At 32.2% G+C, this 72,089-nt stretch overlaps 3 protein-coding genes across 3 annotated transcripts in view; 2 read left to right on the top strand and 1 right to left on the bottom strand.

The window, feature by feature from the left end:
• LOC143052502 (uncharacterized) overlaps positions 1-2,911 on the top strand; it is a 10,534-nt gene extending 7,623 nt beyond the window's left edge. The window contains exon 3 of the mRNA XM_076225549.1: positions 834-2,911. Within this exon, the coding sequence (XP_076081664.1) occupies positions 834-2,092 (1,259 nt within the window). The 3' untranslated portion in view covers positions 2,093-2,911. The remainder of the gene's footprint in view (positions 1-833) is intronic.
• Positions 2,912-24,548: 21,637 nt separating this feature from the next.
• Positions 24,549-30,311, top strand: LOC143052501 (uncharacterized). Its single transcript, XM_076225548.1, has 3 exons — positions 24,549-25,173; positions 26,610-26,765; positions 28,400-30,311. Exons 1-3 carry the CDS (start codon positions 24,975-24,977, stop codon positions 29,638-29,640), a joined length of 1,596 nt encoding a protein of 531 aa, XP_076081663.1. The 5' UTR covers positions 24,549-24,974; the 3' UTR covers positions 29,641-30,311.
• Positions 30,312-43,716: 13,405 nt separating this feature from the next.
• Positions 43,717-64,287, bottom strand: LOC143052499 (uncharacterized). Its single transcript, XM_076225547.1, has 8 exons — positions 64,014-64,287; positions 59,051-59,300; positions 57,783-57,883; positions 56,439-56,580; positions 52,575-52,793; positions 49,051-49,144; positions 45,081-45,147; positions 43,717-44,031 (listed from the first exon to the last, which is right to left on the bottom strand). Exons 1-8 carry the CDS (start codon positions 64,254-64,256, stop codon positions 43,939-43,941), a joined length of 1,209 nt encoding a protein of 402 aa, XP_076081662.1. The 5' UTR covers positions 64,257-64,287; the 3' UTR covers positions 43,717-43,938.
• Between the last annotated feature and the right edge of the window lie 7,802 nt (positions 64,288-72,089).

Below are 72,089 nucleotides of genomic sequence, written 5' to 3'. Positions count from 1 at the left end.
TCCGAACACGTTCCTAATATTCGCACAGAAGCACACGACTAATATATTCAAATATAAGGTTAGGATAACTATCTTTTCATTTCTCGTTTACAACGTATTTAATTTAGATCTTTGTGATAAAAATGTACAAGTATTCGTTTTAAACATCTATGTATATAGAAAACAATACAATCCGTAAGTCTATAGATAGTTTGGATTTAACATATTTCCTTGAATAGATTTTACGATAATTCATCGAACCATCTCGTGATACATGCGTCATTTGTATATTTATTTATATAATCAGCTTTAAGGAAGATAAAAGAACTGAAACCAAAGAGACTGGTATTTCCGTCCTTTGTTGTTATTGATATTTACTGTTGTGCAAGGGAATTAAGACACACGACACATATTTTTAAATAAGCGACTTATATCTAAGACAACTGTTGAGTTGAGAGCACAGTGACAATTGCTTAGGCTAATATGTCTGTTGCAGGTCTGTTTATCAGTTTTGTTATTTCATGTATTCGATCATTCGTTTTGTTATTTAATGAATTCACCCGTTTATTTATTTCATGCATTCATCCGTTCAATAAATTAATAGAAAAATAATACAACTGCTCCATAAAAATGAATACTAGTATATAGTATATTTAATGTGCAAGTAAAACTAGTATAAAAAGGTTAAAACTTGAAGCTACATTTTACTGTTATTATTGCCTCTTTTTTTTTAGAATATTAAGTGCCATTCACTATTCTGAAGAAGATGTAAGCATCATACCACATTAAATTGTTTTCCATTTTTAAATATTTTTGTCAGCGTATTAATTTTTACTTTAATTATTTCTTTTTAGCAAGTCGATCTGTGAGTCGAAATGACATAGAAACAGATTGTGCCGAAGATGGCGGAGAATTACGAATGGTGCTAGTAGGTCGAACCGGAAGCGGAAAAAGTGCCACTGGTAATACAATTCTAGGAGAAAGCAAGTTTGTAGCAATGGTCTCTGGATCATCTGTGACTGTCAATTGTAGCCGGGGAGAAACTTATCACGGAAATAGACTTCTTTTAGTCGCTGACACACCAGGGCTATTTGATACAAACCATTTAAATTTCGAAGTCACGCGCGAGATATCCAAATGTGTTGGTATGACGTCACCTGGGCCTCACGCTGTTCTTCTCGTCATCGCAATCGGACGATATACTAAAGAAGAACAGGATACAGTCCAACATTTTATACAGCATTTTGGGCATGACGTCATCAGATATATGATGATAGTCTTTACTCGTGAAGATAGTTTAAAACAAGAACAGAAGACCATTGAAGAATTTCTAGAAACTGCTCCATCTGAACTAAAAGAGATTGTACGCAAATGTGAGAATAGATATATTTGTGTTGACAACCTTGCTAATGAATCTGAAAAGAGGAGAAAAGTTAATGAACTTATAACAAAAATAGACGACATGGTGGAGAAAAATGGCGGAGTATGTTATACTAATGAGATGTATGCTGCTGCAGAAGATGTATTAGCGAGACGCATGGAACAAATTAGGGCAGAATTTGAACAAGACCAAAAACGAGAGAGACGTAAACTACATAACAATTTTGAGCAAGATATTCATGCTCTGACAAATGAAAGATCTAAACTAGAAGATAGAATGGCACGGATGCATTGGGAAAAAGATTACTCCGAGAAAGAAAAACAAACTTTACAGATGGAAATGGTACGAATTCAGCAACAAAAGGAGATCAGTCAAGGAGAGATGGAAGAGGGAGAGAACCGACAGTTATCCGAAAGAATTGCAGCACTGCGCAGGCGTGAAGTTCTCCTTAATCAGCAGCTACAACAAAAAGAACGTCAACGACTATTGATGCTTTCCGATTTAGAAAAAGCCAACCACGGAATCAAACAAAAACGAAAGGAAAGGGGGAGAGGATCATCCCTGGGTTCTTATCCAATAGGACATCTTGATGAAAAAACTGTAAGACAAAAGGCACGCGATGACGTCGAAAACAAATCCCCAAACATTTTTACAGAACTTTTGGAATCACTTAAAAACGTTGGAATAACATTTCTCAGTAAGGCTATTAAATTTTTTAGCAATTTGATTTGAAGTCGCATTTTCTATCAAGTGTTTGGAACTTTTGTCTTTGTACAATTTTATTTCTATCATGTACATGCTTAAAGTATACGCGTTTGTGTAAGAGAACAAAAGGTGTGTATATATATTTATGTGAGAGAGAAATAAGCATGTATCCTTTTGAACATTAGCAACTCTCATTGCCTTTATCCGATAACATCAAACCAATTGCACGGACGATTTACCCATACCAATGCATGTATTAATTAAAACTTATATATAAAAAAATCGATACAACCTAGCTTAGGTTTATATGTGTATATGAGAATATGTGCCAGTATGCTTTCCTTGTTGGAACATTAGTCCTGATATTTTCCGTTTTAATTTCATGTTCTATTAACTTTTTACACGCCTTGTTTGTCTGTTTGTATACCCGTACGTACATTGTAGAAGTTATGTTTTGACATTACGGTAATACTCCCCTCAAACTATTATTAATTTATGTTCAAATGTTTACTGGCATACTTGCATTTTTTGGAAAGTTAGAGACATGTTTCTGAAAATTAAAGGTCTGTTTTTTGTTTGAGAAGCTAGCAATGTCTTTTCCAAGTTTTTATTTCCATTTTGTTCACTGTCATTCATTTTGAGATTTCCACTTTCCATCAGTGTTTTCTTATTTTATTGAAATACTAACCGATATGTCAGCATATTAGCCTACTGGAATTATTCTATGTCAAATAAATCTTAGAGTTTAGAAAACTGATACCTATAAATATAGCTTAAATATTAAGATTGGAAACAGGGAAGCTTTCGATTTATATATAAATCCTCTCCCGAGAAGAAAATACATAACTATGAAGTATGTGATTCAAAAGTTGTCATATTGAAAATTAAACGATGTCAATGGCTCAAGTAGGTAATTGTTTATATAGAAAAAAACTATACTTTTTATACCAACGTCCAATCTTAATTTGAATTTAACGACGCCCCTTCCGTAGTATCACATTTAAGCGATACACTAGTTGAAAACTGGTTCAAAGTGGATTTTGTTTTGTTTTGACCATGGGCTGATAACAGATACCCGTAAATATAGCATAATATAAAAATTGGAAACAGGGTAGCTATTGCTTTTACAAATTCCTCCTCCGATAAGACTATACATAACTATGAAGTACATGTATGTGGGCACCAGAGGTTATTATATATAAAATTACACGTCATAAATACTTCAAGTAAATAATTGTTTCAATTTAAAAAGTCGACCTTTTAAACAAACATCTATTTTAACTATACCCCTTTTGTAGTATCAAATTTTTAAGCGATACATTAGTTGAAAACTGGTCCAAGGTGTTGTTTACGGTATACATTGAATGAATTATATAAAGAAGGAAGATTTCAATTGAAAGATTCAATTGTTATCTTTAAACTTTTGTATTAGTATTATTTAACTTGTACAGGTTGTAATATATTGCTGTAATAAACGCTAGGATGTATGAATTGTTTCATTTATTTAATCTGTAAAGCCTAGAACATTATCTGTTCCATTTAAATACACCCATGTGTCAAAACTTTAGAAGAATAATCTCATTTGTCCGCCCGTCCGTCCGTCTATTTGTCAATCAGTGTGTTTATGTAAAATTCAGTTATTGCCAATGAGACAACTATCCAACACTGGTTAAATTTCGTAGAATTAAGAAAATTTAGGCCACCCTACGACCTTTCAACTTAACAAACCCCATACTTACCGTATTGTTGGTTATAATAGGCCCTGACATGACAAAAAGTGAAACAAATAAATAGAAAAAAAGATGTCTGATTCAAGGCCAAAAAAAAAAAACCCCAACAAAAATAGACATAGTAGACAGCAAACAACTACAAACACTGACGTATAGGTTTGTTCTACTGAACAGGAGAAAAAAATATGCCTTAATAGCACCACTCCTTCTTACGGGATGAGATGCATGGAAATAAATGATACTTTTTGCACAGTTGTAGAATTCTTCCTTATAAAGTGTATAAATAAATAAAATATCTGTTCGTTCTTCGTGTTAAATTGGAGATATAAACTGCAAGCTAGGTAAATTTGATGATTTGATAAACTTTATAAACATCAATATGTTCGCTCTTCTTGTTTTATCCATAATGTGCCAATAATAGGTTTGCCCATTAAATATAGTTTGAAATGACATCTTTAAAAATATTAGAAATTTCTTGTAATTTCTTTGTCCTTTTTGAAAGATGTAAAGAAAATTATTTCCCGCAAAATTTTCAATGGCTAATATCTCGCAAACAAGCACACGGATTCGTATGCACCACTTGAGGCATTGTGCGGTTCGGTCTGTGCGTTGGAATACATTTCTTAGTTAAGCCATCGAATTTTTTAACAATTTGTTTCGAATCGTATGATTTGTTAAGTGTTTGGATGTTTTGTCTTTGTACATTTTTTTTTCTATCACATAAACGCTTAAAGTATATGTGTTTTTGTAAGTAAAGGTGTTAACTATGTATGTAAGAAAATGAAAGAAGCATGTATAGATTTTGGACATTAGCAACGCTTCTAACTGTGCATTGCCTTTATCCAACAACATCAAACCAATTGCACGATGATTTACGCATACCAAAAAGCAAAGCGGAAAGTTCCTAATCAAATGGCAAAATCGAATGATAAAACACATCAAACGAATGGACAATGCATGTATTTACCAAAATATGTATAAAAAAAACCTATACAACCTAGTTTAGGTATACATTTGTATATGGAAATATGTGCCAGTATGCTTTCCCTATTGACACGTCCTCTTTGTCTGTTTTTGTACAAGTACGTACATTTTAAAAGTAATGTTTTGATACTTCTCTCTTCAAATTTTTTTTTCATTAAAATATTTACTGGTATAGCCTCTTTTGAGAAAGTAACGTTAGAGATTTTTTTTTTTTATTTGAAGCTCCGTTTTTGTTTAGTAAACTATAATTTGTGTTTTCCACGTTTTTCCAATTTTGTTTGCTGTCCTTCATTTTTGGGAAATCAACAGCTCAAGTAGATAATTGTTTAAATAGAAAACATACTTTTTCAACCAACGTTCAATGATTATTCTATTTTAACTACACCCCTTCCGTAGTATCACATTTAAGCGATACATAAAGGCAACAGTAGTATACCGCTGTTCAAACTCATAAATCCATGGTCAAAAAAACAAAATCGGGGTAACAAACTAAAACTGAGGGAAACGCATAAATATAAGAGGAGAACAACGACACAACACTACAATGTAACTAACACACACAGAAACGGACCAAGCATCAGACAAAATCCCACGAGAATAACAAATATAACATCAAAACCAAATACATGAATTTGGGATAGACAAGTACCGGGACACGTCTTACCGCAATGTTAATTTACACTAGTTGAGAAAACTGGTTCAAGATGCATTTTTATGGGTATATATTGAATGAATTATACAAAGAAGTAAGCTTTTAATTGATAGATTCAATTGCTATATTTAAACTTTTGTATTAGTATTACTTAACTTGTATATGTTGTAATATATTGCTGTAATAAATGCTACGATGTGTGAAGTGTTTCATTTATTAAATCTGTTTTGTCCCCAAAATTATCTGTTTCATTTAAAAACAACCTAATGAAAATGTTTCTATGATTCATCCTATTAGTCTGTCTGTCTGTCTGTCTGTCTGTCTGTCTGTCTGTCTGACAATCGGTCTATTTATGTGAAATAACATGTTTACATGATTGCCGATTAGAGAACTATCCAATATAGAGACTAAATTATTTTAAAATGACGTACCAAAATACGACCTTTTAACCTAATAAGCCCCATATATACCGTATAGACAGTTACATGTATAACAGGCCCTGACATGACAAAATGTGAACAGAATAAACATTAAATAATTTGTCTGATTAAAGACAAAACAAACAAAAAAATAGATATCGCAGACAGTTACCAACGACAAACACTGAATTATAGGTTTATATCTTTGAACAGGGTAATATAGAATATGCCTTATATCACAACTCCTTTTGACGGGATGCATGGAAATAAATCATACTTTTAACACATTTGTAAAATTCAACCTTAGAAAGTCGATAAATGAAGAAGATTTATATCCTTCGTGTTAAAGTAGAGATACAAATTATGATTTTATAAATCTTATAAACATTAAAGATTGTCGCTCCTTTTCTTTTTGAATTTTTGCCAGATATTCGGAAGCCTCTGTTTTCATCCATACAGTGCAAATGAAATAGTTGCCTACTAAGTATAGTGTTAATTGTCATCTTTGAAAATCTTATCAAATCTTTGTTTTATTTCTTCATCGTTTTTGAAAGAAAAAAGTGCCAATGTCAATATAAATGCATACGAAATGGAAGCACACCACTAATTCATGGTCCCATTGATTTCTATGTTAAATTCCTCCATTTCAAGCAGGCACACCTCTTTTGTTTTAAGTTCAAATAAAGTGGCAATCATTGCATGTCAAAGCAACACTTTATGGTGTCTTGTACTGAAAAAATCATACTTTTAATGGCATATAAGACAGAACTGGTTCCCGGAAATTCGGATGTACCAAATAGGTACTTCAGATCTGACAAACAGACAAAATGTACCCTCTTTATAAATTTGGTGCAGTTTTTTAATATTCAAAATTATAAGTCCAAAAATGTTCTACAATGATCACCAGTCCTTCAGCTTTCATTTGATACCACAAATACCTAAATATTCTAGATATTTCTAAAGTTATACTCATGCGTAGGAACTATTTTGTGTAAAATATGTACTACTTTCTGCTATGTGCTTTCTGGCCGGGACCGAATTAGTGGTGTTACACCAAATCAATACAGAATTATTTCCCGCCCAATTTTCAAAGGCTGATATCTAGAAAACATACACGCGGAGCCTTGATTTTTCTGCTATTTTTGTTCCTTCATTCATATACTGTCAATGTATAACATTCTTTCAAAAATCTTGTTAATTTGTTAAGGTAGTGTGTGTTTCAATGTAAACTCTTAAAGGAGCACTAGCTACGACATATTTAAAAAAAATCTGAAGTATGATGTTTTTTTTTCTTGTTGAATCATTAATGAAAGTGTAAAAGTGAAATACTAATTTGCTTTTATCATCCAGTATGGTTAATTTTTTTCAAATTAAGCTAAGAAACATTGATGATGAATAATTCACTTGCAAGTGAATAACTCGACCTCATTGAATCCGTATGCATGTAAACTTCAATCTTATTCCTTAGCTAGAGGTGTATTACGCATAAATTGTGTGTGTTCGGTTATTTAAAAGACAATAATGTCTACATTGAAAGTGAAACAAAGGTAAATCATTTGATGGACTGATTCGATCCTCAAAAAGTTATTCTTATACAAGTAAAAACGATGATTAGCATATATTATAATCAATGCTATGAAATTAAACAGAACAAGAAAAACACTATTGTACGGGTTCGCTTTCTATTTATTTTAATATTATTATCGCTTATATGACCATCGGAGGTCTTCGGATGTCAACTCGATGGTTAATTAGATGGCATACATACACGCGAATATAAGCTACATATTATCGAGTGCATGCCCTGTATAAGGTCTGTTTTAGACGTTTTATAATTTGATAAATGTTGTACATGATTATAATTAAGATTTAAGAATTTGTGTCAAATCTGTGAACATGAATTTGAAAGTTGGTGTCTTTTCAAGGGAAAATAATCTGAAGCTAAAAGTTTACCTTCGTATTTAAGATTTATATGTGTTTTTTATAACATAATAGTTAGAGAAAAAGCTGTTTTTCGAACTTTTCTAAGTAAACTTGTGACCTTCTATTAACATAATCTTGAATATCATTTAAAATCGACGTTTGAAGCAGACAAATATTTTAATTATTCGTCTTTTTTTTACAACAGGAAGAAGGGATTAATCGTTTATAGAAATATGCTAAATAAGGATGAAGGTCAATAACTCGAACACACAACGTGAATAATAACAAATAGGAAGTTTTCTTTCTTTGTAAACTCTTCACACAATAGTAGGAAATGTAATATTTTCCTGTCCGTGTGTCTGTGTGTCCGTCCCGTATCCGGTTTATTTCTTTAAATATGTAAGCCTTTGTAGAAAAATGTGTAAAGTTATAGTATATGTTTATCACATTTGTTTAGACGTTGGGTGTTTTGGGGGAGGGGAGTGGGGTTAGAGTTATATTATGTGCGTCCTTGTATCTGTGCATCCGTTCTTTTGCGCTTTCGCATGAAGAATTGATATCAAAGATTCATATCAACATATAATTCAAAATATGTGCATTGAAAATATCTTTGGACAGTTGTTCTTTTATTATTAAGTGGTACAACTGCAAATATATATATATATATTGCTTTTTTAATTTAGTTTCATTAATCCTGTTTTATCGTATCTCTGTATGAAGGGTATTGTGTTCTAACAAACTCAGAACAACCCGCAATAATTTAATCCATTCAATCAGCATACTAGAGGCATGGGTGGGCTAATCTGCATTCCTTTGTGTTTTTTTTTTTAATTTTTAAAGCTGTATGTCTGTCTGTCTGTCTGTCTATTCTTTTAATTATTTGTAATATTCTGAATTCTTAATATATTTCGGCCTTTTCCCTGGACTAGTTTAATTTTGTCCATTCCTGACTATTTTATTAACCTCATCTACACCCTTAAACAATCTGCCGTTTTTTTGAGTTGATAATCTGTATAGATGCGAGAGACTGGATGGGATTTACAGTATAAATAATACAGAATACAGAGATGAAAGTCATCCCATTCAAATCCTAAAGTATATTCTTCTAGGTTGATTGAGAGCTTGAAATATTAGGTTAATTTTTATTAATTTTTGGACTGCTACCTCCTTGACGTATAGGTCACAACTTGGATTTTATTCTCATTCGTTCATACTATAAGTATATTTACATTGCGCTAAAACACATCCCAGACGAGAAAAGGTAGCAAGCTCGAAATAACGTGAAATATTGATCAATGGGCGTGTAAAAAGTTTATATAATACGGAAATAATTGATGGACTATTGACTGGGAGTTCAGTTAAACGGAAGTTTCTATCTTATTTTATTATTTTATTTTAATGGGTGCTAATCTTTTAACTGAATGAATTTAATCGATTAAATACATATCACATTTCATAAATATCAAATGTGAACATTTTAATTTTCCTGGTATTTTCAATTTGTTCAATATTTTATGAAGTATAAGGATTAAAACGATATTTATTTTTTTCATAACACTATTCAAGTACATAAAAAAATTCAAAAAATGTAAAGATTAATTTATTCTGGTTTGCATTACATGAACTGTCAAGTATTTTAGGCATATTTATCTAATTTCCTTTAGATCAAATGTTTTCGAATCGTCCTTTGTTTTATCTTTAGTGTGAAATACTATAAACTCAGAAATTACATGGGCGGATCCAGCCATTTTCAAAAAGGGGGGTCCCAACCAAGGAAAAAAAGGGGGGTCCAACTTAATGTCCCCATTCAAATGCATTAATCGTCCAACAAAAATGGGTTCCAACCCCCGGACCCCACTTGATCCGCCACTGACTTATTGCATGCATTTAAAATAACTGCGATCTTAGAAAAATGGAGAGAAGAAAAAAGCGAGATTTATTATTGCGATTTTTCATGAAAATCTCCATACGGATATAAGCATCAGATATTAGAATGAGAGTTCTTTTTATTGTGATTCTCGTCAAGTCGCATTATTCGAATAAATAAAAACCTTCCTATACTATCTGAATGGTAACCATCTGAATTTACAGAATATAAATGTATGTATTCGATTTATCTATTTCTGTAATTGATAAATGAGAGATCGTTTTAGGGACGATAAGGGACTTTCCGTTTTGAATTTTCATCGGAGTTCTCTATTTTTGTTATTTTCCTTTTTCATAACAAAGGTACTAAAAATAAAATAATTCATTTAGAAGCGTTCTTTATTAGCAATAAAATGTATTTACATGTATCATGTATATCACAGTTGATTATTCGCCTTTTAATTTTGATGATCTCTCCCTTATGAAAAAAAACCTGGAGACCTTAATTAGTATTTCAGCCTCTATTTTTTTATATTAAAAAAAATCTATTGAAATACGGACGGAAATCTCCAGACTTTTGAATAAACTCGAGATAGTATATGATTTTAATCATTACATGTACACTTTACTATATATCATATCATGGCGTTAATTCACCAAAAACATTATCTTAATTAAGTTAATACCTTCTCTTTTTTCTCTCGACAATATATATCAATATACGGAACTTTAAGTTTGAAACGGAAGTTTCCCAACTTCCGAATACACTCGTTGTAGTATATCATTTTAATCATTACATCATAACATATCGATTAAACTTACGGATGTTATAAGTATTATAGAAAGTCTTCTCTTGACTAAGTGACGTCAGCTACGAAGACATGAGATGATGTCATCTGATATACATTAGAAATTTGTTTTAATAACACAGGAATAGTGTCATTATCTTAAATTTCCCAAATGCCTTCATTAAAATTTTTTACAACCTCCACCTGCCCATTTCTCTGCATTAAATTGATACATTGTCACTGTTGTTGTATGACAAAACGAATTGCTGTACAACTATCTTGTCTTTATAGGATTTATAAGCCAAAACCTGAACTTTTTGTTGATAAATTATAATGCTTCTGTGTAAATTCAGAAATTATAACGAAGTTTTATCAATGAAAAAAATGTGTCAGGTTCGCAATAATAAATACGTGTATTCATAATTGATTACTAGTATCCTTCGTTCAACTATTCCAATCGCATTATTTGGATTTCGCATATTACACAGTTGTTAAGGATTCGCAATAAAAAATGCACTCATTAAGTTCTAAGTTAACAGTATCTGAAAAAGACGAGTAAATAAAATAACAATCTAAAATCGGCCTGAACATGCATGAAAACAGCAATTTCGCGTCATTCTGAAATTAAAATTCATTTCAAAACGAATTTCATGATGGCACGAGCCTTTACAATAAAGTGCACATGTAAATGAAACACTTGATTGTAATCGTGTTTTCATTATCATAGCGAGCAAATTTAATTATAAGTATTGAATGCTTCTTTTAGAAAATTCAACGGGTTGTAACATCTTTAACCGTTGGCACAATCGTAGAACGAAGCGCTTCCGCGGTTCATGCAAAATATACTTCGGTCAAAGCTTTGAAACTCCAATGAATTTATTAAAAGAAACATCAATTAAATAATGTTCAATACTGCTTGCTGATGTCTTGGCCTTATATTTTGTCATTATGTAGATGTCTTACGAAAGTAAACAACACATTTTCTTTTGTTCATACTCGCCTGTACCTTGGAATCAGTTCCCTAAAGCAGAAATTTCAATACTTGATAACATCATGGTCACAAAGACAATAATTATAGTAAGTTGCCAAAGAGGGTTATTTGATCCGACCACTTTCGCTCAGAAGAAAAAGGTAAATATATTTTAATATTAAGTTTACATAACTATCTTTTCATTTTTGTTTACAATGTATAAAACTTAGATCTTTATGAGAAGGTATACACGTATTCGCTTTACGCTGCTAATAAAAGTATTTTAAACCAAAAACAAATATAATCCGTATGTCTAATTTTCCTGGAAAAGATTTTAAGATAATTCATCGATGTATCCCGTGCTACATGCGTCATATGTATATCTATCTATATGATCAGCTTTAAGGAAGATAAAGAGACTGGTATTTTCGTCCATTTTTGTTATTGATATTTTACTGTTGTGCGAGGGAATTCAGATACGACACATATATTATTTAATAAACTACTGTTGCATTAAGCTAGAGCACATTGACAATAGTTTAGGCTAATATGTCTGTTGCTGGATCAGTTTTGCTATTTCAAATTTTCATTCGTTTTGTTATTTCATGTATTCACCCGTTTAGTTATTTCATGTTTTCATCCGTTTTGTTATTTCATGTACTCACCCGTTTAGTTATTTCATGTTTTCATTCGTTTTGTTATTTCATGTATTCATCGGTTCAATAAATCAATAGAAAAACATACAATTGCCCCATAAAAATGAACATATAGTATATTTGATGTGTAAGTAAAATCAGTCTAAAAAGGTAAAAACTTGAAGCTACATTTTACTGTTATTATTGCCTATTTGTTTTGTTTTTAGGAAATTAAATGCCATTAACTATTCTTAAGAAGATGTAAGCATCATACGACATCTAATCAATTTTATAATCAAATACTTTTCCCATTTTTAAATATTTTTGTCAACGTATTTATAATTAGGTCTTTCCACCTTTTTTGATTTTGTTATGTTATTTGGAGTATGATATCTTATAGTTTAAACGCTTTAAAAATTGACAACCGCATAACAAAATACTTTACGTTGTAAGAGTTATCTCCCCAAATACTGTTTTCTTGTGACCACTACTCCTTCGCAACCCTAAAAGATTACGACAAATTTATTTTACCAAATTGTTCTTTACATCTTCAGGATTAAGATATTTATTTGGACCGAAGCTATACCGAGACTCCATATGAGAGTTATTCTTCTTTTTTCATTTGATTCAAGTGATATGCATTTCTATCTGGTAAACCATAAGTGATAGAGACCTAGGGTCTTTTGATTTGAAGTACTTGGTCCAAAAAATGAAAGTTAGATCAAGGTCAAAGGTCAAGGTCATATTATGAATTTAGGTTTTGGCTTATTTTCACGTATTTTCAAAAATAGTAAGTGATAACGACAAATTGTTTTTACTAAATTGTTAGTTGCGAAATGTCGTAACACACACATTTTGATTGCGAGGGTACGTTAACCGTAAATGGGAGTTTTCTCCCCTTTTATATTTAGAATTATGCGTTAAGTGGTATAACTTATCAACCAAACATATAAAAGATATAGGGTGTTTTGATTTGAGGACCTTGGTCTGTGACCTTCAAATTGAAGTCAATGTCATAGGTAAATAGGACGTTCTAGATTTTGACCTTGGCTTTATATTCATATTTAGCAACTCTCATTGCCTTTATCCGATAACATCAAGCCAATTGCGCGGACGATTTACGCATACCAATACATGTATTGAACACAACTTGTATATCAAATTGATACAACCTAGTTTAGGTTTATATTTGTATGACTTGTGAAAATAATTGCCAGTATGCTTTCCTTGTTGACACACAAGTTCTGATATTTTTCGTTTTGATTTCATGTTCTATTAACTCTTTATACGTCTTGCTTGTCTGTTTGTATACATGTACGTACATTGTAGAAGTTATGTTTTGACATTAAGGTAATACTCCCTTCATAAGAATACACATAACTATGAAGTACGTGCTAGTATTAGTATTACTTAACTTGAACATGTTGTAATATATTGCTGTAATAAATGCTAGGATGTGTGAATTGTTTTATTTATTAAATCTGTTAAGCCTCCAATATTATCCGTTTCATTTAAAACACACAAGTGTAAAAAAAAATCGATGAATAATCCTATTCGTCCGTCCGTAGAATTAAGAAAATTTAGGCCACCCTTCGACCTTTCCACTTAACAAACCTCATACTTACCGTATTGTTAGTTATAATAGGGTCTGACATGACAAAAAGTGAAAGAAATAAAGAGAAAAAAATGTCTGATTGAAGACAAAACAAACCCAACGAAAATAGATAGAGCAGACAGCAACCTACGACAAACCCTTACGTAAAGGCTGACACCTTTGACCAGGAGAAAAAGAATATGCCTTATTAGCACAACACCTTCTTACGTGATGGGATGGGATGAGATGCATTGAAATAAATGATTTGCACAGTTGTAGAACTCTTCCTTAGAAAGTGTATAAATGAATGAAATATCTGTTCGTTCTTCGTGTTAAAGTCGAGATAGAAACTGCAAGCTAGGTATATTTGATGATTTCATAAATTAAGATGTTCGCTCCTCTTGTTTTTTTTTACTTTTGTTTGCCAGATATTCTGAAACCTCTTGTTTTATCCATAATGTGCCAATAATTGGTTTGCCCATTAAATATAGTTTGAAATATAGTTTGAAAGAAAAAAAGCGCCAGTGCGAAATGCATGAAAGATGTAAAGAAAATTATTTCCCGCAAAATTTTCAAATGATTATAACTCGCAAGTAAGCACAGGGAATTGTATGCACCACTTAGGGGCATTACGTGGTTCGGTCTGTGCGTTGGAAAACATTTCCCAGTCAAGCCATTTAATTTTTTAACAATTTGTTTCGAAGTCGTATGTTCTGTAAAGCGTTTAAATATTTTGTCTTTGTACAGTTTTTTTCTGTCTTAAAAACGCTTAAAGTGTATGTGATTTTGTAGGTAAAAAGTGTTAAGTATGTATATAAGAGAATGAAATAAGCATGATTGTATAGATTTGGGACATTTGCAACGCTTCTAACTGTACAATGCCTTTATCCAACAACATCAAACCAATTGCACGGAGGATTTACGCATATCAACAAGAGGCTCTCAAGAGCCTGAATCGCTCACCTGGTAAACAATGCCTTATTGAACATATTGAACCATGCCAGGCAAACATGTACAGCTAACAATTCTTCAATATTACAAATATATATGACTTACTGTTTATAAATAAAGAAAATGAGACCAAAACACACACACTTAAAACTTAGCAATGGACTGTGAAAATGAGGTCAAGTTCAAATAAAACCTGCGTAACCGACATATAGATCATAAAATATTTTCATACACCAAATATAGTTGACCTAATGCATAAAGTATTAAAAATTTCCAAACCGTAGTTTGGTGTCTATTTACATCTGTTTTTTTTCTTTTATATATATTTTTGTTTGTAAGTACATCTTGTGGCAGTTTGCTATGCATTCTAACCAAAATAAAATAGTAAAAATTTGCATTTGTTTTCTCCTCGTCAGAAAATGAAAATGAATGATTAAAATTATGACTAAACAAACAATAAAACTTGAAACATTTCTACATCTTTTGGTGTTTATTTTATAAAAATCGGTCTTGTAGTTACTTGGCAATATTTTTTTTAAAAACATCGATTTTGGTTGAAATGATAGGACATTTTTTGAGTGGGAACTCAATCTTGTCCAATTACTGTATAGTCTGAGCACTTGTTTCATGAGCTTGAGTACGCTTATTTTATCAAGAACAATTATTGTTCTTAATAAAATAATATTTGCGAACGTCTTGTTCAGGAAATGCAAACCAAATGACATCTGACAGAGATATACAAAAAATAACGTACACGCGTGCTTCCAATGTTTTAATTATTTTTCCTGAATATAAGAGAACTAGCGGTGAAAATCGAAACAAAAAGTCTTTATAGATCGATGGAGAAACAATACCAACAATGCTGGATGAACAACAACACTAAGATTTACTAATATTAAGGAAAATATTTTCAAAAGGCTGAATGCAGTAATATTTCTTACCATCAAGTTACGGAAAGACTGTTTCCGGTCGGTCACACTAAAAACAACCCGGACGCGTCCGAGAGCGCCGGAGAGAAATACAAGTTCTACCATGTATACACGTTTCCTTCTAATATAATATGCATACAAGAAGAGCGGCAGGACGTTATTTTTATTACATTATAGTTACAATAAAAGAATTTTAACAATAAAATTGTTATTGTTACATTATTAAATTGTTATTCTTTCGAATTTCTTCATTCATGATTTGGATTTATTCCACTGCTGAGAAGGGGCAAGGGGCTCCAATAACAGCAAAACAGTTAAATGATTTCATTAATAACAGTTAGGCATGGACCATTTAACTTGTAGGGGGACATGGTTTTTTTTCTGGTCAGAATATTTTCTATTTTTTGGAAGTAGCACAACAAATTATTTTTTTTGCAAATTGCAAATTGAAAATTTCAGGACAGGTAGACCTTGACCTAATAAATATTTTAACTTCTAGTCTTATTTGCTCTAAATGCTGGAGTTTTTTAGATATAAGCCAAAAACTGCATTTTACCCTGTGTTCTATTTTTAGCCATGACGGCCATGTTTTTAGACAAAATAGAAAATAAAACACAAACTTTATTTTATACACCCTACTGATCATTCAGTTGAAGTTTGGTTGAATTTGGTTGAGTAGTTTTAGAGGAGAAGATTTTTTAAAGTTAGCAAATATGATGAACAAATTGTGAAAAAAAATGTCATTAAAGGACAATAACCCCTTAAGGGGTCAATTGACAATTTTGGTCATATTTAACTTATTTGTAGATCTTACTTTGCTGATCATTTTTGCTGTTTACAGTTTATCTTTATCTATAATGATATTCAAGATAATGACCAAAAACTGCAAAATTTCCTTAAAATTACCAATTAAGTGGCACCAACCCAACAATGGTTTGTTTGATTCGTCTGAAAATTTCAGGGCTGATAGATCTTGACCTAATGAACATTTTTACCCCTGTCAGATTTGCTCTAAATGCTTTCGTTTTTGAGATATAAGCCAAAAACTGCATTTGACCCCTATGTTCAATTTAAAGTAAGGGCGGCCATGTTTTTTGACGGATCAAAAATCGAAGCACACACTTTGTGCAGGATAATCTAAGGAACTATCATGCTAAGTTTCATCCAAATCCATTCAGTAGTTTCAGAGAAGAAGATTTTTTAAAGTTAGCAAATATGATGAACAAATTGTGAAAAATTGTCATTAAAGGACATTTACCCCTTAAGGGGTCAATTGACAATTTTGGTCATATTAACCTATTTGTAGATCTTACTTTGCTGATCATTTTTGCTGTTTACAGTTTATCTTCATCTATAATGATATTCAAGATAATGACCAAAAACTGCAAAATTTCCTTAAAATTACCAATTAAGTGGCAGCAACCCAACAATGGTTTGTTTGATTCATCTGAAAATTTCTGGGCTGATAGATCTTGACCTAATGAACATTTTTACCCCATGTCAGATTTGCTCTAAATGCTTCCGTTTTTGAGATATAAGCCAAAAACTGCATTTGACCCCTATGTTCTATTTAAAGTAAGGGCGGCCATGTTTTTTGACGGATCAAAAATCGAAGCACACACTTTGTGCAGGATAATCTAAGGAACTATCATGCTAAGTTTCATCCAAATCCATTCAGTAGTTTCAGAGGAGAAGATTTTTTAAAGTTAGCAAATATGATGAACAAATTGTGAAAAATTGTCCTTAAAGGACATTTACCCCTTAAGGGCTCAATTGACAATTTTGGTCATATTAACCTATTTGTAGATCTTACTTTGCTGATCATTTTTGCTGTTTACAGTTTATCTTCATCTATAATAATATTCAAGATAATGACCAAAAACTGCAAAATTTCCTTAAAATTACCAATTAAGTGGCAGCAACCCAACAATGTTTGTTTGATTCATCTGAAAATTTCTGGGCTGATAGATCTTGACCTAATGAACATTTTTACCCCCGTGTCAGATTTGCTCTAAATGCTTCCGTTTTTGAGATATAAGCCAAAAACTTCATTTGACCCCTATGTTCTATTTTAAGTAACGGCGGCCATGTTTTTTGACGGATCAAAAATCGAAGCACACACTTTGTGCAGGATAATCTAAGGAACAATCATTTTAAGTTTCATTCAAATCCATTCAGTAGTTTCAGAGGAGAAGATGTTTGAAAAATTGTTAACGACGACAGACGACGACGACGACGGACACCAAGTGATGAGAAAAGCTCACATGGCCTTTTAGGCCAGGTGAGCTAAAAAGTAAAATCACAAAAAAATACTGAACTCTCAGGAAAAAACAAAACAAAACGGAAAGTCCGTAATCAAACGGCAAAATCAAACGATAAAACACATCAAACGAATGGACAATGCATGTATGGACAAACATATGTACACAGAAAACCGATACGACCTAGTTTAGGTATACATTTGTATATGAACATATGTGCCAGTATGCTTTCCCTGTTGACACTACATCTTTGTCTGTTTTGTACAGGTACGTACATTGTAAAAGTAATGTTTTGATATCACTGGTATAGCCTCTTTTGACGAAGTAAAGTTAGAGATATATTTTTAAGATTGAAGCTCCCGTTTTGCTTAGTATAGTCTAATTTGTGTTTCCATCGCCTCCCCCCCCCTTAATTCTGTTATTTTTATGGAAATCAACGGCTAAAGTAGATAATTGTTTAAATAGAAAACAAACATATACTTTTTCAACCAACGCTCAACGTTCAACTATACCCCTTCCGTAGTATCACATGTAAACGATACATTAATTGAAAACTGGTTCACGATGGATTTTATTGGGAATACATTAAATGAATTATACAAGAAAAGAAGATTTTAATTGAAATAATTCATTGCTATGATTAAGCTTATGTATTTAGTATTACTTTACTTGTACAGGTTGTAATATAATGATGTAATAAACGCTAAGATGTGTGAATTGAATCATTTATTAAATCTGTTATGCCCCAAATGATATGTTTCATTTAAAAACAACAAAGTGAAAATGTTTCTATGAATCATCCTTAACGTTCGTGCGTCTTTAAAATAGATATAGCAGGCAGTAACCAACGACAAACACTGAATTATAGGCTTATATTGTTGAACAGGACAATATAGAATATGCCTTATAAGCACAACTCCTTTGGACGGGATGCATGGAAATAAATGATACTTTATCTCGTCGAATCTACCCGAGAAAGTCGATAAATGAATAAAATGTCTATCTTTCGTGTAAAAGTTGAGATACAAATGATGATTCTATAGTTTAATCCACCATTTTCTACATTTGAAAATGTCTGTACCAAATCAGGAATATGACAGTTCTTGTCCATTCCAATCATAAAAGATTGAAGGTGAAATAGTGAAATATTAATTTGCATTTATCTGCCATTGTGGTTCTTTTTTTTCCGATTAAGCTAAGAAACATTGATGAAGAATTATTAACTTGCAAGTAAATAACTTGACGCCATTGAATCCATTTGCATGTACACTTCAGTCTAATTCCTTAGCTAGAGGTGTATTATGCATAATTTGTGCGTGTTCGGTTATCTAAACGATAAGACTGTCTACATTGAAAGTAAAACAAACTCGTTATACAAGTCAAAACGATGATTATTATTTATTTATAAAATCAAAAATATGAAATTAAACAGACCTAGACAAATACAATAACACATGTTCGCTTTTTGTTTATTTCTATATCTATGTTTATGTCGCTTATAGGCCAGGACTATCGGAAGTCTTCGGAGGTCATATCGATAGCTATTAAGAGTGCGTCAAGAATAAAATAACCGCGAAATGAAGCTACATATTTTCGAGCCCATGCCCAGTATAATGTTTATTTTATAAGTTTTATCATTTTGAGAAATGTTTTACATGATTATAATACAAATTTGCGAATTTGTGTCAGATCGGTGAACATTAATTTGAAAGCTAGTGCCCTTTCAAAGGAAAATCATCTGAAGCTAAATGGTTACTTCCCGATAAAAGATTGAAAGCCATGGTTTGATGTCCTATCGATTATGACGCAACGTAAGCACGAAATAGATAGAGTATTTTTATTCATTTACTAGAACTAATTTGGTCTAAACCACTTCTGATGGAACGATCGCTTGCTAACCAGTTCTTTTATTCCGACATGATTTATAACAAAATTTTCGTTAAGCCCCCGTTGATCAAGTAATGATTAAGAAACATAGGTTCCAATTCCCTCATGCAGCGTTGACCATATATGAATTTGACGATTTTAGATCCGGTTCCTGTCAATTACATTTTCTGTGGTTTTTTGTCGAAATATCTTGTGCTTTATATGTTAATTGTTCCTAATAAAAGTAGATATGGAAAAGCTGTTTAAACGCACAAAAGAAACACAGATTTGTTTTGTAATGTAGAAAACCTAGATAAACACATTCAGATATTAATTTTGCACTCATGATTGTAAAAGTGAACACAGAAAGGTGGATCGGACAGACGAAAAAAAATATAAAGGTTTTTTTTTTATCACTTAGCAAATCTAAGGCCGTGTTAACACCTAACGCCGTGTACAGTAAACATGTTTACATTTGGTTTAGTGTAATGTACACTAGTTTCACATTTAATTTGTTCAGATCTATACACCTTGTTTAGCTACCTGTACATAAGATTTGTTCACACTTGTAAACTATATGTCTTTTAAATGTTTATTACGTAGAACCAAATTTTCGAACAACTTTTCTAGCAGTTGGGGAACGACCATTTGACTTTAAAAAAAAAGGAGGATGGATTTTCCCACAATTTGATTATTTTTTTTATTTTTGAAATCGGGTCACCATACAGATGATAAAAATGAATAAACTCATCATAGATGCCAGGACTAAATTTTGTATACACGGTAGACGTGCGTTTCGTCTACAAAAGACTCATCAGTGACGCTCGAATCCAAAAAAGTTAAAAAGGCCAAATAAAGTACGAAGTTGAAGAGCATTGAGGATCAAAATTCCTAAAACTTTTGCCAAATCGAGCTAAGGTAATCTATGCCGGAGGTAGAAAAGCCTTAGTATTTCAAAAACTCTAAATTTGGAGTAGGTCCGGTAAGGACCGAATTTGGCCTCAAATTTCAGATTCATCTGACGAAAGATTTTGACCACTTTTTAAACACTTAAGTGTTTATTTCATTTGAATCAATAAGTTTATGTGAAAGATTTTAACTGATTTTGACATTAAAAACGACCCGATTCAAGCTCAAATATGAAAAATCTACCAAATATGCCGAAAAATGTCACTTTTCAGATGGTTTTTGTCAAAAATGAAAGTGGCCGCATCCGTGTTCATCCTCAATCTTTATATATGTTATGTATTATCATATAATACAACTTACATTTTAATATTAAGAATGAACACGAATGCGGCCACTTTTGTTTCACACGAAAACTGTCTAAAATTTAACTAAAATGCTAGAATTGTGAAGATTTCAGTAATTTAGCATGACTTAATGGTGCTAGTACCTGATATATGTGCATTGTATTGCCAAAAACAGCCCATATTTATGTAGCAGAAGCATTCTACTGTACAATAAATAACTAAAAGTTTACATTTTAACAATTTCGTAAAACTGCTATATTTTGGGGCCAAAAGGGGGTCTTACTGGACTTACTCCTTTGGTAAACAGTTAATTTATAAATATAACCATATCAATGATAATTCATGTCAGCACAAAAAGTGCTGACTACTGGGCTGGTGATGCCTTCGGGGAAATAAATCTCCACCAGCAATGGCATCGACCCAGTGGTTGTAAATTAACTAACTCATCATAGATACCAGGACTAAATTTTGCATATACGCCAGACGCGCGTTTCGTCTACAAAAGACTCATCAGTGACGCTCAAATCAAAAAAAGTTAAAAAGGCCTGAGGTAGAAAAGCCTTAGTAATTCAAAAATTCTAAATTTGGTAAACAGTTAATTTATAAATATAACCATATCAATGATAATTCATGTCAGCACAAAAAGTGCTGACTATTGGGCTGGTGATATCCTCGGGGAAAGAAATCTCCACCAGCAGTAGCATCGACCCAGTGGTTGTAAATAAACTCATCATAGATGCCAGGACTAAATTTTGTATATACGCCAGACGCGCGTGTCGTCTACAAAAGACTCATCAGTGACGCTCGAATCCAAAAACGTTAAAAAGGCCAAATAAAGTACGAAGTTGAAGAGCATTGAGAACCAAAATTCCTAAAAGATTTGCCAAATCCAGCTAAGATAATCTATGCCTGAGGTAGAAAAGCCTTAGTATTTCAAAAATTCTAAATTTGGAAAACATTTAATTTATAAATATAACCATATCAATGATAATTCATGTCAGCACAAAAAGTTCTGACTACTGGGCTTGGTTCGATTACGCATTAAAGACGTAGGCTGCATCAGCGTGCTTACAGACGAAGAAAAAGAATTGTGATGTTAAGGATCACTACATTTCTATCTTTTCTGTTTTTTTCAAATGGTATTTTTTCTCCAAGGAGTATTTGGAAAGGGTGGGTGTAATATTTTTTTTTTCATTTCTAATTGTATTTTAACAGATCTGAGATACTACACAAACAAACAATTAACCTCACCCTTTTTCAGTAATGCATTTATGAGGAAATCGTTGTTTGAGAAAAGACCATTGGCAAATATTTCTATCAGTGTGAACGTCCAGTCGATTTGAGAAGAACTTTTCAAATGAATTATGTGTTCGGCAATGATGATGGATGAATCTTGATAAGGGGTTAATAAGGCTACGTAACGTGTTTTTATAACAAATAGATATATCAAGTTAAGACAAATATTTCGGTATAGAACATAATATAAAAATCGTTTCTTTTTAAAATATACATGGGGAAATGGAAGTTCTGAATGCCTAGTTTTGTGTACACTTAACCTACATAAGGCCTACATCGACTATCGACTGTATGTAGACAAAACATGATTTAAACTATATGTAAACATTGAGTTTTATCAATGGGAACGTAATTATGTTTAGTTTATATGTGAGTTACACTGACACAACAACGAGTTTAGGTCAATGTGAACACGGCCTAAGTCAACACATCAATCATACATGAATCAATAAAGATATTTATTCTGGTGTATTAATAGGAAAAGTAAACACAGAAAAGCGATTCAGACACACGCAAAAACTAAAGTTTTTTTGGTTTATAAAATTTAAAGCAACACAGCTATTACATTAATAAAAGAAAACCTCAATCAAAACAGCAATCCAAATGAACAGTTATTATGTTAAAAGTGAACCAAGAAAGGTGCATCGGACAAACAACCAACGTACGGCATTAATAAACATGTTTTAATCATGATTAAAGTAAATCAAGAAAGGTGCTTTGGACAAACGAAATTTTTCTTTTTTTTTCTTTCATAATTTAGCGTAAATGAACCCATGCCCAGCAATCATTTTGTAGAAAAAAATGGCGATAGCAAAACATGATTTTTCACAATAGAGAAAAATCTGGGTTACAATTATTATTACTCATAGGAGGCATATATGGTTTAGAATATTTTCAGAAAAATTTTGAAATGTTTAAAGGAAATTAACAAATAAACCTGTAAAACAAGTACCAAACAAAATTCAGATACAAAAAAATTAGATCACACTATTATGGACATATTTAATAACCACGAACAAGTGCTTTAATACCTTCGACCACGAATTTTGATTGAAAAGTCCACTCACATTTGTGTTCTAAGATTATTGTAATATTAAAACCATAACTTCACTATGTACTACTTAGTACCTTATTGTTTTTATTCATTTATTAGAATGTCATACATTTGATAGATTTAGCTAGCTATAAAACCAGTTTAATCACTATTTTCTACCCCTGTACCAATTCAAGAATATAATGAGAGTTGTTTTTCATTAATGTTGATGTATCTGTGCTCTTAATATAAACATTTGTCAAAGGACTTTCCGTTTAAATCTTTCCTTGGAGTTCAGATGATTTTATGAGAATTAGATCACGTTAAGGAAATATTTTTAAGAGATCAATTTATGATTTTTCTGTGAAAATTAAGATATGATCGAACCAACGGTTTCAGTTTTATTTTAAGGCATGCACATGAATTAGATATGTTTGTAAGATAAACAAGAAAAACAGCGAAACTGAAAAAAGCTATCTGTATCTTGTAACATGTTAAACAAAAACCTATTCAAAACACAACGTTATGGATATTATATATGATGACATTGGTTTTTTCAAAGAAGTAATTCCGTCAGTTGGGTATATTGGGAAAACCGTAACTATCTATAAATTTTAATTAATTAATTAATAATAATAATAATAATAATAATAATAATAATAATAATAATAATAATAATAATAATAATAATAATAATAATAATGATAATAATTATAATAATATTATTAATAATAATAATAATAATAATAATAATAATAATAATAATAATAATAATAATAATAATAATAATAATAATAATAAAAATAATAATAATGATAATAATAATAAACCATAATTGACCGTACGGCCTTCAACAATGAGCAAAGATGTTTTAATATATCTATGTAGTTCACTTCACATACTGATTAATATTGCTTTGCAATTTTATACACCAAAGAATATAGATTATTTATTTTCATTATAGTGAAGATTGGTGACGTTTAAGAGCAGATTTTTTTTACTTTTATAGAAAACTATTTGTACTTCATTTTGTCTCTAAGAAGGATTGCTATCTGATTGGCCTTCGTGTAAAATATAGATTCACAAGTGAGATATGATACATCTCACCACAGGTTAATTTTGATATTTAAAAAAGTGCTAAACTTGCCTAGCTTTAAAAATTGAAATTAAACTGTTAAGAGTGGATGGAATCTGTTTCCCTATTGATTGTTGTCTCCTTTTCAAACATTTGCAGGAAGCTGTGTTCTTTTAAACTGACATTATCAGGCATGGACGCCTTTTTCATGACGTCACAGTAGGGAAATCAAGGAGATATCAAGAAAATGTAACGTTATAATTAAATTTAGACCAATCATTTGCAGTGAACATTTCACTAGTGAGGAGAAATATTTTCCTTACACCGCTCGAAAAATGTGAAAATAGCACAGACAATTAATTAAAAATATTCGCTGACAGAAAATTAGAACTATTGAGATGTATTCATGAAATAAAACGTCTTTTATTTGGAATAAGGAGGTTAGTAGATGGACATTGCATACTGTTCATATATAAATGTATACAAGTAAATCTTTACTGATATGGAAACTTCTAATGAGGAAATTGTATTACTAATCGGTACTATGAATAGAAGAAAAATTCCCAATTACTATTCTAGTAAGCGTTAAGTGTATAAATGCGTAATGCATTACTAATTGATTTAATGTATTCTTTAAGACTGCCATTGTCACATACCTTTTTGTAATGAGATAGACACTACAATATGTCTGAGTGGGAATGTTCGGCTTGTACTTTGTTAAATAAAGAAACTGATGATACGTGTTCTGTTTGTGGTCTTAGATATCATAATGCTGTGTTAACATATCCTGAGTATAAAAGCATGGACCACTATGGTGCGAGTTCCGAACTTAAATATCCAAATTCGGGGAGATCTGAATTGAAAGACACTTTAACTGACAATGGTATGTTCATCACATTTATGTTATTAAATATTATAATTATTATTATCTTTTTTATTATTATTTTTTTTTATTATTATTATTATCATTATTATTATTATTATTATTATAATTTTGGTTCTTGATTTCACTCTAATATCTAGTACTACTTTGTACAGCATTCTGTTTTCGATAATCTGTATCTTTCAGACAAAAGATTCACGAACTCAAGTTAAGTGCCGAAAACGGTAAACAAATATTCAGGTCACTAAAAGTCCGTTATCCTTTGCTATTCATAGATATCCATGAGTGTATGTAACGGCAAGCTATAGTTTACATCTACCTTATGTTGGTGCGTCTTAGATAATTGTTGCAAACATGATAGCAAATCATACTAAATCTTCTTATTTTCCTATAAAAGTATATTATATTATGGTATTTTCAACTGTCATAAGTCAAATGTCCTTGAACTCATTTCTGTAATCCAGCGACTGATTGAAAACAAATTGTCATGAGAAATACTCATAGCCAAGGAGTATTTAGATAGCTTTTCTGGATATATTGGATCCTTGGAAGATTTACATATCCTGCCGATCGGCTTAATATGACCTCGAGCTCAATTCACGAATCAGTGATCTAGGGAAAAAGTTTGTATTCTGGTCCGTTTCTCAGACTCTTTAAGCAATAATAGGTTGATTATATTTCGTACCAAGACAGATTTGAAGTAAGATACGGACGACTAACAAGTTCCCTCTGGTCTTGATTACATTTTCATTAATCATTGGCCTAATGTTAAGTTTTTGGTTTTGTCCATTTCTCAGATAGTAAAAGTATATAGTATTAGACCATGTCAACCGACAGAACGAATGGAAAACAAATGTCATATTCCTGACTTGGTACATGCATATTCCGAAGGCATCAATTGGTTTATGAGACAAAAATTGAGAGTCAGAAGGCAACATCTGTTTAACATACATCTCAGACATGCAACACAACTGACTTAAAATTTTAAACAAACACACATATAAATTTGACAATGAGACAACCAAATAATTTTTTTGCAGCGATAGTTATTAAAGTATATTAAACCATTATGCTAGGGTAATTCAAATGAAAAAGACATCTAGCGTCTGGATCTCTCCTCTTATTTGTCCCAGCTGCACTAGGAATGCCAAAACCAAACAAAAATAAAACCATAAAAGCAAGCTGGATTCATCTGCCCTTGTTATCATTTCCATGTTTCAAAAGTCTATGTAAAGTTTGTGTGGTTTTGTCTGTTTCTAAGATCCTTCAATCAAAAAGTCATCTGTATTTTGTATATAATATGATTGTTAGGTGTTCATGTCTGTCTGGTAGGATAAATATTACCTTGAGCTCATTTACATGTATCATTGATAATATTTAATTATTTTCATAATTGTAGTAAAACCTTTACAGAACTGAATTTCTGATGTTTTCAGATTGGACTTGCAGTGACTGTACCTTTCTCAATTCTGTATCAACAGTGTGTGAAATGTGTGAAATCTCAAAAACCGATTCACTTCGAAAATCCAGGACACCAGGGAAGAAACCATACTATCGTCAAGTACAAAACCTACCTCGTGGCTATGCGACAGGTTAGTTGTTTCTTTACTTTTTACAGACGACTACCCTTTACTATGCATAAGACATTTATACGCCTTTATCCCTATTCAGAAATCTAGGTAAGGTTTTTTTTTTGGCTTCGGTTATATCTTTTTCCATTTTTGCTAATTTATTTTATTATTTCGTGTTAATAATATTTCGATATCCACAAATTTGCCTTTGGTGAGTAAGAGCTTGGCATATTCTGTAGAAATCTGTAAACTGATTGACATCAGTTATTGTCCTTGAAGTGTCTTTTGTTAGTTTTCTATATGTAAGGATTGGAACCACATTGACATAACCCTCATAGCTCCTTTTGTAAGTACTCCTTTAATAAGGCTTTAAAAATTGATTGATGAAAATACTTACCCGGATGGAACAAAGTTTTCATTCGATATAATGTTAATCAAATGTCGATGGACTCAAAATAATAGTACGGAAGTTAATAAGAAACTAGTGGAAGATCAGTGACACGGATTGTTTTCTTTTGTTGGGTGGTAATATATTACCTGCTTTAAATATCAAATTTTATATATATAATACTTAACACCTAACACGAGGGATTGTGCCTGATATTCATATGATGAAGACATAATCTTTTAATCAGTTTAATTGAGGTCTGGAGCTGACATGTCAGTTACTGCTAGTAGTCTGTTGATATTTATGTATTATTGTCATTTTGTTTATTTTCTTTTGTTTCATATTCTGACATCGGACTCGGATTGCTCTTAAAGTCAGTTTTACTGTGCGTATTGTTGTACGTTTGTTTTTTCTACATTGGTAAGAGGTATAGGGGGAGGGTTGAGATCTCAAAAAACATGTTTAACCCCGCCGCAATTTTGCGCCTGTCCCATGTCGTGAGCCCCTGGCCTTTATTAGTCTTGTATGATTTTTAATTTAAGTTTCCTGTGTATAATTCGGAGTTTAGTATGACGTCCATTATCACTGAACTAGTATACATATTTTTTAGGGGACAGCTGAGGGACGCCTCCGGGTGCGGGAGTTTCTCGCTACATTGAAGACCCATTGGTGGACTTCGGCTGTTGTCTGCTCTATGGTCGGGTTGTTTGTCGCTTTGACAAATTCCCCATTTCCATTCTCCATTTTATTACATTTATAAGTAAAAGTGATGATCTTCATATACCTGAGTCATGTGATGTATATTCTTTTTCAATCATCAGTTGAGGGTCGTAATGGGGATACCTTTATGACGAATAACGATAAAAATACTTGCCAAATGACGTTAACGTAAATTTTTGGTGTATGACGATAAAATGTACACTTTCTTTTAGACGATGACGAATCACGTACATTTTTTCCAAAAATTACGGTAACGATAATTATTTGTGACCTCTGATGAATCACGATAAGTATATTTTGACGAATGAAGGTAACATTTTAACCAATGTGACGCTAACGGAAGCCGAAAATGACTTGTTGACGCCTGACGTTCAAATGCATTACTACCCTGATACATAGTACTATTGTAGAATTAAGAGCAGCATGCAGCATCATAATCTTTTTCCTAATACTTTTCGTCTGCTTAAAATTGTTGTCTTTATTGTTTTCCCTTTAAACAATGTTTTTGTCTGCGTATATGTTATAACTTTCTTTGTTTTACTTTCAGCAAGCCGATCCATGAATCAGAATGACATAGAAGCAGATTATATTAAAAGCGACAGAGAAGTAAGAATAGTGTTATTAGGTCGCACCGGAAGCGGAAAGAGTGCCACTGGTAATACAATTCTAGGAGGAAACAAGTTCATAGCAATGGTTTCGGGATCATCAGTGACTGTCAACTGTTGCCGGGGAGAATGTTATCGCGGAAATAGACTTATTTTAGTCGTTGACACACCAGGATTATTTGATACAAAACATTTAAATAATGAAATCACGAATGAGATTAGCAAATGTGTTGGTATGACGTCACCTGGTCCTCACGCTGTTCTTATTGTCATCGCAATCGGACGGTATACTCAAGAGGAACAGGATACAGTTGAACATTTTATACAGCATTTTGGCGATGATATCATCAGATATATGATGATAGTCTTTACTCGTGAAGATTGTTTGAAACAAGAACATAAGACCATTGAAGAATTTCTAGAAACTGCTCCATCTGCACTAAAAGACATTGTACGCAGATGTGAGAATAGATATATTTGTGTTGACAACCTTGCTAATGAATCTGAGAAAGGGAGAAAAGTCGATGACCTTATAACAAAAATAGACGACATGGTTGCAAAAAATGGCGGAAATTGTTATACTAATGAGATGTATGCTGCTGCAGAAGAAGTAGTAACGCAAAGTATGCAACACAAAGAGATGGAATTGTCCCTGAGCTATATGTCTTCAAAATTTGAACAGGACATTCTTGCTCTGACAGGTGAAAAATCTAAACTAGAAGATACTATGACAAAAATGCAATTCGAAAAAGATAATTCCGAGGAGGAAAAGAAGACTTTACGGAGGAAAATGGTACGACTGCAGCAACAAAAGGAGATTAGCCAAGGAGATATTGGCGAGGAAGCGAATCGACAGTTAACTTTGAAAATCGCAGAACTTCGCAAAAGTGAAGTTCGTCTTAGTCAGCAGCTACAACGAGAAGAACGTAAACGACTCTTGATGCTTTCCGATTTAGAAAAAGCCAATTACGAAATCAAAGAAAAACAAAACGAAATTCAGAAAGGATTGTCTAGGTGTTATAGTCGACGAGGACATATTGATGAGAATTCTTTACGACAACAAGTACGCGATGATATTGAAAACAAATCACCAAACATTTTTACTGAACTTTTGGAATCAATTAAGAACGTTGGAAGAAACTTTTATCGCCGCGCCACCAAACTTTTCACAAAACAACTTTAAGAAAAACGAAAAAGAAAATCGTGAAGGAAATAAATAAACTTGAACAATTGCAACTCTTCTAACTTAGCATTGACTTAATATAAATACACTTAAACAACAGCATAGTATGTTAGGCATACAAATGCTTGGTTTAACAAACTTGTATAGTGAAAATCGATACTACCTAATATGGTATTTATTTGCAAATAATGTCCCGTTTACTTATCCTGTTGAAATTCTTGGTTTCTTCTGTTTGGATTTTGAATTTTGCATTTTGACATCTATTTTTTGTGTTGTTTGTCTGTTTTTATCTAAAACTAAAGGTGACATCATTCTGTATAATTAAAATATATCTGTCATGTTTGTATTTAGATCGATATAGCCTATTTTAGAAAAGTCAGATATTCTGAAAAATAGTTAAGGTTCCACTTGATTATTTCTTGAACTGTTTCTCAGATTCGAGCGTCACTGGTGGGTCTAATGTAGATGAAACTCGCGTCTGGAGCAAATTCAAAATTTCAATTCTGGTATCTTCGATACGTTTAGATTTAATAAGATGGTGTTGAAAATAAAAAGTTGTGATATGATTGTTAATGAGAATATTATTCACCAAATTATTATACAAATAAGGGCAGCTCTTTGGTATTTAATACCCGAGATAACAAAATGTGAAACAATTAAGACGAAAATCCGATAATTTGAATTATCCATACAGATTGAAAAAAAAACAATCTTGGACTCGGTAATTGATAAAATTTGTAAATTGATTTGATTCGATAGGCTTATTTAAATGTAACTCACGCCATGTGTACTAATTTATAAGTGTTTGTTGATTGAAGTAGATTAAGAAAACATTAAAACGATCCGGGAAGGATTTTTCCTCATTATTTTTTTTTTTATTTTTTATTGATCTTTTTGGTGTTCAAGCTACAGTGCATACATACATACATACATTTTTACAATATATAAGTGATTGACATATGGCATAGTCATACTATTGATATTTACGAATAAGACATAGTAAAAACAAATACAAGTAAATGATGTGAATAATCGGTATATGATACAAGTAAAAGATACTTTGGAATACATTAAATATACATGATCATATCGAGAATAAAATTTAATTAATAACTTCCATAAATTCCCCCCATCTGTCAACAAATGACTCGTGCTTGTCTTTAGAAAGATATAAATATTCTAATATCTCCAGACGTCTTTTCAAAAATTTGAGAAAAGCTTGCACAGATATAAACAATCTGTCTAATTGTGTGTACTTTACATAATGAATGTAATATTTTGCCTGTAAAATACAATAGTTTAACACTAAGTTATCAGAATTCAATATACCAAAAATGACACTGTCTTTATTTAAAAAAAATTTTACTCCAAAAACTAAATGCCACCAATTAGAAAATTCTCTCCAAAATCGTTTTATTTCTATACATTCAAAAAATTTATGCTCTATAGTTTCTATTTCTTTACAACTGGCACACTCATTAGTTAAAGAAAGTTTATATTTTTCAAGGAGATAATTATGTGAGACTATTCTGTGTAACACTTTATATTGAAAAGCTTGTAGTTTGCTTTCAATAGTACATTTAAAAGCTAGTGAATAAATATTGTTCCACTTTTCGTCACTAATTTCTATATTAAAACTTTCTTCCCACCTTTGTTGTGAAATAGGAGAAACACTTACCCGATCGATAAAAAGTGAATATACATCTTTAGTATATAATTTGCTAATAGGCATTTTTTTATTCTCATGCTCAAAAACGAATCCAAAAGAGTTGCTCTTAGGTGACATGTGTTGTTGTAATAACAAATCTTTCCAGTCACGTGGTATAGCAAGTTTAATAGAAAGAATGTCTACAAAAGTAACATTCAAATTATATTTTTTGTTAATAGCGTCATGAGACAAAAATTCGCCTTTATCATCTACAATATCATTAATGAACCTTATGCCTTTCGTGTACCAAGATCTGTAAAAAATACTCGTTCTGTTAATCTTGATAAACGGATTGAACCAAATAAATTCTTTTCTAACATGAAATGCATTTAACGGGATGAAAATACCCTTGAAACGTTTCCAAGCAGATAGCACTTCTATATAAAAAAGAGGTGCTTTTAAATTTAAAAACTCAAATTCACATCTGCTCATAAATAAGTCCTCTAAATCAAAAAGGGAGAAGAATGCTTTGGAAACATGTTTCCATTTAGAGTCATGTTCTGACAAAAATCGTTTTACCCACATGATACGAAAGGATAACAACTGTACTTCAAAATTTGGTGCTTTCAGTCCCCCCTCGCTAGGAGACTTTTGAATAACTTCCGATTTAACTTTCGGAGTACTATCATTCCATAAAAAGTTATTAATGTCCCTTTGTATTTTAATTACATAAGATCTTGGTACATGTGTAGATGAAATGACATAAATAAGCTTCGATATTGCAAGTGATTTAAGAATTACGATTTTACCGATCAAGGAAAGGTTTCTGATCCTCCACATTTTAATAATTGATTCCATTTTTTCTATGCATGTATCTAAGTTAGAACAAACCATTTCATCAAAAGCGTTAAATTTTAAACCTAAGGTTTTAAAACCATCTGTCCATTTAATAGGAAGGGAACCTTCTTTGTTAAATTTATTTCTTCCAATCCATGTTGCTTCGGTTTTCGAAAAATTGACTTTTAACCCTGAACACTTCTCAAAATCATTAAAGGAATCTAATAAAATTTGCGCAGAAAATACATCTTTCAAAAAACAAGTGGTATCATCAGCCAACTGTGAAATTTTTATTTCAGTATCCCCAATTTTTATACCTGATATATGGTTGTTCTTACGAATATTTATTGCCAGCAGTTCAACGGCCAAAATAAATAAAAAAGGAGACAAAGGACACCCTTGTCGAACACCTCTCTCAATTTTGAACGGACTAGAACTAAATCCATTATTAACGACAAGACTAGATATATTTGAGTATAAAGTTAAGACCCATTTCCGGAACTTGCTACCAAAATTAAAACAAGCCAATGCTTTTTGAATAAATTTCCATTCTAGCGTATCAAACGCCTTTTCGAAATCGACTAGTAATATAAGCCCTGGATAATTTTTTAAAGTAGTAAACAATATAATATCAGCAATTAGTCGTAGATTTTCACCAATATATCTACCAGCCACATATCCTGTCTGATCCGGATCTATAAGTTTCGGAAGAAATAATTTCATTCTTTCCGCAATAACTTTGGCTAATAATTTGTAATCAAAATTTAAGAGAGAAAGAGGTCGCCAGTTCGACAAGAGTGTTCTATCTTTATCTTTCTTTGGAATAAGAGTCAAAATACCCCGTTTTTGGTCTATTGAGAGGGTTCCGGTCTCGAAGGAATATTCATAGCTTTCCAAAACATATTTTTTTACATCAATCCAGAAAAATTTGTAAAACTCAGCGGTAAGCCCATCTGTACCAGGGCTTTTATTATTTTTAAATGTTTTTAAAACTTTAACGCACTCAGATTCTGAAATATCTGCATCGCATATATCCTTTTCCAGATCTGTTAGCTTAGGAATAAAATTTAAATCAAAAAAGTTAGAATCACCTGAATATTTATCAGGGTCTTCTTTTGATGAGTACAGATTTTCGTAGAAATTTCTCTCTTCGTTTAGAATTTTTTCTTGTGACAATAATTCAATGTCGTTTACAACTAATTTGTTAATACATTTATTTTTATAATTACGTTTTTCTAATGATAAGAAATATTTTGAATTTCTTTCATTGCCTTCGCAGTGCTCGGCATGTGATCGTATAATAGCCCCTCTTGTTTGATTATTTACTATTTGCTCTAAATCTTCTTTAACAATATCTAATTCATTTAAAAGTGTATTTATATCTTTATCTAAATATGTACGAGAGAGATTTTTCTGAATTTCGTCTTGTCGTTTTTTTAAACTGGACTCTCTTTCCCGCAATTTCATGTTTTTATATTTGGAATATTTGACGGTTGCGCCCCTTATTTCACTTTTAATGGTATCCCATTTTAAATTTTTATTTTCTAAATTTTGATATTTATCATCACATTCTGATAAAGTATTTTTGACTATATCCACATAATCTTTGTCTGTCAATAAACCCGAGTTGAATTTCCAGAAACCGGGACCTCTCTCACTAAAGTTTTCGCCTGACAGTGTCAACTTGATAAGACTATGATCAGATTTTATAGACGGAACAATGGATGTTTTTGTAACACTGCTTGACAAAAAATTCGATATCAACCAAAAATCTAAGCGACATTGTATAAGCGGGGTTCTTTGACGCCAAGTATATAATCTAGAGTCAACATTTTTTGTCCTCCAAATATCACATAAGTCAAACTCTTTTATAAAATCTTCTAATTTACTCGTATATTTGACAGGTGTGTTATATTTTGAACCACCCATTTTGTCTAAAGATGGATTTAGTATCGTATTAAAATCTCCACCCAAAACGAGATTTTGTTCTAACTTTTCATTTAATAAAATTTTTAATTTTTCAATATATTCAATTTGGTCATTTTCAAAATTTTTGGTCGGTGCATAATAATTTACAAAAACAAAATCTGTGTTATCAATTTCAACAGTTAGAATGAGATACCTTCCGTTTTCATCTGCAATTTTTTCCTTTAATATATAATCTGTTGAGCTGTTAAACAAAATAGCAACACCTTTAGAGTTCGTTTCCCCGTGCGAAAAATAAATATCTCCACCCCATTCCTTTTTCCATATAGTTTCATACGATTCAGTACTGTGTGTTTCTTGCAAGAAAATGATGTCGCTTTGAAATTTTTTTAACCAAAGAAACATGGATTTGCGTTTAAAATCGTTTCCAAAGCCATTTACATTAAGAGAAGTTAAATTGATACAATAATTAGCCATTATCTAGTTTTGGCTTTACAGTCTTATTAATTTCATATGTGATACACTTAACGTAGTTGAACATTATATAACTAAGTAGAAACAAAATACAGAAAAACATATCAAATATACAATACAATACAAAAAGAGAGATAATTCTCTCTGTTCGGTCTGCCTGACCTAAACCATATAATTAATGTTAATGTTTGTTATATTCATTGTTCATTCTCAATAAAACGCATGTAACTTTCATTCATTAATAAAAACAATACACTATAGGTTTACCAGTTACGGTTTAAAGTACATGTAACTTTCATTCATACATAACAACATTACAATTTACAACCTTTACTATAAATGACCCAATTACAGATTGAAATACACGTGCACAGGTACACAGACATTCTTGTTGATAATTGTGTTTACCTTTTCTTGCCGACGTACGAATATGGGACACAGTTATATAATGGCAAATATGTATTTTGATAGAACTGTGGATTGCATTGCATATCACTGGATTCATGTTTTTGCATATATATATATATATATCGGATAGTTTTTTAAGATTTGCATTGGGTGCAAAACGTATAAAAAATGTTTAATATATACATTTTTGTTCGCCAACATTGCTGGGGATCGAAAGGATATTCGCACTTTACAAAAAAGGAAATGAGAATTCATTTTATAGAATACCAGTATATTGGATTATTCTAACGTGTGTATGTGCAATTTATGTAAATATAGTGTCAACAACAACAAAAAAGTGGGATTTTTTTCTCCCGGGATTATAGTAATACACAGGGAAGATGATTACTTTCATGATGTCTGCGTGCCGGTACCGTGAGTAAATTTTGTTATATAAAATTACAATATACGCTACATGTATTTTATTGACTTATTTTAATTCATGGTGAAATTATTTCGGATAAAGTTGTATGTAAATTTAAAATTCATAAAAAGTAGTTTTATCTACAGATTACCTATTAAGGTAATTCATTTGAAATTTGCTTCTTTGTAACTCACTGGAATAATGAATACTCTTTTTGAAAATAAAATAGAGAATTGAAACTCTTAAGATACTTTGAAAATAGTAAACATATAGGATTTGAAAAGAGATTTTTCCTCATTATTGAAGGCTGCGCGGTTGCCTATACATTCTCATATTTGGATTATTCTAACTTTGACGGATAGTTGTCGCATTTGCAATCATTCCACATCTGATAAATATTATACTTAAGGGGAACATCCCTTTCATTTATACGAGGTTCTGACTCAAAATTAGCATGACATTAATAATGTGGAGTTATATTTCGTTTATAAGAAAGGGGTATATGACACTGCTGGTGGATAGTTAGTCCCTGTGTGTATCATCAGCTCAAAAGTTAATGCTTATCATAGTTACCTAATTGATTATAATTGCTACGTGAAAAATCAAGAAATTAAAGTATGGACTTTTTCTGTGTATTAAAAGTTCCCCGGCTTTCACACTGATTCGTTATAGCAACAAATGATGGAGAATCCATAAATGGAGCATCTGACGTAAAAAAATGTTGCTTACACTCTTATTATAAATTTCTCTTCGATTTGTGTATAAAAAGACTATTGTAGGGAAAATTATATTAACAACTTCAAGGAGATATCTCAAGGAAGTTAATTAATGATGTTTTCCTTGAAAATCAGATCAGATTTATTTTTAGTCAAACTCTTGAATGAACGGGAAAGGTCAGCGACATAACCTAAAATAACAACAAATCCGAAAACGAGTTCTATATCTTCTCAAAGGTAAAACAAAAACTGAAGTGTCTTCGGGACGCCACTGATTTTTCAAAGATTTTTCAAAGATGAAGTTAATTGTTTAATTGCACAGTAATTTGGTTGGTATATATGGAAAAGAGTGGGAATAAATAACAATTATGTCAGACATAATTAATGCATTTGAAATATTTTTTATTTCATTCAGAAGTCCGTAAATTGACCTATAATTGTTTACTTTTACAAATTGTGACTTTGATTGAGATTTGTTTTATTGGCAATCATACCATATCTTCTTATATTTATTAATTATTGTTTTGTTTTTTAATATAGCCGGTTTGTTTTACACCTTGTAATAACATTCAACGTAAAAAATAAAACAAATTTGATGAAAGAACAGAAATTGGATATATTATGCTTTTAGCATGTTATGTCCTGTTTGATCTTTTTAGAAAATAGAAAACTATAAAATGAGGTCACAGGAAGACATCAAAATGCAAGAACCAAAATTCTAAAAACAAGTTCCTGTTTAACCCATATTCGATAATATATAGCGTGGGAGAAGATAAATGTATTTACTGATGAGATCACTTTTCCCAAAGGGCCAAATGAGCAAATCTCATATCATTTAGCGTCCTTCGTTGGTTGTCCGTCGACCGTCGTCGTCTTCGTTGTCGTCTGTCGTCGTCTTTGTCGTCGTCCGTCGTCGTCCTGGTCGTCGTCCGTTAAATCTTACAAAAATTCTTCTCCTCTGAAACAACTAGGCCAAATTAAACCAAACTTAGCCACAATCATCACTAGCGTATCGTGTTTTGAAAATGTGTCTGTTGACCCCTGCTTGTCAACCAAGATGGCCGACATGGATTCAAATAGAGGTAAAATGTAGTCTTTTGCGTATTTTGCTCATATCTCCGAACTGAAACTTAAGCATTTAGAGCAAATCTGAAATTGGGGTTATATGTTTATCTGTTAAATGTCAGAGCAATCAGACAAGATGTTGTTGGGTTGATGTCCCTGCAAAGGTATTATTTAAGGAACTTTTGCAGTATCTGGTTATTATCTTTATATTATTAAAGATCTGATAAACTGCAAACAGCAGTAATGTTCAGCAAAATTACATCTACAAAGAAGTCAAATGACCAAAATAGTCAATTGATGGCACAAGGAGTAATTACCCTTTAAAGACAAATTTAACAATTTTTCGTAAAATTTGTTATCTTTTACAAAAGTCTTTTGAAACAACTAAAACAAAGTGAACCAAATTTGGCGACAATCAGCATTAGGGTATCTAGTTTAAAAAAAAATGTGTCCGATGACCCTGCTTGCCTATCAACATGGCAACCTTGGCTAGAAATATAGCTTTTGGGGAAAATGCAGTTTTTGACTTATATCTCTGAAGGTTGCACTTTGTAAAGACAGCTGTTTCTCAAATCAAGCCTCTTTTAGGGAGATTTAGTATATTTTTAGATTCCTATATCCTATAGACCACTTTGCCTCATAATTCTTATTTAGAAAAAAATCACATTCCTAATTAACTGGACATTTAAAAAGTCAGAATGCGAGTACATATGTTCAAACTCTTTTAGTAGTCAGCACTTCTGTGTTGACTTGAGTTATCATTGATATGTACATAATTATAAACTAACTGTTAACAAAACTTTGAAATTTTGGAAAAACTATGGTTTTTCCTACCTCAGGAATGGATTACCTAAGCTGTATTTGGCAAAACTTTTAGGAATTTTTGGTGCTCAATGCTCTTCAACTTCGTACTTTATTTGGCTTTATTAACATCTTTTTATTCGAGCGTCACTGATGAGTCTTTTGGAGACGAAACGCGCGTCTGGCGTTAATATAAAACTGTAATCCTGGTATCTATGTTGAGTTTATTAGGTCATTTTTCAGTAGCAATAAACAAAAGCATTATGTCAATTGGACATGCTTTGATACTATATATGCGCTTGCATTTTCACTTGATAACATTTTTGTTCGCTTTGGAGATTCCGTATATCGTCAAGTTATAAGAATTCCAATGGGGACTAACTGTGCTCCACTTATTGCGACCTGTTTTTGTATTGTTATGAGTTACAATTTATGAAAAAAATTAGCAAAGACCATCGAAACAACATTTGATACAAAAAATTAACAATACTTTTAGATATTTGGATGATATATTGGCTCTAAAAAATGACGACTTCAGTATGTATACTAAAGAAATTTATCCTGTTCAACTTGCTTTAAATACAACTAATATTAACAATGACCACTGTCCTTTTCTCGATCTTGATATCTATATCATTAACGGGAAGCTTAATACAAAAATTTATGATAAAAGAGATAATTTTTTGTCGAGCCTGCAACATTTGTTGCAAAAAGCTCGACATAGGGATAGTGATCCGGCGGTGGCGGCGGCGGTGTTAGCTAACTTCTTAAAAGCTTTATATTTTAGAAGGTGGTAAACCTGGATGCTTCATACCGTGTATATAGATGCGCCATGTTACACAGTTTCCATCATTCACATAGCCAATGTCATTGGCCTCATTTTCATGGTTCAGTGACTACTTGAAAAAAAAGTTTAGATTTTTTGTAATGTTAAAAGAGGGACGAAAGATACCAAAGGGACAGTCATAAATCTAAAACAAACTGACAACGCCATGGCTGAAAAAGGACAAACAAACAACAGCACACACGACACAACATAGAAAACTAAAGAATAAACAACACGAACCCCACCAAAAAACTAGGGGTGATCTCAGGTGCTCCGGAAGGGTAAGCAGATCCTGCTCCACATGTGGCACCCGTCGTGTTGCTTATGTGATAACAAATCCGGTAAATAGTCTAATTCAGTAGGTCACATTCATGAAAGGGAAGGGGATTGTAGTTACGACGTCTTTCTTAATATAAGTAATAGGACCACTATATTTGGTATGTGCGTACCTTGCAAGGTCCTTGTACCCGTCAGACAGTTTTCACTTGACCTCGATCTTAATTCATGAATCAGTAAACAATGTTAAGTTTTGGTGGTTAAGTCCATATCTCAGATACAATAAGCAATAGGTCTTGTATATTCGGTGTATTGAAGGACTATAATGTGTACATGACCTCCGGCAGGTGTCATCTGAATTTGACCTCATTTACATAGTTCAGTAGTCAAAGTTAAATTTTTGAGTTTTGGATTTTTTTTCTAATACTATATGCAATAGGTTAACTATATTTGGTGTAAGGAATTAGTTTATGATCATTAGTGTATGGAAGAATTGTTAGTTGTACATGTCTTCCTGAAATGATTCATGTAACCTTGACCTCAATTTCATGGTTCATTGGTCAATGATTAGTTATTTTGGTGTATGTTAAGTTTATGTGACAGTTGTAATAGAGCTTTATATTTAGGACTATCAACATAATATCAATGAATAGTAAAGAAGGCGAAACATTTCAGTGTGTGCACTCTTGTCATTTCCTATCGTTAATTATCCATTTGTAGATGGTGACGTTCCCTTGTCACCATGTGATGCTGTTTATATATCTCAACTTGTACGATTCACTCGTGTATGTAACAACGTATTAGATTTGGGCGAGAGAAATTCATGTATTACTGAAAAATTATTACACCAGGGTTTTCGATATCACAAACTAGTCAAAACATTTACTAAATTTTATCATCGGTATAAGGAAATAATTCGTAAATATAACTCAACATGCAGACATCTTATACGTTCAGATATTTCACATCCAATCTTTTATGGTAATATTCTTTACAAAGCAAACAATGTGTCAGTATTCACCCCAAAAGCTTACAAAACCTTTAAACAGACTGATTAAGAAGGGATACAATTACAATACTGTTGTCAGGTCATTAAAGATTGCATATTTTGGCTTTGATATTGATTCACTTATAGGGTCTTTTCATCGGAACTTAACACATTTATTTTAAAAACAGTTATTGGCATGGCACGGGTTATATTCTTCTCATATATCTTATGATAGTATGATACTAAACCCCTAACGAGAGGGATTATGCCTGATATTCATGTAATGAAGACATAATCTTTCAATCAGTATAATTGAGGTCTGGAGCTGGCATGTCAGTTAACTGCTAGTAGTCTGTTATAATTTTTATTTATTTTCTTTTGTTACATCTTCTGACATCGGACTCGGACTTCTCTTGAACTGAATTTTAATGTGCGTAGTGTTATGTGCTTACTTTTCTACATTGACAAGAAGTATAGGGGAGGGTTTAGATCTCATAAACATGTTAACCCCGCCCCAATTTTGCAGCTTTCCCAAGTCAGGAGCCTTTTTTAATTTTAGTTTCTTGTGTATATTTCGGAGTTAAGTATGACGACCATTATCACTGTACTAGTATACATATTTTTTAAGGGGCCAGCTGAAGGACGCCTCTGGGTGCGAGAGTTTTTCGCTTCATTGAAGACCCATTGATGGCCTTCGCCTGTTTTCTGCTCTATGGTCGGGTTTATGTCGCTTTGACACATTCCCCATTTCCTTTCTCAATTTTATAGAAAATGAATTGTGTTTACATACTGGTTCCTAGTTCTAATCTGTAGTTTGCATCACATAGAGACATAACTTGGGAAAGTAAGGAGAAAATATACACGTGAATATTGTTTATATTGAAATCTTAGATAATTCTACAGTCGAGGTAGGTTTAGTGAAGAAATTTAGTGTTATTTTAAACTCTTAGAAGTTCGGGGCATATAAAAGTTGAAAATATGCCGCACAGCCCTATATTTTGACTTTTGAAAAAAAATAATAGTGCGTATGAACTTTCTATTCCAGGATATGATTTTGTTCAAAACGTCATAGTAAAATTGGTACAGTTTTAGCCGTAAAAGGAGTTCCTATGGGAACATGCATTGTCAATAGAGAAATGCAACATGAAACTAAAGCAAAAGCATAACATTTGCATTATTTTATGCATCTATTGTATATGGACAATATCAGCTTTAATTTTGTTTACAAACAATAAGTACCAACATTGAATAATTTTTATTGAATTATAAGATGAATTTGTACGCCTTTCTGGAGTTATGATAATAAATTATGTTATCTGCATAAATATCAAATAATATGAGGCTGAAACCATGGGTTATTCCACAAGTTGATGTACATTCACAGCAGATGTCGTTTTAAAATACATTCTACTATCATTATACAAAGACAATAACCATCTTGTTTGGATGATTGTGCTGGATTTGAATATAAAAATAAACCTGTCCAGACCCCCAGACAGTATAAATAAAGGCCACAATAGTTTACCGCACCCAGTATCAGAGACCTTCCGTATTTATATGAATGCTGCAAACACTTTATATTTCTGTGTCTTACATTTACATACAATTGATTTTAAAGAAAATATATCTTTGGTGATTCTATCCTTTTCTTTAAAGCCTAGTATTTGATTATCACATAATTAAGTATTATTAGGTCTTTCCACTTTTCTGTGGAAAGACCTATTGTTTTTCTTCTAATTAGTTTTTTTTTTCTTCCGCCTAATTTTGTTCTTGTGATAAATATTTGTTTCGCAATATGTCGCTTAGATATTTGGTATATGATATCGAACTGTTTATGCGTTTTTGAAATTTACCCTGCGTAACCGAATACTTTTCTTTGTAGGAGTTATCTCCCCAAACACTGTTTTTGTGTCCACGACTGCTTCGCAACCGTAAAAGATTACGACAAATTTATTTTATAAAATTGCTCGTTATATCCTTCGCATGATTTGTCCAATTTCGACCGAAGCAATATAAACGCTCCATATGAGAGTTATTTCCCCTTTTGTATTTGAAATTTTGAAATGTATTTTAAACTGGAACACCATAAGTGATAGAGACCTAGGATCTTTTGATTTGAGGTCCTTGGTCCAAAAACATGAAAAATAGGTAAAGGTCAAAGGTCAAGGTCATATTCTAATTTTTGAATTTGTCTTATTTTCACTCATTTTCATTATCTTATGAGATATCAACAAATTATTTTGTATAAATTGTTAGTTGCGACATGTGGTAACTCAATAATTTTGGTTGAAAGGGCGCGTAAACAATGAATAGGAGTTTTCGCCCCTATCATATCTTAAATTATGTTTAAAGTGATATAACTTATTAACCATTCATATTAGAGACCTAGGGTCTTTTGATTTGAGATCCTCAGTTTGTGACCTGGAAATTGAGGTCAAGGTCATAGGTTAATTTGACCTTCTAGAATTTGACCTTTGCTTTAAATTCATATCTATACATCATAAAGCCATATGAACTGACATTTTAGACTGATTTTTTATATTTTAATATCAAAATAGATATTGACTGGTGGAAAGACCTTCAATTGTTCTCTGAACAATTGGTTTGTAATTATTATTACATTTCTTTGGTGATTCTATCCTTTTCTTTAAAGCCTAGTATTTGATTATCACATAATTAAGAATTATTATTATTACATTTCTTCTGTCCTTTTTCTCATTCATTTGCAAGGTTGTCACCACAAATGTCTATCTAATTCATTGCCCGGAAATTATTTCAGTATTTTAGCAGTAGTATTAAGAACGTCATTACAGTTAATGGAACCACTGTTTCTTATCTCTTTGTTTTTATTCTGTTTGAAAAAATGAGTGTGTGAAAGATCAATGTCACATGTAACATGTGTAATATAGAACGTAGTTATTTTTTCAACAAATATATCGTTAGCTATGAAGATTGTATCGCTCCTATTAAAACAGAAGACACGTCAAATGGATATCATCAACAACCGTTAAATAATATGCATAAAGACTAATAAAAGAATGCTTTAACACATTATTAAGATGATGAACGTCGTCAGTACCCAGACTTTTATACTTCAAGCCTCTAGTATCAAGTAATGCATGATATGAAATGCACTGTAATATCGTTGCAACTAGAAGATACAATTAAGAATGGAAATGGGGAATGTGCCAAAGAGACAACAACCCGACCATAGAAAAAAACAACAGCAGAAGGTCACCAACAGGTCTTCAATGTAGCGAGAAATTCCCGCACCCAGAGGCGTCCTTCAAATGGCCCCTAAACAAATATATACTAGTTCAGTGATAATGAACGCCATACTAATTTCCAAATTGTACACAAGAAACTAAAATTAAAATAATACAAGACTAACAAAGGCCAGAGGCTCCTGACTTGGGACAGGCGCAAAAATGCGGCGGGGTTAAACATGTTTGTGAGATCACAACCGATGTATACTTCATATGCTTGGCTGGTACTGCAGGAGTGTTGCTACCTAGAAATGGATATTTCACATTGTGATGTTGTAATCATCTTTTTGGTCATAAATGTCAGCAAATGTAAATATAACATTGCATAATCATATGAGTGAGATAATACTTATTGAACACCAAAATATTGCACATTTGTCAATCATTCATTATAAGCAGGATTGCGTATTTTTTTTTTATTATTCTAATATTATTATACTGTTTTTAATACAGTAAAAAAACTAAAAATAAAAGATTCTGGAGCACTTTTGAAATCATGTTTTACATTTGTTCAAAAGCTGCAAAACTAGTGTAATGTACTTCTTGATGTCTGAATGTTCTAGATCATTTTAGACATTCCGTCATTTTATGCTTGAAGAGCTGCAATAAGGTTGATTATTTCTCTAAGTTCGGAGGTTATATAGATCTCTTTACGCCCAAAGTCTTATAATTCTTCTAGAGCTGCAGAAAAGTTGAGTATTTCACCAAGACTGAGTTTGAGCTTTCTGCTTAGTGTTTTAAAATAAAACTCTGGTGCCTGTAAAATAAAGGTACATATATCATGTGTATATAATGACAATTAGAAAGTTGAAATCAGTTTTTGATGGAGTACAAACAGAGGAGGAATGGTAAGATCATAATGTGACCACTGCAAATACAAAAAAGTAAACGTACTCTTTCTATTCAAAATTATGTTAATGTAATTTATTATCGAACAGGCTGATATGAGCTGGACAGTAAATCAAAAAAGGTCAATGATGGTGTCCCTACAGGAACAGAAGTAACTTTTTTTTTTAAATTGCCATTTCACATATAATTGTGTGAGCAATCGCTATCAACAAATAAAATATTTTACACGCATACACATTTTTAAGAAATATCTTGTTGCCAAACTACAGTCAAGATAAAAAAAAGAAGCAAGTAGTGTTGAAGTGTTATAAGACAGATTAATGATTAAGAAACTATGAAAGGGGTCATTTGGAAGAATTGTGATACTTTGGACTTTTTGATTTTCAAATTCAAGGGCCACAAAATGTACATATCAATCTTTTTCACTTTTTGGTGGGGTTCGTGTGGCTTAGTCTTTAGTTTTCTATGTTGTGTCTTGTGTACTATTATTTGTCTGTTTGTTTTTTCCTTTCTTACCCCTGGTGTTGTCAGTTTATTTTGGATCTTTGACTGTCCCTCTGGTATATTTCGTTCTTCTTTTTCTACTTTATTAAGCATTTAATTTATTTATATTTAGTAGTGCTTGGTTGATAACACTGTGGGTGGAATGTAATTAATTTAATACTAAAACGTAGAGTTGATGAATTGAGAAAGTATTGTAAACACAACGAGTATAGGTTTATTGCTACACTATTCTAATTCTTTTTTTAGTCGAAAGTTTGAAATTTATCGTTTTTAAACAATTCAGGTGTGTCAAGGTTGACATCTGTTATTATCAAATTAGTCCAGGGAACACTTTTCCTTACTATATATTGGAATATAACAATTGTTCTCCCATTCGTTTGATGTGTTTGAGCTTTTGATATTGCTGTTTTCAATTTTCAGTATTTTTTTCATTTTTTTTTATACTTTACTTACATCATGTCGCATACTCTTCATTTGTAAAAGTCCTTTCCCATTAACATCTCCAAAATGTTGACAACAACTACAAAAATACTTTGCTAATTGAGTATAATGATTCTTTTTAAACATCAGCTATCGTGATATGATTTAATCAATTGTTATACTTAAAAACATAATAATGATTCTGAAGAACGTGGTTTACACAATGACATCTAAAATGTAAATTGTGCGAATGTAAAACCCGGTTTTACGTGATTTCAACATAAATAATTAATTTTACGTATACGATCTACTTGTGTGTATATCTTTATATAAAATTCGTATTTCCTCAAATCATGAAAACTAAATCTTTAACTTTCCGCATGATATACATGAGTATTCACTTACAGGTGCCCCCGATTACGTTACCTCACTTAACATCGACGTAATCTCATCTTGACGTTTACCGCCGTAAGCTAGACCCACCAAGAACGTATACTTCTCGACTCGAACAGTTTTTTCTGTGATCACTTGAACGACGAAAAGTAGTGATCTAAATATCATAGTTATCACAGGTTTGCCAGGCTATCTACAAGGTGCTTGCTTCTTATGTTTAGTGCTTGTTATACATGTTATAGGGTTGCAAGTAAACTAGCAACCACACCAATATTATGAATATGTTTATATGACAATGATACTTGAAAAAGCTGAACATGCAGGTACTTGAAAAAGAAATGATGAACGCAAATGTTTGTTTTTTCAACAGTCGTAAAAAACATTAATTGTTATCATTTCGGCCAAATATTCAGATGCAGTCAAGATATTCCAAAGTTACTTCCGTTTTATTTCACTATTCTTCTCCTTAACATTACACACTTACCAACGATTGAACTTAGTCATCTTAAAATGCATGTAGGCCTTCGAAAGGAAAGGAGGTACTGATTGACAAAGTGTAAAGTTTACATTTTTTGTTAATGAATGGTCCAATTAGTCATTTATCTACATTACTAGAAGGTTCCATTTATGAAATATACACATTGAAAAATGTGGTTCCTCCTGCGGAACCTGTTGGATTTACAACAGAAGATGTGTACAGTATTGGCAACAACAAGCGTTTGACTAAGGCTACACAATGATAACAGAGTACCACAATTTGAATATTGCAGCATTTCAGATTTATTATATAACTTGGAAAATTTGTGATACCTTTAGCAGGTCGGGAACACTACCTTATAGGGATATGAATGAATAGGCATACTTATGTCCTTGTACATGTAATTGGTAATTACGTGTGACGCAATTTATTTTACCTGGGTTTTTGACCAATCCACTAATTGAGTAACAATGCATGTTGGACTACTACGTGTTTACAATCAACCAAGAACACGTGTTATTTACTGAAATACAACGCATTTTTTCATGCATTGCGGGATTAACAATAACGCTTAATTTTTCTTTTTTTTTGTATCAACATTTTAAGTTCGTGATATAAAGTATTCGTTCCATGCTCAAATTAACGAAGAGTTGTTTCATTACGAAGAAATAAGTGTACCTGATATATAGCCATTACTATGATTGATTATGACACGGAGATATCATGTACTCATCCACAAGACAGCAACGAAACAACAATGAAAACACAATTATCCCATAAGACAAACTTTTTAGTGTCAAATTTGCCGTTGATAACAGCCGGTGCTAATATCCACGAGGGCACCAACTTGTATATACATTTTTGTAGATAGTTTCAAATGGGGGGATCCTAGAATTTTGTGTTCGTAAAAAAGGGCTTACAGTGTGTTAAATAATCTGTTGGGGTCACTAAAGTTTCACAATTTTACAAAATTGATTTTATGATATTGTGCCCTCTTTTATGGTTAAAACGTAATTTGAATCGAGTCGAGGAAAATATGTCTTCATAAACTTGTTTCTAAGAAACAACAACGTATAATCATCAATCGGACCATTTAAAGCCAATCATTTTATTATGATGTTCATACTTTTCAATCAGGTACCTGATAAAAAGTTTACCCATCCAGTACAGATAGTAATGTTTCAGTGCCAGTTCGTCGTGTTTTTCGAAACAGAAATGTTTTTGGAATGGCATTACATTGTAAACAGGTTTAAAAGAGCTCAAAGTATTTTCATATTGAACAGTGGTCACTTCATTGGAAATCACGCTGTTTCACGCCGTGAAATAAATGCATAGGTACAATGTATAACAATGGCATAAACCTGGTCAACTACTTTCACAGATAAAAAAAAATTCGTGAAGCCAGTAAACAATACGTTTTCAATCTGAGCATGCAAACGGAATATTATGCTATATATTTTACATTAAACATATTTGCAAAACAAACAAATGTATTATGAGAGTCCCAGACATATATATTAATTGACACGTTTCTCACTAATTCCACGTGTTTTCAAGTGGTAGTAAACTCATTGTAGCCCACAATGCATTGCAGTTTTTTCTCACTAATTCCACGTGTTTTCAAGTGGTAGTAAACTCATAGTATCCCACAATATATTGAATGTTTTTCTCACTAATTCCACGTGTTTTCAAGTTGTAGTAAACTCATAGTATCCCACAATGCATTGAAGTTTTTTCTCACTAATTCCACGTGTTTTCAAGTGGTAGTAAACTAATAGTAGCCCGCAATACATTGAAGTTTTTTCTCAATAATTCCACGTGTTTTCCAGTGGTAGTAAACTCATAGTAGCCCACAATGCTTTGAAGTTTTTTTACTAATTCCACGTGTTTTCAAGTGGTGGTAAACTCATAGTAGCCCACAATGCATTGACGTTTTTTTCACTAATTCCACGTGTTTTTTAAGTGGTAGTATACTCATAGTAGCCCACAATGCATTAAAGTTTTTTCTCACAAATTCCACGTGTTTTCAAGTGCTGGTAAACTCATAGTAGCCCACAATGCATTGGAGTTTTTTCTGACTAATTCCACTTGTTTTTCAAGTGGTAGTAAACTCATAGTAGCCCACAATGCATTGAAGTTTTTTCGCACTAATTCCGCGTGTTTTCAAGTGGTAGTAAACTCATAGTAGCCCACAATGCATTGAAGTTTTTTCTCACTAATTCCACGTGTTTTCAAGTGGTGGTAAACTCATAGTAGCCCGCAATGCATCGAAGTTTTTTTCACTAATACCACGTGTTTTTCAAGTGGTAGTAAACTCATAGTAGCCCACAATGCATTAAAGTTTTTTCTCACTAATTCCACGTGTTTTTAAGTGGTAGTAAACTCATAGTAGCCCACAATGCATTGAAGTTCATTGAGTCGATTGGTAAGTTTTTCAAGGTTATATTGGGCTTGTGTTTTGGAAATTAATATGCAAATATATTCTTACGTCAGGTAATCTAGAGTTCCCGACCTGTTAAATCATGATATTATACACAAACCCAACTGTTCGTAGGCTTGCTATTACGTAGATTATTTTTTTGACGATAGAATAAAAAATATTAATAAAACTAACAAAACATAATAATGCGTTTCAAATATATGATGAATAAGACGACTTTGCCTGATTTAACAGCCCTTACACGGTCGTTTTTTTTATATCAACATATTTATTGATACTAACCGGTTTATGTACATGAACTCTGAAAACTGTCTAACCAAAACTATATATATATGCCAACCTGGTATATATCATTAGTAAATTAACTTTATGGCGAAGTATACGTAATTGAACGCCTCTAGCGGAATACGGGATTAAAAACGTTCGTCGTTAGTTACGCAAGTTATCTCCCTTATTATATGTATGCCAACCTGATATATATTTTTTTAGTAAATTAACTTTAATGCGAAGTGTACGTATTTGCACGCCTCTAGCGGAATACGGGATTAAAAACGTTCGTCGTTAGTTACGCAAGTTATCTCCCTTACTCCAAGAAAGGACACACGAAAGAGAAACTACTTTTTGCGGTCTATCATGAATCAAAAGGTATGGTCATGATAATAGAAAGATAACTGTTATACAATATCACTTACCTTTCTAATTTGTTTGAGATCAGCCATTGTTTAACGTCATCAATTGTGAATGTCTTTGGATTCGTTGATGATGAAGTTTGATCAGGTATTGCAACTACAATTATATATTCAAATATTGATATTATTTCTCGGCAGATTAAGTAATTGTGGAGTGTAAATTGTATACCGCCGACCACTAACGGTTATGGTAGTAATTCACTTTTTCTATTATCTCTCTTTACCCTCTTTATTTTTGAAAAGACATGTCTTTAAGAAATTCAAGAATTTATAATATAATATCTGTTTCAAACATATTCGGCATGGCAATGGTTGGTTCATTGTCAACTAGATACCCAATGAAATTCCTGGAAACGACATATTACCCTGCGTAAAGGTCATCAGAATATCCTAGTTTTATACAGGTTTAGGTTCATACAATTTCAATATGATTTGTGACGGCAGAAATGGACTTTACGGAATTCTAAAAAGAATGTTTCCAGTAAAGTACTTATAACAGGTTTCACTGCTTCGATGTTGTTTCCTGATATTGCACTATTGTTGTCTTTAATTTTTAATATGAGGTTTGTATTTAAGTACTTTTTCCCTTAGAAAACAATTTAATGACATAGTAGGGGTCCTTCAGACCCTTTTCAAAAACAAGAAAATCAAATAAGCCAGATCTTATAATTTCACATTGAGATATATTGATAATGTTCTTTCGATTAGCAATCAAAACATTTTTAATTAAGTTGCATCAGTAAATCTTCCAGAATGAAAACTAAAATAACAACTGACTTTGCTTCTTTCGCCTCATTTTTGGACTTTAACCTCAAATTAAACATAAGCGGTCATTTCAGTACAAAAATATTTGACAAACGAGACGATTCTCTTTTTTATATAAAGTTTTCCAACGATGGCAGCAATATACCAACTCTACCTACATATGGGATAAAAAAAAATCAACTTATTTTGGTATTTATTTGCTGCATCTGCTACTTTATGTCAAAGCACGGCTCGTCCTTTTTAAAAAAAAAAGTTCACCTGAAGATATTAAGACTTAGATAATACAAAATAATCTTGAGGTATGTATTATAGGTACTAAATCAGTTCATTATCTTACGTTTTATATTGTTATATTTTTATTTGTTTTACTATATTTTCAAACTTTACTGTTTAATAAATTTTTTGTAACATCCTTTTGGTGGGTCTAGGTAGTTGTACATCTCGATATTATGTTATGTATTATGGTCGTTTTTGTATTTTTGTCTTCCAATTATGCTCATGTGCTTTGTCCATAGGATGTCTAAATGCCATTTCATGTTTTATTGTTGACCCAATTGTGTATTTATAGTGATTAAGTAAATAGCACAGTGTTGATTGCTGTATCCACATTTTTGCATTTTGACGTATTATGTCCGTTTGGTTTGCTAACACAATGGTGTCACTGTTATTGAATTTTATACGACTGTTATACAAATGAGAGATTCAACTAGCTGTATATACATGTAAAATCAAGTATAATCCACCACTTTATACTTAAGAAAAAATGAAGAAAATGACTGTACCAAGTCAGGAATAAGACAGTTGTTTTGTTTGAGCTTTGACTTTGCCATTTGTTATGGGATTTGCTAATTTGATTTTGCCTTGGAGTAAGGCTTTTGTGTTATTTCACTTTTTATGAAATCACTTCCAATATAAAACTATATGATTCTATTCGATTGTGTTAAAACTGGAACCTTTAGTAGGTACATACATGTGTATAAAATTCCCTGCAAATAACACTGAGTAAAACTTGCTTCGTCAGATTTCAAAAACCAGAACACTGCACGTTAATCAACCAACAATCAATCAATCAATCAAAAACCAGTATTGTTCCCGAAACTTAATTTCGTGAATGATTAACACAAAGTAAGGAAGATGTAGCTTCGATTCCAAATGTACATCATGTACATTGCTTAAGGCTATCCTTTGATTTATATAGCGTATTACGTCATATAACAATTCCATGTGTGAAGCAAAACAGCATAAATGAGATATAAGAGGGGCTATTAATTCAATTTCACTATCTTTATTTGATCATGATTTCTAAGCTTTAATCGGTCGATTTGGTTTTTCAAGTGCCGTCCAACTTTATTTTAAGTACATATGATAAAATTAGTTTACTCCTATACGCCAAGTATATCAGTTTTATCATTAAGGGTCAAAAAACGTTTTTAAATTAAATATAATAAGCACAATATGTCACGATATTGAGCTTTGGTAGTTAGTAAACCTATTTAATGGTATCTTGATCGTGCCTTGTTGGTGCAGTAGAACGTATCCTCGTGTTTGCAATGTTTGTCCTTTTTGTCAGTTAAGTTGTTTTGCTTGAAAAAGAGTTGTCTAACTTTTTACTACTTGTAACTTTTCTACTATTTGTCTTAGTGTATTATATCTTATTCAAATATTTGTGCAATCGATTAATAGTATACTAATTAAGATTTAACATATAGTTGCGATCATTTTATTCAATTTTTTTTTAAATACAGTGAAACACACAATTTAAAGATTTAAATATGATTTCATTGAACAAATTTACCTCTTTTCAAATTTCTTTTCTGAACACAATTAATCATAATATTGCAGAAATATGGTTCAATTGAAAATATTGGAACTTTTTTAAGAATAGGGACAAGTGACTTTAACATTTCTCTCATATTATATATGTGTTTCATTATTGTAATGTTTAAAGTTTTTAATATTTTATGCTTTTTCAAAAACGTGTGCTATCGTTTGTAATAAACACGTAAAAAAACCCCAAACATTGTGCTAAAAGAATAATAAAAAAAACTTAAAAAACTCGTCCTCACTTTTGATTGGTCATTCTTAATTCATATAAAATGTTTGTTTTAGAATACAATAAAAAAAAAAGATTACACAAAAGAAGCAACAACAGAATTTAGACACCAAGACGAGCTCAGCCTTGATTCTGCACAAATGAGGTTATAAGGAACCCGTTAGAATAGACATTGAATCAAAACTTGCACATCAATATTTCCCACTGTATAACTGATATGGAAGGTCATATACGGACTTAACTTTATGACTTGAGGAACAAGATGGATTCTAGGGGTAATTTTAGCTTTTGTAATTCAAAAACATGTACATGTATGATCTTGCTTTACAATATCCATTTATCACAAATACAAAAGTCCCTTTCATTTCTATTTCAATCGTGGGTTGTATGTCTTGCTAGTTAAGAAACTTAATAAATAACAGGATTAAAAATGTGTACGCCGGACACACTTTTCATCAACAAACGACCCAACAGTGACGCATATATAAAAACATAAAGACGTATGTTATTTTACAATTTATATCATTAAGATATTATGTTTCCGGAGAATTTCTACCAAATAAAAAGCCTTTAAATACTCAATATCTTAAATACAAAAGGTTCAGGTATTACTTTTCTCTTTTATATATAGATTTTTTAAATCGTTTTTTTTTATAACTTTTCCTTTGAAATATCGAGTGTACATTTCAAGCTAATATCATTTACTTACCTTCTGATGAGTCAACTGTATCCTCTCCTTCTGTTAACACATTAAGGGCTTGAAGTTCTTTGATTAGCTCATTCCATTTTGGTTCGAATTGGTATTTTCCACTGAAGTCTATATAGAGCTTTGCTCCTAACAGAGCCCCTAACCAACTATCCGGCTTATAATGTTTTTGAACAATGAGCGGAATATACTGTTTACCACATCTAAATGTGTTCTCTGCTTCTGAAAGTAAATAAATGGAAGTTCTAACCACATGGTGTGCTTGATGCTGCCTGATAAACATGGTTACATTACTTTAAAAGCAGAAAAAAACCAGAAAAGCTGTTCGGATGCATGCTTTTATAGCCGGGTAAAATGGCGTTCCGACTAAATGTAAATCAAGAAGGAATATTTCGCTCCTAAACTTTTATTTTAGCAGTCCGGCAAGACCGAACAACAAACTCCAAACTAAATGTAATGTAACATACAAATAATAACAATATATATAAGCACAAGCAATTAAAGGATTAAACAGATTAACAGATGACAAATTAGAAATAACAATAGATTAAAAGAGTAATTAGTGTCCGACACGTATTTGTAAATTATAGTCTTAACTGTCACAGAGAATACAAAATGAGATAAATAGAGTAAATGCATTTAAGACCTTTGTCCAAGATTATGACATATAATCCGTGTAAAACACTTATGTATAAATTTACGACAAAGTCTAGAATAATTAAATAAATGCAAAACCTAAATATACATTAAAACAATTAAATAACTAAAATATTGTTTAAAAAACTATTTCATTGTAAAGTGCAAATAGTCCGGTCATACTATTAAGAACGTGTTTTTTCAACCCTTATGCCTCATATATAATGATAATCTTAGAGATAATATTTATTATTCAATTCCAAATAAATGCCACCCTGTGATATAATTATAAATTGTAGACATATTTATTTATTTTAGTAGCTTTTCCTTGATTTTTTAGCATTTCCTTGTTCTTATTCATAGCACTCATTGCTCTAAAAAAATGTATCAATAGTGTAACTATGTATTTTATGAAACATATTTAGTAGTTATATAAAACACACTTCATCTTATTACTTTTTCAGTGCCATTTGTTTTTGGTTAAACATAGTCAGCCGGTAACAATTGATTGTGCAACATGTGCAATCAACGAGGAAATGCGTAAAACTTCATAATAGAAAAAAGTAAAACGTTTCTTTACAATTTCTTTTGTTTACCAATCTATATTTACAATTTTAAACAGTTGTGAATGCTTTACCTTGCAAAATGACTTTGACTTAATCAACAGTTGGGACTATATGTACTTGTCACTGGCCTTTATTATCCTTCAGAATGTGTTATGTACGTACCTGATTGACAGTAAGAACAAAGTTTATATTTATACAAGACTTCGGAATGGACTGTGTACGTACTTAAGCAACAGACTATTTATTAACTCTCTGAACTTCATTATCATTTGAAATGTGTTACGTACGTACCTGATCGACAGTCAGGAATGTATATATCTTTCTGTCCGAACGTACCTAAGCGACAGTTTGGACTTGATTGTCATTCGGAATATGTTATGTACATACCTAAGCGACAGATACATGTAGAACTATTTGTATGCATTGTATCTCACAGGTCTTGATTACACTTCCCAATGTGCCATGTACGTTCATGATTAATAGAATATATATTTATCTTACCTCCTATGTATTTATAGGAATATGAAGTTATATGGTTAAATGAGTACACGTTGTGAATTATATATTTTATATAGGATGCATAACAATATGAGGTTAGATACCATATATATGGGTAAGTTACCATATGGGGTTTAACTTGATGATTTAAGATTGAAATGAATTCATAAAACACATTAAAAGCTAACAAGTTGTCATAGTTGGCATTACAGAGTTATAGCTATTTTCAAAAGATATCTGACGTAGAAACTGATGCATATAATGAACGATTGAAATAAACAAATATCCTTGGCGTTAATTACACGTCGGAACGGACTCTATACGTACCTAACCGATATTAAGAACCCTGAGTATATTTCTATGATTTATATATCGCTGACAGTTCTTACCATAAGGAAGGATTTTCGTACTTGTCTTATAGTCGGTTAGAACACTATTGCGATATCTCAGGTCTTAATAACACTTTGCAATGTGCTATGTTCGTTCCTAATCGACAGTTAATAGACATAAGATGATGGGGTATATGGCTATGTTTATATCTTTATGAGACTGACTACCCATCAGATTGTGCCATGTAGGTACATAAGTGAATATGTTAAGACTATATATATATTTCCTTAAGTCTGTTTAATACTTCGCAATGTGCTATAAACGTACCTAATCGACAAGTAATAAAACATAAGCAACATTTAGAACAATGTGTATACCTTCATGTTTTGAATACACTTTGTGATGTGTTATGTTCTTACCTTATAGACAGCTTGGACTATTTGTCTAATTCTTACACGATTTGTCCTTTTCCTGATTATTTTTAACTAATCAACGTGTTGTTCGTTTGATTTCAGTACTTTCAGCGATAGCCTGATGACGTCACATAAAAAGAACACATCTTTTTGCAGATCATTTGAAAGAAGGAATAAGTTTGCCTGCATATAACTTTAAAAATCATTAGAGAAACAGATTCCACCAGCAAATCTGGTGTAATAAGATATGCATCCACTCTTGACAGTTAAATTTCAAATATCTAAAAGGATCGACAAGCCTCGCGTTTTTAATTTTGACAATTTAACTGTCTCGAATGGATTATATCTTAAGAATCACACTGGATGCAGTGGTGGAATCGATATGAATATAATTCAAAAGTCTGGGTTGAACTTCGCTATACGCAATGTAACTAACTTAGCGACAGTTAGTACATTATTTATAAATAACGTCCTTGTTTGCAATTCTGATTTTGCTATGTACTTACCTTATCGACAGTTAGAACTATGTACACATCTCTACAATGTTAATTACGAAATGAACTATGAACTTAATTATGCGACAGTAACGACTATATGTGTATCTCTATGACGTTGAGTAACCTTCAGAATTGACTACATACGTACCTTAGAGACAGTAAGGACTATGTGCATGAATATCTGGGTCTTGATTACATTTTTGTATGTGCTATTTAGCTTTAATATACCTTTGCAGTGATTTATAAACTTCCCTTATCAATAGCTTAGACTATGAAAATAAGAGGATGTAGTATGATAACCAAATTATGAAAACTCTTCACAAGAGACCACGTGACAAAGGAATTAACAGCAATAGGTTACCGTGTGTCCTTCAACAATGAGCAAACCGCATGGTAAGCTATAAAAAGCTACGAAATGACAAAATGTAAAATAATTCAAACGAGAAAGCTAATGGCCTAATTTATGCACAAAACGAAGAACGAAAAACAAATATCTAACACAGCAATTAACGACAATGTCTGAATTACAGGCTCCTGACCAGGGACAGGATTTTGAAAAATGTGGCGGTGTTAACCAAATTTAAAGGCACAAACCCTACCATACCCTTGGGCAGTGGTATAACAGTACAATGTAACAACGAACTCTAGAAATCAGTTGAAAAAAACTTTACTTTTGAAATAAAAATAAATAAAAGTACATCTAATAAAACCCCAGATTATACGTGACAAGGTACTTATACATCCATATAACAGAAAAAATAGATATACAAATCTGAGAGTACTTGCAGTTACTGGCAGCTATTTCTAAGTCAATAGCAACTAATAAGAAAAATCATGCATCTAAGACTAAATTATCGATCAGTACATATTTAACTTCTATTTCATTGAGCGATGATGATTACACATCGGAATGGTTAATGCACCTACCTAATCGACAATTAGGGCTTCGTTTATAACTCTCTGACATACAAATAAGTACGAGTGTTGCATTCTCTACAGCATGTGCCATGGCTTCTAAAGTTGATCCTCTCATTTTTTCTGTATCTATCCATATTTGTATCCCTTTTTCCTAGAACAGCGTTAAACTAAAATTATTCCTGGAAATGAGATATCTTAAAAAAAACTCTCTTGTTGACTTTAAGTCAGCAAAAATGAGTTCTATTGCTTAACATATTGCACATATTTCTCGAATAGTCAAAACAAGATTATCAATGCTGGTCTTGTTAGCGATATATTAACGTTTTGAAGGCAAAACATATTGAATTTTGAAATTCAGATTTAATAAAAGCGCGCTCGAGATAATTAAAATCAGATAGGATTGTTACTGTCATACAGTCAGATTGGACACTTATGATTTATCATGCGTATTTCTGAAACCAACAAATTTAAAATAAGAAATGTAAATTTCTTGTACTCATGATCTTCATTTTGAGTCGGTTAAATACTGACTAAAGCAGTTCTTTTCCATGGAAAGTTCAAAAACACAATTTTTATATCTCACTTTCATACAATCATAGGTTATCACTTAAATTTTGCAAGAAGACAAATATGTCTGATTCTTTGAAAATGTTATCACGTTCACGATACCAAATGTACTGAAGCAGATGAGCCTTTCAACAACCAAGGTATCTTCGACATTGCTTACGGTCACAACAACTCATGGGTCAAGACCTCAGAAAAACGTTGGACAGCCGATAAAATACAGCAGAAAAAAAGTATTACAGAACCAAGAAAAATGACATACCCGTGCCAGAGGGAGATACATCTTATCCCAGGCATAAATAAGCTTAGCCGTATTTGGCACAACCTTTCGGAATTTTGGGATATGAATGCTCTTTCACTTTGTACTTGTTTGGCTTTATTATCATTTTGATCTTAGATTCAACGATGAGTATTATGTTGATGAAACGCGCGTCTGGACTATTAAATTATAAACCAGGTACCTATGATAACTATTAAAAGATGTTAAATTTAAAAAAGCTAATAAAAACAAAACAATATTCTTTTTTCCTTTGCAGAACAGTTAACGTTAACGGTATCAAAGTTACTGGACCTGTAATTTCGACAAAACATGTATATGCAATTACTATAGAAGCCTCACTTCTGATTAGGCACATAATCTATGTATAAGTTATAATATATCTACCTAGTTTCTCAAGTAGTTATATACATGGTATATATATCAGCTTATGTTCATGTGAACACATAGGTCATATTAAGTAAAACATATTAAATCAACGATAACTGTTACGATGGGTGAATGGAGTATACCTGTAGTAGGCCTTTCAGTTTTAGAACAATCTCTTTTTCATTCCACGAATAGCTTATAAATAAGTGTTTGCCTTTTTGTTGTGTTGGTTTATCTGTAATATCTGTAACAAAGATAAACCAAGTGTATGTAATTAGGTGAAACTTGGTCACCCGAGCAGTGCAGGCGGAATGGCATATATCGATTTGATTGGTCAATAGTTATAACGTACATAATTTAGTTACTGCTTCAATGTATACATTAATTCCAATTGTATAACATATTAAGTCGTCTTTTAGGAAAATGGAAACTATAATTCACATATAAAGGCATCTAGAGTCCAAAGGATATATCGAGATGCCATAAAAAATATTCATAGATTTTCAAAGTTTTGGTAACAGCATGCTATGTTTTTTTTATTACATTTCAGTAAACACAGCTTTCTCCTTTTGTGCTCAACCTTTCTTTCCTTTTCAGGAGTTATGCATTACGTTTTGTAATATATATAACCCGATATGTTTACGAAGACATCCTATACAATTAGTGTATAAACAATGAGCAAAGCCCATACGGCATAGTCAGCCATAAAAGTCCCCGAAATAACAATGTAGAAAAATTCGAAGGAGAAAACCAACGGCTTTATTAAAGTCAACTGTTTAGAAATTTGTAGCAAGTCTCGTTTTTTATACACTTTAAAATTCATTCTTTTCGTATATTTGTTTCGAAAGTTCCAGAAACATTTCTTCCCAATTTTTTTTTATTTTATTTTTTTCAAAATGTATCTATCTGAATAAAAAGACACGTACTTGTTATTTAATGGTTTAAAAACTGATATAAAATTTATCTTCTATCAAAGGCACCAACGACGTACCAGGACAAACATCACATTGTATTTGTAATTAATTCTTATCGGAAAATTATATTTAAAAAAGACTTGACTGTTTTGATCTTTTAATGCCTACTTGCTTCTAGTATACGAGACTCAAACCTACCATTTTCTAATGTTCTTTATATATCTTTATCTCTTTTAACAACAATAAACGATCAATGTAACTGGTTAGAAAATTTGGAGTCATAGCATTCGCCTTTTTCATTCCTTCAATTTGAATGCTATTTGATTATCTTTTTTAAGGCATACAATAACCTTACTGCATTTTAAGACTGTTTAACCTTAGACAAAACGAATTTTCTTCGTATGTGTAATCATATGATACCTGTTCATTTATCAAAAAAAGTTCTCCATTGTGTTCGCTACTTTGAGAATAGAAAATACAAACAATGAGTGCAATACCTTTCTTTTCTTTCTTTGATATTCGCTCAATATTGTATAAAAGTCCCTTGACGTTATTTTTTACTGCTTTGTCTTGAGATTTCGATAACACCTCTAATCTGTCTAACAAATTGTTTGAGGATTTTAATTCTGTAGCAACGTCATCATCAAAAGTCATTGTCCACAAAACTCTAGCTGTCAATGCTTGTTCTTCTGGTTTATCGAGGTTCAAAATGGTCTCGAATGTTGATAAAGCACCAGCTTCTAATATCTGAAAAAAAATTAATTCATTCATAAGACATTTTATCCGAGTCGTTAAGCTCTTTATATGCATTTATAAAGTTACTGTTGCTATGGGTTATCTTTGAATAATTGTTGTGAAAATAATAACATATACACATAGAATTATTTCCTTGTGGACGTTTATGAAACTTTTTCTGTCAGATAGATCATCTGTTCAGTTGTTTTATATAATTGTGTGGTTGCTTGTCAGTACACATGTTGCGTTGTTTTTAGAACAAAGGTTTATTTGATTATCAGTACAGAAGTTTTTTTGTTAATCAATTTACCTAGCTTGTGTTGTGATGAAACACTATTGTTTCAGATAAGGGTGAAAGTTTAGTACCATTAAAACGCGTGAATTGCTGCAATTGTTTGCACATGTCCATAGTCAGGAAACTGTTTATTAGTATACATGTTTTGTTGGTTGTCAATACGCATGCCTCATGGTTTGTCAGAACACTTTGAAATGTATCTAGCTATGAAAAAATATCTCTTGACGTTATTGATTTGTCGACACGTTATCTAATCAGTCGTTTATATTACTGGATACTGTCTTATCGAAAGATATTCAAAAAAATATTTTTTGTGCAAATCGTCGCTTAATATACATGAATAAACCCTTAAGGAAAACACAGGGTTCCAACATAGTGTGATATATATAGATTCCACCACTGCATCGAGTGTAATACGATATTTATCCACTCGAGACAGTTCAATTTTCAAATTCAAAACGCGAGGTTCGCCGAGCGTTTTGAATATTAAAAATTTAACTGTCGAGAGTGGATAAATGTCGTATTGCACGTGATTTGGTGGTGGAATCTGTTTCTCTAATGATTTTTAGACTATATGCAGACACTTTTATTCCTTCTTTTCGAACGACTTGCAAAAAGATATGTTCTTCCTATGCGACGTCATCAGGCATGGTCGCCTTTTTTAATGACGTCACAATAGGAATCTCGGAGGAAAGCAAGACAATTTGACGTCATAATCGAATTTTAACCAATGAACAACTGAGATCAAGTGAACCACATGTTGATTAAATGAAAATATTCGACGAGTCAGGAAAAGGACAAATTGAGTAAGAATTAGAGAAATATAATTATATTTAGTAGTGTTCCTACGCTATAGCAAAATATGAACCATTTGCTAAAAGAGTTTTTATATTTACATGATTAACATGTATATAAAGATTAGTGGAAGGTCTCAACAAGTAAACGAAAGCTGATGCATATGAGATATAATCGTATTAACAGTTAATCTCCTAGTCTTGTTTCTGATCCGTGCGACCTCAATATTGACTATTCTACATTCAGTATGATTTTATTCAATGTGATGGCACCTTAAAACGACACAAGTCAGTTTTGGTGTTATATTTGTTATGATGTTAAATTTACAACACGATTTGTGTTCATATTCGGATTTTGCCATTCATTTATTTCATCCTTAATTTGTTTAAGAGAAGTGTGTCCAAACAATGTATAATGAATAGATGCCTAAATTGTTTTCTGTCTTTTCAAGAGAGTGCATCAGCACATGTATCTTAGCTTGCATTTGTTTTAATGATTTTTTTTTTAAATATTTAAATATTACCACCTATACAACTTTTAAAACTTTTTTAATCTGTTCGTGCTTCTAAGATGAGCATGCTGGTGACTTTGATGAAGAGTTGTCTCAATGTTTTTAGAAGGTAAAATGTAACGGTCAATTGCATATTCGAATTTTTGCAGGTAAGTTTAAAACTGTGAATGACCGTGCTTTTTATTTGACTCTTTTCGACATGAAGTTTACGACTAGCAAAAAAAGCAATATGATCCTTTTCGCCGCGAAATTTAGCTTTTGTTTTTGAACGAAAACTTTTGTAGTCATCTAGCTCTCAACTATACTTTTCTGAATATAAGAACCAAGGTTGAAGATTTAATTAATCACTACATTAAAACTCTGTCACACCAAGGTACTCCACTGTTTGAAATATCGTGTGGAGTAGCAACAACTGAAATGTTAAATAAAGCACAATTTCGAACAGATAAGGACACACCAGGAATGTATGAACTTGCCAAAAGACTTCTGGACAAGACGCTACATTCGGGTTATTTCATCTACAGAAATAATGGCTGTATTTTGGATCTGCTTTGAGGCTTTTACACAGACGAAAATAGTCCGATATTGCAACAGAATGAGGAGCTGGACATTTCATGTAGAATTTTGTCTTGTTCAGTGATGACTCCCGTTTTATGCTTCAGAAATGTGATGGACTATTTTCTACCTGCGCATGCATTAATGTTTTGTTACTTCATGTCTAAGAAAAGTGGACGGCTGCGGCAGACAAAATGTCATGATGATGGCGGTTTACTCTAATGACCGTATTGGTATATGTTGTTGGTAATTAAAAGGCTCAAAGGTACAGGGACATATTTCGCCAACCTCAATTTATTTCCAGCAGGATTATGCTAGGACTCTCACAGCATTTTTATAATGGCCCCTGCCCCCTAAATCTGCCTCTGTATCATAATATTAGATTGGAGCATATTTGTCTACGCGTATAGCTCTTACCTCCTACTTTTAGTTTAAATTATAGTTCATCTATTCAAATTGATTTGTATAAAAAAATGTTAACTTTAACGCGTTTTAACTTAATTAAAATACAGAAAGTTATAATTTCATTTGATATCCCTTAATATTAATTACAAGATTTTCATTTCATATAAACCTTCTTTTTTATTTTTTAAATGTGAATAGAAGAGCTAATCATCCTCAAATTGGAAAGTCATTTATTCTATCTATTCTGCTGTCTGCCTAATCGAATAACAGTTCAAAACATACCGTTATATTATACGTTATATCATTACTACAGTTCAAATATATTGTAATATTTTGTTGCAATTCGGGAATATGGCAATTTAGAAGTTTTAGTTTTTAAGGCCTAAAAACAGGCAATTATCTGGAATAATTGTAGACTTTATTTATATATGCTAGGTTTCCACCCTTTCAAATATTTTGAGATGCATAGTAATAGTTCAATGGGTGGTTCTCTTCAAAGCATTTTTGATTCAGCATATGATTGTCATGACTTTAGTAAAATGGCAATAGATAGTCACTGCTATACCACTTTAGTTCAGGGATTTAACATGTTTAATTCGAATGTATCTACCAAATATATGATGCATCTGTCAAAAAATCTAATATTTGCAATTTCTATTTTTTTTATTTATAATTGTTGTTTTTTTAATTGGAATCAATTCTTAGTGTTGAAGATTTTTTTTATCTTACAGCATACATACAGCATTTAATATTTACAAAATATTTCATATTGAACTTAAAAGAGGATCCCCAAGATAAGTATCCCTACTGAAACTGTATAATGGGTTATTCCCTCAAACTATAATGTTTATATAATGTATCATCAGTATTATAAACCTTTGATAATTATATTTTGCCTCTACACAGATTTCTAAACAGTATAGTTAAACAGAATGCAGAGACACTTTTATCAATAGTTACTTTTAAAATTGAGTGATTATATTTTACTTGACTATAATTTGAATACTGAACAACACCGAACACAGTCTTACATATACGCCCTTCAGTGTGACAATTTCATATAGTCTCTCAATCATAGATTGGTTAAGTCGAGATAAACCTCTGTCATCTACCACTGATTAGGGGACAATTAATATTACAAATGAGCCTGTAACTTCCTTATAAACCCTAGTCTCAAGTACTGAAACGATGAAGCAAAAGGTAAGTATTCTGTTTTTTATTTTTTTTATCTACACATTGACCTCATTAGATATTAAAAATATGTAGGTGCTGCACTTGAATTGTATGGTCATTGAATCTTAATCATGTTAGTTGTACTTTTTAATAATGGTGGTAAAATACAGGTGCCTAATTAAGTTCATTGTATATACCTTAAGTTGTTGTAACTTAAATACTAGAATTGATTGTCAAATTGTGTTTAGGAGAAATAAATAAAGAAAAAAAAAACTATTACGTCTTTCCTAATGTAGGGAAATACCCTAATTAAATAGACACACTAATGGATAAGTGCTGTGTATTTACTTTTAATTCTTTTATGCAACTATTTTTACTTGTGAATTGATAACAAAAGATGTGGTTCCTGTTCTATAACTAATTTTATTTGGAGTGGCAGCTTAATTTTCAAATTATCGTGTTTCCTAAGTGGTGCAGATGATACGCCCAACATCATTTTGATGCATATTTAAAACAAAATGACAATTAAACAAAGACTTTTAGAGGGGAAAACAATTCATGTTAAATTTTCATTGTAGTACTGGAAAGGATAAACCTTTACTCATGCCAAATATCTTTTTTTCTCTTTTAAAATATAAATTCTGTACAATTACAAAACAAGTCAATTATTCAGAAATGTACTGTGGGGAAAACCATGGTGGTTTTACTCTCCCAAACTAGAGTTCCAATGATTAATTACAACTTATCCAAATTGAGAAGTAGCAATATCACAATTGTTTAGTATAGCATTACTTAAAAACAATTTTTTTTTCAAAATAACCCATATAAGCAATGTTGAAAACAAAGTTTTTTCATATATTACGTTTCTGACCAAAACAAGATAGATCAACACAAAATATACATTGACCACGAAACGCACAAACACATAATATAATAGTCAACACAACATACTAATGTGGTATCTTAATTATATGTTATATAGAAAATGTACCTTCTTCTTATTTGTATCAGCGCATGCTAATTTATCAATACCACTCAGTAGTTCCAGTAATGTAACCCCTTCATAACAATAATTGGAGGTTAGTGTTGCCTCATATAGGTATTTGAGTATTGACGAAATAACACCTCCGGCATCAACTAGCATGTGGATTTGACTGTCATCACAAATCTCAGCTGCTGCTAGTGTGGCTAAGATTTCTATTCTTTCTTTCTTACAACTAAATAGAGGTACCATTGCCTTAAAATATCGCAAAAAACAGCATTAACCATTTTTATTAATTTGTCTTTCAAACACTTCAAATGATGTCAGAATTATCATAAAGTTAAATGCATATACAAGTCTAGATTTAAGTCAACGATCTTATTAAGAGGGCTTGGTATTTCACACAACAGTACCAATGTTAAAAAACTAGAGGCTCTCAAGAGCCTGTATCGCTCACCTGATTCTACTTGGGTTTTTGAAATCATATGAAAAAATATAAAATTTGGCTAAAAGTGACAACACAACCTCATTGATAAGGAAAGGAACATGTTTAATTTCATTCAAAAGTCCCCCACTGGCGGCCATCTTGGATGGCGGATCGGCTACAAAGTAACAACACTTGGTCAGCACCTCATAAGGAACATTCATGCCATGTTTGGTTTTATTCCATTCAGTGGTTCTCTAAAAGAAGTCATTTGTATGCATTTCCCTTAGGGTCCTATGTTAAACTAAGTCCCCTGCTGGCGGCCATCTTGGATGATGGATCTGCTACAAAGTAACAACACTTGGTCAGCACCTCATAAGGAACATGCATGCAATGTTTAGTTTTAATCCATTCAGTGGTTCTCTAAAAGAAGTCATTTGTATGCATTTCCAATAGGGTCCTATGTTAAACTAAGTCCCTGCTGGCGGCCATCTTGGATAATGGATCGGCTACAAAGTAACAACACTTGGTCAGCACCACATTAGGAACATTCATGCCATGTTTGATTTCATTCCATTCAGTGGTTCTCTAAAAGAAGTCATTTGTATGCATTTCCCATAGGGTCCTATGTTAAACTAAGTCCCATGCTGGCGGCCATCTTGGATGATGGATGGGCTATAAAGAAACAACACATGGTCAGCACGGCATAAGGAACATTCATGCAATGTTTGGTTTCATTCCATTCAGTTGTTCTCTAAAAGAAGTCATTTGTATGCATTTCCCATAGGGTCCTATGTTAAACTAAGTCCCCCGCTGGCGTCCATCTTGGATAATGGATCGGCTACAAAGTAACAACACTTGGTCAGCACCACATTAGGAACATTCATGCCATGTTTGATTTCATTCTATTCAGTGGTTCTCTAAAAGAAGTCATTTGTACGCATTTCCCATAGGGTCCTATGTTAAACTAAGTCCCCCGCTGGCGGCCATCTTGGATGATGGATTGGCTACAAAGTAACAACACTTGGTCAGCACTCCATAAGGAACATTCATGCTATGTTTGGTTTCATTCCATTTAGTGGTTCTCTAGAAGAAGTCATTTGTATGCATTTCCCATAGGGTCCTATGTTAAACTAAGTCCCCCGCTGGCGGCCATCTTGGATGATGGATCGGCTACAAAGTAACAACACTTGGTCAGCACCCCATAAGGAACATTCATGCTATGTTTGGTTTTATTCCATTCAGTGGTTCTCTAAAAGAAGTCATTTGTATGCATTTCCCATAGGGTCCTATGTTAAACTAAGTTCCCGGCTGGCGGCCATCTTGGATGATGGATCGGCTACAAAGTAACAACACTTGGTCAGCACCTCATAAGGAACATTCATGCCATGTTTGGTTTCATTCCATTCAGTGGTTCTCTAGAGGAAGTCATTTGTATGCATTTCCGAAAGGGTCCTATGTTAAACTAAGTCCCCCGCTGGCGGCCATCTTGGATGATTGATCGGCAACAAAGTAACAACACTTGGTCAGCACCTCATAAGGAACATTCATGCCATGTTTGGTTTCATTCAATTCAGTGGTTCTCTAAAAGAAGTCATTTGTATGCATTTCCCATAGGGTCCTATGTTAAACTAAGTCCCCTGCTGGCGGCCATCTTGGATGATGGATCGGCTACAAAGTAACAACACATGGTCAGCACCCCATAAGGAACATTCATCCTATGTTTGGTTTTATTCCATTCAGTGGTTCTCTAAAAGAAGTCATTTGTATGCATTTCCCATAGGGTCCTATGTTAAACTAAGTCCCCGGCTAGCAGCCATCTTGGATGATGGATCGGCAACAAAGTAACAACACTTGGTCAGTACCTCATAAGGAACATTCATGCCATGTTTGGTTTCATTCCATTCAGTGGTTCTCTAAAAGAAGTCATTTGTATGCATTTCCCATAGGGTCCTTTGTTAAACTAAGTCCCCCGCTGGCGGCCATCTTGGATGATGGATCGGCTACAAAGTAACAACACTTGGTCAGCACCTCATAAGGAACATTCATGCCATGTTTGGTTCCATTCCATTCCATGGTTCTCTAGAAGAAGTTCAAAATGTAAATTGTTAACGACGACGGACGACGGACGCCAAGTGGTGAGAAAAGCTCACTTGGCCCTTCGGGCCAGGTGAGCTAAAAAGGAACAACAAATGTAAGTTTTTATAAATATTTCGGATATGAACTGGTACATTTCGAAAATTTCACAAGTGATGAAAGTCAGATATTAAAACAAAAACTGCGTAAAAAGACATTCATAATTAAAGACACTGACTTATTTGAGCTGTTATAATACTCATAGGAGTAAGTTCGGTTAGAGTCATATTTGGCCTCAATTATAAAGTTCAATTCTACAAGATAAAAAATGTGTTAAGTTGACTTGATGAAAGGTAAGAAAGTTTTAGAGAACAATTTCTGTCATAGTTTTATTCTAAAGCGTTGATTGTTACATCTCAGTTAGGTCAAAATAAGAGATTTTGGCGACATTTGACAAAATCGGCAGGATTTCAGACACATTTATATCTGAAAACATAGAGCGGCCGTGGACAACCTAAATATTCAAGTTAGACATGTAAAATGTCATTACAAACATTATTGTCAAAGATCTTTTTTGTCGACGTATGCGCTCTATGTTTCCTGTCCAAATATTCAATGGAAATTTACATATTTGCATTGTTTATTCGCGGAAAATCTAAATGAGTACTGTTTGTGACGTCATGAATAAAGCGCGGGAACGTTAATCTGTCAAAATAAATACTTATTACCTTTTTAGTCAATGTATTAGATATTAATCATTGTGTTATTGGTCAAAAACATCCAATTTGAAATTTAGACTACAAAGGAGGCTATTTTGGAGCCTGATCGAAACTTCTCGGAATATTCGTGTAATTACAACACGGGTTGCGTCTTTACACATCCCAAAAAACAGCAATTTGATAACGATATTTGTTTTTTAATATTGACAAAGATTAACCAACATGAACGCAGCTAAATATTTAAAGAAACAGAAGACATTACGGTTCATCATAACAACAATTGGTGTGTTTACTCGAAAAGTATAGACTAACCTGTACAGTAACAAAAGTTTAAAGACCTAGTATCCATTAGACATATTAAGGTTAAATGCATTTTTTATTTCCAGAAAAGTTAAAATATGAATGCGCATTTGTTTTAATAACTGCGTATGATGGTAGGATAACCAATGTTTTATGATTTTCTTTTTTGTATCGTTCTGATGAGCATTTTCAACTGCATTTTATAATATTTTCTAATTTTGTGCTGCATCACCACTATTCCAGCTTATGGCGGAGGGATAAGCGTTTACATTAATGTTTAACCCACCCTACTCTTTATGTGTCTGTCCAAAGTTAGGAACCTGTAGCTCAGTTGTTGTTGTTGGTTCATGATAATATTTGTTTATCGTAAATAGTAAAGGCAACAGTAGTATACCGCTGTTCAAACTCATAAATCCATGGACAAAAAACAAAATCGGGGTAACAAACTAAAACTCAGGGAAACGCATAAATATAAGAGGAGAACAACGACACAAATCTACAATGTAACTAAGACACACAGAAACGGACCAAGCATCAGACAAAATCCCACGAGAATAACAAATATAACATCAAAACCAAATACATGAATTTGGGATAGACAAGTACCGTGACACGTCTTATCGCAATGTCAATTTACACTCAAAAATAAGAGAAAACAAACGACGTAACGTTAAATTGTAACACACACAGAAACGAACTATAATATAACAATGGCCATATTCCTGACTTGGTACAGGACATTTTTCAAGGAAAAAATGGTGGGTTGAACCTGGTTTTGTGGCATGCCAAACCTCGCACTTTAATGGCAATGTTAAATATAACATAGAAATGACAACATAATATTACAGGACTACAATACAAATAAATAGGAAAACGTATTAGACAAAGAAACACATGATTAATGAATAACAAAAAGCATCAGGTTTAAAATTTAATACGCCAAAAAACGCGCCTCGTCCACACAAGACTCACCAGTGACGCCCAGATATAAAAGATCGAAAGCGAAAAAAAGTACAAAGTTTTACAGCACTGAAGATCAAAAGTTGAAATAGTTGTGTCAAATACGGCTAAGTTTTTATGATTGGGATAAGAACATCCTTATTATTTAGAACAATTAATGCTATTGCAAACAGTAAATTTTATCAAATGAATATAACAGATATACATAATGAAACTGAAGTATTAACTCATTACATAAAACAAACACGAATCCATAATGAATTACCAACACAGAATAGACACACCCGACTCAGTCCAGGCCTCAACGCAGTAAATTATGAAAATGACGTCACATACGATGGTGAAAAGGCATTAAAAATTACGTCACATACGATGGTGAAAAGGCATTAAAAATTACGTCACATATGAAAAACTATATCTCAAAAGTAAAATAGAATTAGGATTGATTAAAGATTAAAATAGAACTAAATACTGATATTATAAATATGACCATTAATTTTCTCAATTGAACATATTCATATTTTTCATGTCGGGGCCTTTTATAGGCGACTGCACGGGTTTTTTTTTCATTGTTGAAAGCCGTATATTGGCCAATTACTGCTTACAATCACGTCATTTAATCTTTGGTGAAAAGTTTTCTCATAGGCACATATACCATATCTCCTCGTTTTCATTAAAAATAAACATGAACTACATTTAATACTGTTCAGTCAGCTACACCCGCTGAGTAGGCTGATATATATTGTCCTTTTATTGTCCATATTAATCAATACAATATAAAACAATGGTTACCTAAGAGGGGCATACAACAAAATATTGACCAAATCAATGTATTCAAACACCTTCCGCAGGGAAAAAAATGCCACTCAAAATTTAAAAATGATTTTTCAAGTTCTTTAACTCATAATGCATTCAACTTTTATACATACAATTATATATCTAGTGGAGGGTCGGCTCAAAACTGTTCCAACTGCACAGTTTTGTCTGTTCTCAAAGTACATGTTTAGGTTTAAATACTGTTTTCTATTTTATTAAAACGAATAGCATATTAGCCATTTTAACAAAACGTTACATAAAAAAGCTTGTGATTTTTAGCTCTTTTAATATCTCATTTCTTCATGTAGATATGTTGTTTTTGATTCTGAATTCCATTCATATAGAACGGCCTATTACAATAATATAAACATGGAATAATTAATAACACTGAAACCTAAATGGCAGTGGTTATCTTTCAGTTTGTTAAAGTCATTTTAAAATATTAGAATGTGTTTGTGATTGTTCCATATTATATGTACCATAATGGTGTTTTACAGATAAAAAAAAAACACATTATAGAGGGAACCTGAAGAACTAATGGAAACAAGATAGCACAACTTAAATAGGATTTTTCGAAGTATATTACGTTCATCATTCTTAGCTGTTTAATTCAAAACGGGTTTTCTCACTATTTTCAGTTTTACGGGTCTACTCATGGCTGACCAGCCCTGTATTCAACCAATAATTCTGTGTTGACATGAATATGAATTATGTGGTCATTTTTATAACTTTCGTGTTTACAAAACTTAATATTTTTCGAAAAAATAAGGATTTTCATAGCTCATAGATTAGATTACTTTAGCCGTATTTGGCACATTTTTCAGGAATTTTGGATCCCTAATGCTCTTCAACTTTTATTTGTTTGGCTTATAACTATGTTGATATGAGCGTCACTGATGAGTCTTATGTAGACGAAACACGCGTCTGGCGTACTAAATTATAATCCTGGTACCTTTGATAACTATGAATAATACCAGATTTTAAAATATCTATTTCTTTTAAATACATGATGTTACCTCAGCGGTCTTACTGTCACTTACAAACTGCGAAACTGGTAACAAGCGAACTAAGTTATGTAATGTACCTACTATGGTCTCAATGAACCTGTTAATATGCTGCAAAATCATAAAACACCATTGATAAATACCAGATATAATACGAAAATACATGATTTTTTTAATGTTCTTCCTTTAAATTTATGAAAATATGAAATAAATATTACTTGTTACAGCTCTTTTAAAAAAGGCTGTAAATGAATCTCATGAATTTACAACCAAATCGATTCATATCTATTGTTTTATTGTCTACTGTTCTCCGTCAATTTTATCAGCAATCGAAGTTATTGAGAAAATATATCGAAGTGGTGGTGTGAATCTTATGTGAAAACTAAAACATCCAAAGATCGTATAGAGCGCATGTGATCTAGGACTTTTTCATTTTGCAATAGTATTATAAACAAAGACTTTTCTACTTTATAAAAGTATTCCTCATTACAAATTTCAATACAATTTGAAATAGTAGGTCCTGCTTTGTTTGATTAGAGAGAACAATCAAATGTTGATACAAGTATATTGTTTCTCTGAAACTGACATTATCAATATGGTTGATTTCTTGATGGACAACACATTTGTTACTTTTCGAGACGTGTTTTCATCAATTAATCGACATGCCCATGGGAACCAACTGTACTCCTCTGCTTGTCGACTCAGTCCCTCATCCATATGAGGCTGACTTCATATAGGAACTTCTTATGAAGAATGAACAGAAGTTCACAGTATCATTAAACTTTACTATCCGCTATATACATGATATAGATGATGTTCTATCACTTATTTTTTTACAAATTTGGTGACTATGTTTAAACGCATCTATTCCATCGAACTTGAGATAAAGGATACAACAGTTTCAGTTCATTCAGTGTCATATCCTGACTATCCTGGTACATTTCATAAATATTTACATCTAGCAATTGCATGAAAATGAGGTCTGGTTGAAAACAAAACCTAAACAACACAAAACATGGTTTCAACTTCTCAACTGTGACCTTTCTATTTGTATGTAGCAACATTTCAGCAGCCTGCATAGGGAGTATTTATCATATCTCCTGGCTGATATCATGGTCTAGGGCTTGTATTTCCTATCATGACGTACTTCATAGAAGGTTTCTGCTCATAAAGATAAAAATGAAAATGGAAATGGGGAATGTGTCAACGAGACAACAACCCGAACAAATAGCAGACAACAGCCGAAGGCCACCAATCGGTATTCAATGCAGTGAGCATATCCGCACCCGGAGGTGGTCCTCAGCTGAGCCGGCTCCTAAATAAAGTTGTGTACTAGTTCAGTTCAAATGGACATCACATTTTACTCAAAAACATATACATTAACTAAAATTGAGAACAAAACGTACAAGACTAACAAAGGCCAGAGGCTCATGACTTGGGCAGGAGCAACAATGCGGTGGGGTTAAACTTGTTTTGTGAGATTTCAACGCTCCTACTATACATCTAGCCAATGTAGAAGAAAGAACCACGTAGCAATACTCACAGTGAAACTCAGTTAAAAGAAGTCCGAGGTCGATGTCAGAATAGGTAACAAAGGAAACTAAGCAAAATGACAATGATACATACATAAACAAAGAACTTTATCTTCTAGAAGTAGCTGAAATGCCAGCTCCAGACCTCAATTTAACTGGTCAATGAGAATCACTCCCGTAAGTGGTTGAGTATCATACCATCATAACATATGTGAGACGAACATAACCCGTATCATTCCTATGACTGGTTTTAC

Source organism: Mytilus galloprovincialis, chromosome 11 (genome assembly GCF_965363235.1).
Source record: "Mytilus galloprovincialis chromosome 11, xbMytGall1.hap1.1, whole genome shotgun sequence".
Classification (NCBI taxonomy): domain Eukaryota; kingdom Metazoa; phylum Mollusca; class Bivalvia; order Mytilida; family Mytilidae; genus Mytilus; species Mytilus galloprovincialis.
The sequence above is the reverse complement of the archived record's forward strand: the minus strand, read 5'-3'. Positions and strand labels throughout refer to the sequence as shown.

Coding starts and splice junctions, on each gene's coding strand:
- LOC143052501 (XM_076225548.1), top strand. CDS start 24,975: ATGTCTGAGTGGGAATGTTCGGCTTGTACTTTGTTAAATAAAGAAACT. Junction 25,174..26,609: donor AGACACTTTAACTGACAATG/GTATGTTCATCA, acceptor TGATGTTTTCAG/ATTGGACTTGCAGTGACTGT. Junction 26,766..28,399: donor ACCTCGTGGCTATGCGACAG/GTTAGTTGTTTC, acceptor TTTTACTTTCAG/CAAGCCGATCCATGAATCAG.
- LOC143052499 (XM_076225547.1), bottom strand. CDS start 64,256: ATGGTACCTCTATTTAGTTGTAAGAAAGAAAGAATAGAAATCTTAGCC. Junction 45,148..49,050: donor ATCTCAAACAAATTAGAAAG/GTAAGTGATATT, acceptor GTATTTTTGTAG/TTGTTGTCAACATTTTGGAG. Junction 44,032..45,080: donor TGAAGAGTATGCGACATGAT/GTAAGTAAAGTA, acceptor TTTATTTTACAG/GCACCAGAGTTTTATTTTAA.